The 58,434-nt window shown below is 53.6% G+C and overlaps 1 protein-coding gene across 2 annotated transcripts; it reads left to right on the plus strand.

Annotated features, from left to right (window-relative positions):
• The first annotated feature begins 238 nt into the window (after window positions 1-238).
• Lamc3 (laminin subunit gamma 3) lies at window positions 239-56,588 on the plus strand. 2 transcript variants are annotated; one of them, XM_021654630.2, is made up of 28 exons: window positions 239-721; window positions 10,670-10,974; window positions 12,903-13,033; window positions 15,800-15,966; window positions 18,029-18,217; window positions 18,298-18,415; window positions 21,241-21,339; window positions 24,562-24,698; window positions 25,650-25,760; window positions 26,941-27,133; window positions 27,275-27,393; window positions 29,115-29,339; window positions 30,830-31,018; window positions 32,785-33,030; window positions 33,847-34,000; window positions 34,535-34,677; window positions 35,129-35,307; window positions 37,008-37,149; window positions 37,988-38,193; window positions 38,701-38,810; window positions 39,899-40,033; window positions 41,679-41,826; window positions 42,857-43,006; window positions 46,056-46,158; window positions 48,517-48,716; window positions 50,167-50,313; window positions 51,077-51,176; window positions 55,187-56,588. In XM_021654630.2, exons 1-28 carry the CDS (start codon window positions 304-306, stop codon window positions 55,429-55,431), a joined length of 4,809 nt encoding a protein of 1,602 aa, XP_021510305.2. In that variant the 5' UTR covers window positions 239-303; the 3' UTR covers window positions 55,432-56,588. The 2 variants fall into 2 exon arrangements, with proteins under 2 accessions (XP_021510305.2, XP_021510381.2); XM_021654706.2 differs by having other exon boundaries at window positions 38,734-38,810.
• Window positions 56,589-58,434: the final 1,846 nt, after the last annotated feature.

Raw genomic sequence — 58,434 nt, forward strand, 5'->3', positions numbered from 1 at the left:
AGCGTCCCACTAGGAGAATGACGCGGTGTCTCTACGAGGTCTGTTTTGCAGCGAGGACCGCGGGTCAGGCTCCCAGTCTCCAGGCCCAGCCAGAACAAGCAGGCACTCCCGGGCACGTCCAGCAGGTGGGGGTGAGCACGAAGGGCTCGGACGGTGGGGTGTCGCCGGCGCAGGTCCCGCCCTCAGAGGCCGTCGGGTTCCGCCTGCAGGGGAAGGGCTGAGGTGCCGGTGGGGCGCAGAGGGACCGAGCGCAGACCGCAGCGTGGAGAGGACCCGGGCGCAGTGCGGAGCGGGGCGCGGGCCATGGCCGCGTCAGGGGTCCTGTCGCGCCCGGCAGGAGTGGCATCGGTGGCGCTGGTGGCTCTGGTGGCGCTGGGGGCGCTGGGGGCGCACTGCGCGGCGGGCGTGGGCATGGGCTCTTGCTACGACGGCGCGGGACGCGCACAGCGCTGTCTGCCGGAGTTCGAGAACGCCGCGTTCGGCCGACGCGCCGAGGCCTCGCACACGTGCGGACGGCCCCCCGAGGACTACTGTCCGCACGTCGGGGTGCCCGGCGCGGGGCCCCAGTGCCAGCGCTGCGATGATGCCGACCCCCGGCGACGCCACGACGCCTCCTACCTCACAGACTTCCACAGCCCTGATGACAGCACCTGGTGGCAGAGCCCATCCATGGCCTTTGGGGTGCAGTACCCCACCTCAGTTAACCTTACCCTGCGCCTAGGTAAGCCTGAGTCCCCTGTCACCTTGTCTCCAGCCCATGGAGGTCCGGGCAGAGGGCTGTGCACCCTGCTGCAGGCTTCAGAACCCGGGTAGCATTAGGCTAGCCCCAGGGGCGCGCCTAAGAGTTCTGGGGCGCAGAAGCCCCTCCAGCTTTTGCATAGCTGTGAAACTGGGTGTCTCAACACTTCCCAGGAAGAACTGTCAGGGAAGGAGGGGGTAACACCTGTATGATGATCTGGTCCATCTTCTAAGGTAGGGACTGGCAATCTGGTCAGCTTCAAAGACCCAGGGGATGCCTGAGATGGTGAGTGGTCTGGGCTTGGGAGTTAGGGCGGTTGCCACCAAACACCAATGATGTAGCACCGGGGCAGGACAGCTTCTTCCTGCCACTGGATAGCCAGCCCTGGTGTTTGGCATGGCACCTCTGCCTTGCCCACGGTTCCTCCATGCAGCCTGGTTCAAGAGGTGTGGAAGTGTTAGGGCCCTGGTGGTGGAAACCCAGGGAGGGCCCCACTTCCACTTTGAAGCTCGAATATTCTCTGCCTGCTCCGAGTCCAGATGAGCCCACTGTCCTCGTTGGCTTCCTTGCTATGTCCTGGACACTGTGCGGATCTTCCACAGCTTTGATAACCGGATTTGGTATCTTTAATAGCTCATTTTGGCACTAAAGTGACCTGAGGCTTTGCATTTCCTAGTAAGGGCCAATATTCATGCAGTTTGCTACTGAGTCTCACTTGAGAACAGCCTACAGCCACAGAATGAAGCCTTTCAGGCAAGCACTCTGCCACTGAGCTGCATACATCCTCCGTATGCCCCTAGAAGGTCCGGATTCCAAAGCACACGCAGAGCCAAGTCTGGATAATAGAATGATGGAACTATGTCCCCATGGAAAGCTGGAGGCTCAGAGAGGTCAGGTGTTTCGTGCACAGACACACAGCTGCTAGTGACAGTCAGGACACAGACATTCCCGTGTAATAGAGGTCAGAATGTGAACTTGGAATGTGCTGTATCACCCACAGCTAAGCTGGTTCTTCTACACATGGGTGGCAAAGCCCTGGCAAGGATTAGGAAATGGCCTTGTTCTCGAAAAAGGGAGGCAGGAAGGATATTTAACCCCTTCAGCAGTGCAGGCAGCATATCCCTTTGCCTCCCAATCCCAGTTCCCAGGAGCAGGAGGTGGAACTTGAGTGGGGTGGGGTCTGCCCAGACAGGAAGCAGGAAGCTAGAGGAGTTGGCTGATGGGGCTGGCAAGACCCCAAGGCCATGGGAGGAATCTGGGGCAGCGAGGGAGACTCAGTGTTCCCTAACAAAAGCTGTCACACGTGCCTATGAAATCCAGATGCCAAGGAGGGGGCTCAGGCCTCAAGCACCAGGAAGGGGGAGGTGAGAGTGGACAGTCCTGCTCACCCAGTGCTGGTGCTGTGCCTGATGAATGCTCCCACAACCTTTAGATGCTTCAACAAGCAGCCTCTGGGCCCCACAGACCCTGGACTCTGAGTATGCACAAAGGCATCACACACCCATACATGCATGAGGCACAGAAGAGTTTGTACCATGAAAGAATGAATGAATGAATGACAGTGCCACACCAAGTCCTGGGCACTGGGCCAGCTCAAAGTTTTATTGCTGGTTCCAAAACCAGGATAGGGCAGTAATCATGCGGCCTTTGGGCATAGCAAAACCATTCACTGGAAAGTCGGGGCCCTAGGTTGCACCTCAGTTTCCCTGCCTGTACAGTGGGGACAGGAGCAGGGCTGGGGAAGTGGCTCTGTCGGTAGCGTGTTTCCCTAACATGCTCAGGCCCTGGGTTTGATCCCCAGCACTAAATAAACCGATGACATTCAGGAGGCAGAGGTAGGAGAAGCAGGAGTTTTAGGCTAGCCTTGGCTACTTGAGACCTGTCTCAAAACAAACAACCAAACAAACACCTGCTGCCTCTGAGGACAGTAATCAACTGCAGGTGTTCAGGTTGGAGCATCATGGTTCTGATGGATGAGCAGGAAGCCCTGGGTGGAGGCTGAGCCCCATGGGTGAGCTCTGGATCAGGGAATAGGGGTTCACCCTGTTCCGAAAGACATTCTGAGCCAGGCCCTTGTTGGCCTGGCCCATTTGAGGGCTGAGTGTCTTGATTTTGTGGCAGCTAAGCTATGGACTCATAATATCCACAAGTCTAGAGTGCTGCAGCTGTTAGCTGAGGTGGGCTGGCCACAGCCCCTCAGCCCTGTTTGCTGGGTCCCCCTCCTCTTTCATGAAGGCTCTTGGGAAGGGAAAGCAGGGGGCAGGTCTGGCCAGACTCCCCTGGGGGGTGGGGGTGAGAAGCAGGAGAAGAGGAGGCGGAGGTCAGCTTGGGATGGAGGTCACAGCGTTCCCAGCTCCCCGCAGCTTCTGACATCTGGTCTAGATCCCATCCCGCAGTTGCTGCTGAGCCAGGCCTTCCTGCCTGTGATGAAAGGCCACGGTGCGGCTGGTGGTGCTGGCTGCTCTAGCGCTTCACCGAGGCCTGGAGAAACCAGCAGGGCTGGGGCAAGGGGTGGGTGGGAAGAGGGGAAAATAGAGGCCCTTGGGGTGACAGACTGTTCAAGGCCCGGTTAGTAACTGCCTGCATCAAAGATACTCTGGCCAGCATCTTGGCCTGGCAGAGTTTATTCTTCACTTATGGGGGAAACTGAGGCTCTGTGCTTGGGGTCACACAGAGCTCAACTCCAAAGCTCCTCTGTTTGCACTACGGATGGAGAGTAACGAGGTCAGGTTGGCCCTGAGCATTCTGCACCTCCATCCCAGAAGAACCCGATGCAGTGACTCTTGGTGTCCTATCTTGGATTGTTAGAACTCTCCCAGCACCATAGAAAGATGCAGCTGGGTTCCAAGTCCCCAAGTGCAGGGTGAAGTAATAGGATCAGTCCCCCAACACCCACCTGCCCAGTACTTAAAGAGCCCATGACCCTAGCTTTTGACTTCGGCGGGGCGGTGGTGGTGCATGCCGTTAGGCGCAGCACCCAAGCAGCAGAGGCAGGCAGATCTCTGAGTGTGAGGCCAGCCTGGTCTACGGAGTGAGTTTCAGGACAGCCAGGACTACACAGACAAACCCTGTCTCAAATCTCTGTGCACCCCCCCCAAAAAAAAAAAGAATACAGCTATGCCCAGGCTGCAGGCCAGCCATAGATAATACAGGGGGAATCTGAGTGCTGAGAAATACACATGAGGCATAGAGGCCTCAGCTGGTGGGGTGGGGGTCAGCCCTGGCTGTCCAAGGCCTGAAGGCGCTACGTGTCTCCAGAAGAAGCCAGAGCGCTCCAGGTCTGAGGGAGCAGATGGAGGCAGCCTCATAGAACCGGAACCCTCCAAGCCTACAGGGTCCTAGAGGAGGGAGGAAGACTATGGAGTTAAGGAGCCTCAGTGAAGAGCCTGGCTTGGATAGAAACAGGACAAGGGACCCCTCAGGACCCCCAGAAGCCCCAAGGCTCCCGAGTGTCCTGAGTCTCTGTTCAGTTGTGCCTTCCTGCGGAGTGGGTGGTGTGTTTGCCTTGGCTGGGGTCAGAGCTTGGGGACACAGTCCTCCTTCCACCTCCCTGAGGGACTTGGCTGGAATGCTAAGCCCAGGCAGGTCAAGAGTCAAGGCAGTGGTCTTGGATAGCCTCCCTCCACCCACAGAAGTGGCCCTGGGCCCAGCTGGCCTTGTCTCCACTCCTCAGGGCCTCCCACAGTGATGTAGGAGTTGCAAAGGTGGAATGTCCTGCCGTGGGGGAGAGGGGATTACTTACGGGGCCTCGGGGCCTCCACAATCCCTTTCCACCTAACCTCCTGTTCTGACTACGACCATGGCCCTCTCCAGGGAACCAAAGGCTCTCCCTTCCATTCTTTAAATGGGGCTTCATCTGGTAAACCAGACTAGCTCATAAACCAGTGGACACCCATTGGGTTCCAGGTCCCAAGCCCTGGGAGTGTGGCAGAGAACCTGCACTGTCTACCCAGCTGGAACTTCCCACCAGGCCTGCACTTACCTGAACTCCTGCCTTGGCTCTGTGTGTCACCATTCCCAGCTCTAAGCTGCCATGGAGTGGACGAGGGTTCTTGTTTTCACAGCTTCACTCTGCCCATTGCCTGGCCACCTGCTCAGGCTCTTTGGCCAGTCAGTCAGTAAATACACAGAATAGCTAAACAGGAGTGGCTGATGTTCAAGAGTCTTATAGACATCTGATCGCTTAGCTCTCTAAGTGCTATCCTCATTTTACAAACAGGGAAACCAAGGCACTGCCCTACCCAGTTATTAAGAGAGAAGTCAGGCAAATCAGTGAATTTCTAGCAGCCAGTGTCCTCAGCAGGAGTAAGGGAGTGAGCAAGAGGAGGGATGGTGAGGAGGAAGAGAGAGGCATTGTTCCAAAACATAGCCTCTTCTGTGCCTGGCCCTGGCCCTTCCTGGGGGCAGGCCCTACCTCATCTCATGCCCGAACTTTACCTGCTGGAATCGAGAGCTGCCTCTGAGATGATCCCCTCCACAGAGGCATCCCCCAGCTGGGCCCAGCTTCCCATCTGCTCCCCAGAGCACAGCTCAGCTGTGTGGGGACCGGCTCCGCAGTGCAGTGTTAGCCCGGAAATGAAGCAAAGTGAGGTGTGCTACAGCAGGAGTGAACACTGAGGCTATTAGCCAGTCACAAGGGGACAAGGACTTCAAGATCCCACTTCTCGAAGGCTCCTGAGCTGTCAAATTCGCAGAGGCAGAAAGTAGAATGGGGCTCCTGGGAGCTGGGGAGGGGCTGGAGAGCAAACGTTTAAGAAGGCGAACTTTCAGTCTGGGAAGTTGTGGGCGTCTGGAGGTGGACAGTGTCGGTGAGTGCACGGCAGTGCAAATGTGCTCACTGCCATGGACTGCACACTCGAAAGTGGCTACGTGTGTGTATTTTGTTTTGTGTACATTTTTTTTTAAAGCAAAAGCACCCCTCCCATCTCTCCATACACTTAGGCAAGTATTTCTGAAGTCAGAGCCCTCTCCAGCCCCCAGACTGTTTGCCAGAGTGTTCGGTCACTCTCTGGGTTCTATGTGCGCCCTTCTTGCCACCCTTTCCCCACCCTTCCTCTGTTTATTCACAGCCGGCTCTGGTGGTCCGGGGTGCCCGTCTCCCCTCTTTGCAAATTCGTATTCTGTACACTCCAGTGTTCACAGCTGGGACTGGACCTCAGCATGATCTTGACACGAAGCCTTACGCAATCACCAATCAGAGAAGAACCTGTTCCCTCTGCCAGGCTAGACTTGACAATCTTGACTGTATTAGGTATAGAGATGGGAGGGTGGTATGGGGCCAGGCTTGGTTCAGTCTGGTTCCTGTGACCCGTGGGTTGTGACCTCCAAGGGCCCCCAGTTCTTCACAGGGATTCAAAATGCCCAGGGCTGCCAAGGAGGATGAAGAACTTGCCAGTGTGTGTCAGGACTTGGGGCTGCTCTCACACTAGACATTGGCTCCTGGCGAAGGGTATCTAGTCTGGCCTGCCCATGTGTTCCAGCTCAAATCTTGCTGCCCACTCTGGCGCCACCCCCGCCCCACCCCTCCCATGTCCCCAGATGGCTGTAATTAAAGTTTGTTTTGTTTCCATCTTCCCAAAATAAGCCCAGCCTACCCTCCAGGTCAGCCCCAGACATAGGCCAGCTTGGCTTATGGCAGTCCTCTGTCTTGACAGGCTTTACGGCCCATCTGGCGGGGTAGCCGTGCTTCAGCATCCCAAGACTCGGCTCGGGTGGCTCCTAGCATGCCAGCCACTGCATCTGCAGCCACCAAAGCCTGGAGCTGTGTCTCCGTGAGCATCTGTATCTCTTTCCCAGAAGCCCTGTCTCCTCAGGCACCCAGGGAGCCCCAGCAGAAGGGTAGCTGGTTCTGCATAGCCCTTTGGGGGGTCTGAGGACCAAGAGAGAGCCGACCGTTTTCTGTGTGGAGTTGGGACCCCTTCTGCCTGAGCTTTGGGCTTCTTGAGCGCATACCAGGATGGGACTGGGGGTCTCAGACAGTGTGTAAGGATGTGCTCAGCTGGTGCCCCTCACCAGTAGGTGCTCAGTGCTGAGCTGAGATCATGGGGGTTGAGGAAAAGAGCAGTTGAGGTAGGAGGGACAGTATTCTGGGTGGCCTAGAGCTTAGGAGCAAAACCATCACCCTGGAAGCTCACTGGCCCCTGGAGCTTACAGGAGCCTGGCCGCTGTGGATTTAATGCCTGTCACTGTATTCGGGGCCATTTTCTTTCCCAGCCATGCCGGCTGCTGCCCGTCCTCACAGAGCAGACTGAAGTTGTTCTTCTAATTAACTCTCCAACAAACCAGCCCACTGGGCCCCTGTGATGTGGCCTCAGCAGCTCTCACCTCCCAGCTTGGCAAAGGAGCCGCGATGTTTCCCAGAGCAGAAGCTGCTCGCTCACTCCCTGCGTCGCATGCAATCCCAGTGATCCCCTTTTTCCAAGGGCAGCCTCCCTGCCAGCCACCTTTGAAGTGTCTCCTCCCAGGAGGGGCCTGGCTTTGTACTGTCTACTGAGTCTGCAGCACCTTTGTCTGTCCCAGCATGTGCACATCTGGGCCCGTCTGGGTCTGGCACTCCCCCTGACCCGGCCGAGGCCCGTACACACCTTTGTCCGCAGGTTTCAGAAGCCCAGTGCCAATGGCGCTGCCATGGAACTGCAGAAAACATCTCAAAACGGAACCTGGCAAGGCGGTTGCTTTTTTAAAAGTTTCGTAAAACTGGATTTTCTCCAGTTTTAAATTAGAACAAGCTTCAGGAAAGAAAATTGGGAAAAAACAGAGGGAAACTGAAGGAGGAACAGTTGTGCTGAGTTCCGAGGACAAACATGCTCACCAATTAGCCGGCTGTCTTTGAGGCCCGTGCCTTTTGTTTGGTTTTTCTGAGACAGTCCCAGGCAGCTTAGCAGCCAAGGACGGCTTTGAACTACTAATTCTCCTGCCTCCACCTCCCAAGTGCCCAGATGACAGGCACGTTCCACCGCCCCTAACTGGGACCTGTTCTGATTTTTTTTCCCCCAACTTATTTCCTTGTGTGGTTTCTGTGTTACGTGCACACACGTATGAGTGCAGAGGTGACCTCGGGGTGTGGTTCCTCGGTTGCCCTCTACCTCTACTTTGTTTCTTAAGACCAGGTCTCTCACAGGGCTCGGAGCCCATGGATCTGCCCAGATCGGCTGGCCAGTGAGCCTGGGATAATTCCGTGCCCTCCCCAAACTCATTGGGGATTGCAGGCACGTGCCCCCCACGCCCAGCTCTTTATGCTAAGAATTCGAACTCGGACCCTCCTGCTTGTGTGGCTCAGACGTTACGGCGGGGGGGGGGGGACCCACACAGCATCTCTTCTCCTTTCAGCTTTTGACTCTGACTTTCCCGGGTGTCTTCGACTCTGCGGACGGTCTGGCTTTGGTCGCTGTGGGAACTGTTGTCCTGTAGATCCCATTAGTCTTTTCTTCAGTCTCCTGGTTTCCCAAGTCTATAAAACGCCTTGATTGGTTTGGGCTTTTAGTTTGTGACTCCTACTCCCCCACACACACCACCACACACACGAAGGCTTCTTTGTCTGAGGCTGGGGCTATTCCTCCTCATCCCTGTCACCAAGCTGCTGTCCCAGAGGGACAGTATATTTACCCTAAATTCTTCTGTTGTGGTGATATACACAGAGCGTATGACTAGAGCCGCTTTCAAGCCTGTGCGGTTTGGGGTCACAAACACATTCCTCGTTCTCTGAAGCTGTGCCCAGGGTTTTCAACTCAGGAAACAGAACGGGCTGGCCCTCCCCCAGCCCCTTTCGGCCCCACTGCTCTGGGAACAGTCTTCTAAAAGTATATTTATTTTATTGTTTAATTGTGTGTGTGAGTGTGTGTGTCTGGGTGTGGGCACGTACACATGAGCGGAGGTGCCAGGCCTCAGGTCTCTTGTAGCTACAGTTACAGGCAGTTGTGGGTGGCCTAGATTCCAGTGTGCCATCTTGTCGGCCCTGTACTACTGTGTGTGTGTGTGTGTGTGTGTATCTGTGTGTCTATGTGTGTATCTGTGTGTCTGTGTGTGTGTGTGTGTATGTGTGCATGCTTAGAAGCCAGAGCTGGTCAACAAGCCTTCCTTTATCACTTCCCACCTTGTTGCCATAAGACAGGGTCTCTCACTGCCCTTGTTGCTTGGGGCTAGGCTGGCCGGCCATTGAGTTCTTGGCACCTGCCTGTCTTTGTCCTCTCTGACTCCCACCCACTTCATTCTGGGGTCACAGGTACCGTGCTTGACTTTTCACACGGGTGCTGGAGACTTGAACTCTGGTCTTCGTGCTTCCCACATCAGGTGCTGTCAGCCGCTGATCGTCCCTCAGCCCCTCCCTGGCCCTGCCCTGTCATCTCCTGCGTGTGAGAAGAGGCCTGTCTGCAGGGCTGATCTGTCTGTGACGAACTCCTTCCGTCCAGCACCACACCCTCAGGGACTGTCTGTATTTTCGGCCCACGGGTCAGAGTTGTCCCACTTTTGCAGGCTGGATGGCTGTCTGTTTTACGGCTGGGCCAGCTGTTTGACACAGACCGGCTGTTTCTGCCCCTTGGCTGTCCTGAAGAGTGGGCGCTGTGAACACAAACGTGCGTGTATGTTCCTCCATGCTGCCTTCATGGCTTTGAGGCTATGTCACTCTGGGCATGCCAGGGTGTAGGGTGGAGCTGGCCTTTGCTTTTTTAAAGCCTGGCACTGTTATCCACAGCGGTGGCACTTTTTAAAAGTTTACCGTCATCAGCGCACAAGGTGGCCTCTGTGTCCTCACCAACACTCGTTATCGCCTGCCACGTGCACGTGTGTGTGTGTGTGTGTGTGTGTGTGTGTGTGTGTGTGTGTGTGTGTGCAGGACTCAGCCTAGCCGTACAATGCATGCTTAGCAGACATGAAGTGCTGGCTTTGTCTCCTGTCACTTGAAAATAAAAGCAAACCATCCCACGATTCTTAGGCTCACTGGTTCACGGGCCCATCATCCAGTCAACTGTAGGATGTTTTCATCAGCCCCTCAAATCCCTGTGCCCATCAGCAGTCATTCCCACTTATCCCAAAGTCTCACCCTGGCCCCAAATACCGCTGACCTACTTCCTGCCTGTGGCTGGGCTGCTTCTGGGCACTCAGCTGGTGGGGCCTTCTGTCTTAGCAGCTTCGGCATTGCCCCTCACGGGCCGTGGCTGGGTGGCACACATGAGGACTTCCTTCCTTGTTGCCCTAGTAGCGCTTACTCTACATGGTCAGCAGGCATTTGGGCCATTCGGAGTTCTGCTGTGGACATGCACATCCGAGTCTCTGTGGGTCAGGAGTTTTTGTGTTGTTCTTGGCCATCTGCCTGTGAGTAGAATTCTGGGGTCATCCACCAACCCTGTTCAGCATGCTGAGGTGACACCAGCTTGCTTCCCAAAGTGCCATTTTCACTCCCTACCCCCCACCCCCACCCCCCCAAGACAGGGTTTTTCTGTGTAGCCTTGGCTATCCTGGACTTGCTCTGTAGACCAGGCTGGCCTCGAACTCAGAGATCCACCTGCCTCTGCCTCCCTGAGTGCTGGGATCATAGGCGTGTGCCATGCCCAGCTGCCATTGTCACTCTTGCTCCCAGTTGTCGGGGCTTCGCTTATCCTGCATCCTCCGTAGGACTTAAGTGTTGTGTCTTTAGCTTATTGACATGTTTATTTATGGAGAAGAAGAAGTACTGCTATTCAGGGAATAATGGCTTGTAATGGCTCAGATTCCCGTGCAAAGGGTGAGCTGAGCTAGATGAAAAGACCGGCAAGTAGCTGGGAAGCCTGCCGAAGTTGCCCTCCCCTTCTTCCCCTGACAAGCGTCAGCAACGATGGTGGCCCTCCGCCCCAAAGCGCCAGAGAGTTTCCACCAGGCAGCCATCCTGCTCCCCCCTTCCAGGGCTGGGGACCTGCTTCATTCTCTGAGATGGTTTGCATTGCCTGGCTGCAGGGAAAGCCTATGAGATCACCTACGTGAGGCTGAAGTTCCATACCAGCCGCCCCGAGAGCTTTGCCATCTACAAACGCACACGCACCGGGGGCCCCTGGGAGCCCTACCAGTACTACAGCGCCTCCTGCCAGAAAACCTACGGCCGCCCTGAGGGGCACTACCTGCAGCCGGGTGAGGACGAGAGGGTGGCTTTCTGCACCTCTGAGTTCAGCGACATCTCCCCCCTGAACGGGGGCAACGTGGCCTTCTCCACCCTGGAGGGCCGTCCCAGTGCCTACAACTTTGAGGAGAGCCCTGTGCTACAGGTCAGGGGACAGCGGGGCCTGGGGGAGGGGAGAGGGTGATGGGGCAGGCCTGGGAGGTGGGTAAGGGAACAGCAGGCAAACCAGCAGAGCTAGGGCCTGAGAGACCCTTGGGACCCCTTGGTTGTCATGCCTTAAACCCTAGAATCCTGCCATCTTTGGTGTATATCTGATTTCCCTTTTTTTCTTTTCTTTCTTTCTTTCTTTCTTTCTTTCTTTCTTTTTTTTGTTTAATTTAATTTCATTTTAATTTTCGGGAGTGGGGAGGTTGAGATGGGGTTCCTCTGTGTAGCCTTGGCTGTCCTGGAACTCAAGGAGATCTGCCTGTCTTTGCCTCCCAAGTGCTGGGATTAAAGGTGTGTGCCACCGACTGGCTGTTTTGTTTTTTTTTATTGTTATTTATTTTTTAGTTTAACAGGCTTACTATGCTAAAGCAGGAAGATCATGGGTCCCCAGGCAACCTGCAGCCCACCTGGTTTCTCCTAGCTGTGCCCGGGTGGGGAGGGACAATGTGTTCAGAGACCCCCAGGACTTCCACTGGTGAAGCATTTTGTGTGCCCACCCAGGCCTTGGCTCCCTGGTCCTCGGAGGCCTCAGCATCTTCCAGGGGCCCCGTTTGAGAGCACAGAGCCCCAGGCTGCAGGATGGCTGGGAGACAGCATGCTTGCCTAAAATGCACAGGGAAGGCCCTAAGTTTGACCCCAGCACCACAAACAAGAAGAGATGCAAGGGTCCTAAGCTGCACAGCTCCGTGGGCGTGGTGCTTGCCTAGCTCGAACAAAGCCCTGGGTTGCATCCCCAGCACCACGTAAACTGCTGTGGTGGTGCACACTTGTGTAATCCTAGCACTTGGGAAGAGGAGACAGAAGGTTTGAGAGTTCAGGGCCACATGTGAAGCCAGTTTGGGATGAATGCAACCCTATCAGAAGAATCAAAGGAGGGAGGAGGAGAAGAAGGGACGAGGGGGGAGGAAAAGGTGGACTCCAGCCCTGCCCCCGACCTCGACCTCGCAGTCAGACCTGCCTTCAACAGAACCCTGAAAGCACAGTGACCTTTGCAAATCCCAGCCCCGGGGGACTTGGAGAGTGACAGGGACCCGCAGCCTCAATGTTGTACAGAGTTCTCAGGACTGAGTCCTGCTGGGGTGAGGAGCAACTAAGCCAGGAGCTCATTTTCCATCCTGACGGCCTGATTGCTAAGCCAGGGGCTCCTGGGCTGAATTAAAACGTTGATTAATATTCAGCCGGAGCCGCCTCTGATTATAACAGCAGGCGGATGGAAATGTCACTCTCCACGTGCGTCCCCACTTCCTCACCACGCGCTTCCACGGGGAAGCTGCTCATCCAGCCCGTGATCAGCAAGTATTTATCAAGTGTCTGCTGTGTGCCAGGCAGAGCCTGGGGGCTCTGGCTTGTGGGGCTCATGTTCTAGGGTGTCTGCATGTGAGGAGCTACCAGGAGGAAGCAGAGCAGAGCAGGGGGGAATGCAGACCACCCGAACACCAGGCTCTCAGGTGGGCTGCCTCAGCTGCTGTCCACACAACACACACACACACACACACACACACACACACACACACACACCACCACCACCACTACCACCACCACCACCACACCACTTCCGTGTAGATGTCAGGCCCCACATTGCCACCCTCTTCCTCACACCCTCAGGGGAGCCACTGACTTGGCTGCATTTTACAGATGGGGAAACAGAGGGACCAAAGCATTGGGCTTTGTCATACAGCCGACAAGTGGCCCAGCCCCAAGATTGACCCCGGCCTCCTAGTTCTTGGCCTGTCCTCAAGATTTGTCTCAGCCAGACCTGTCCCTGTGCCAGAGGACCGCTCCCACTTTTGGGGGACCATCAGGCAGGACTTTCCAGGGAAGCAGGCCAAGAGCACTTGCTGATAGCGTCCCTGTCCCCTTCCCCAGGAGTGGGTCACCAGCACCGACCTCCTGATCTCTCTGGACCGGCTTAACACGTTTGGGGATGACATCTTCAAGGACCCCAGGGTCCTCCAGTCTTACTACTATGCTGTGTCTGACTTCTCCGTGGGCGGCAGGTAGGGCCCAGAGCTGGGGGGAGCCTGAGGGAGGGGGTCTCATCCTCAGGTCTGAGAGCAGAGCAGCTGGTTAATTACCTGGGGTGACCCAGAGGAGGAGTAAACAGGACCCAGCCCCGCCCCCACCTGCATTTGAGGCCCTGCTGCTGGCTCTGTTCTGCCTCCACAGGCCACCGCCAACGCTTCCCCACCAGGAAAGAGAAGAGACAGTGAGCTCCTGCCCCAGGCCTGTGGGGTAACAGACATGAATCTAGTGGCTCTCAGCAGGCACATTGGTGTACCTCAGAACTGATGAGTAGCCTCAGAGTCAGCTCTGCAGAACAAATGACAGGGAGGCTCAGGGCAGGCCAGGCAGCAGCCTGCATGGGTGGAAAAGCTAGGCTTGATGGGGGAGATGGCTGTGAGGTTGAAGTAAAGGCAGAGACAGGGCCATGGGCAGGGTTAATCCCATCCCTCCATCACTAGGGGGTGGGAGTGGGGGCTCTGAAAGCCTCCGATTGTTAAAACACACAAACTCCAGTTGTTAGCTGATTCCCCCCCCCCGCCGCTCCTGTGAGGTAAGATCACCAAAGTTCAGTTTGAGGGTCCAGTTTGTCATGACGGGATGGCACGAGGGCAGCACATGAAGCAGAGAGCGATGGATGAATGCCGGCACCCAGCTTGCTTTCTCCCCTTGATCCACCGGGGAACCCCAGTCAATACAGGCTCAGGTAACCCTCATCTAGAAACTCCCTCATGGGCACACCCAGAGGTCTGTCTCCCGGGAGATTCTAGATACAGTCAGGTGGACAATACGAGTCATCACACCTTGGTACGGCAGTGTGGTGAAGGGTGAGGAGAGGGAGGGGCAGAACCTTGAAGGAGACAGGAAGCTGGGACCGTGCTGATGCTGTCAGGGCAGGGAGCCTTGGCTGACAGGTAAGGAGATGAGAAGTGAGCCACAGGCTGTGGGTGTGGGCAGCGGTGAGGATGGCCCCCAGGTGCTGGGCTCCCACCATTCAGCGGTGCTTGGGCAGTGTTGAAGATGGAGGTGGAGGGAGCTTGTTCCCAACAGCCGGCACTCTGAGATGTCTGCTGCATGTTAGACTAGGTGTGAAGAGACCTCAGAGGACATGAGTGAGGAACTCCAGACAAGCCCCCCCCACACACACACACACTGTAAGTCGGGTCAAACCTCCCAGCAAGACTCCAAAATTGGTCATGACCTCCATTTGCCGTGCCTGAACTGAGGGGATGCAGGCCAGAGCACATCTGGGTCCCAGCTGTGGGACCCAAACCACCACGGGTCCCGCAGCTGGCCATGAAGGCCGGTCTCAGGAAGGGCCAGCGTCTTCCCGTGGGGAGCAGGGAGCTTGCAGAGTCCTCGCAGGATGGAGCAGGATGGAGGAAGATCATAATCTTCCAATACTGTCTGCTGTTGGACTTGTCCCTACAGCCACAGTGGGTGTCATGCCTCCCCTGAGCCCATGAGCACAGACTACCCTGTCCCTGGGTCCCCAAATTAGAGTTGGCACTGGGGGCCTTGGCAATGGCCATCCACCCATCTCTGCCCCCTGAGGACAGAGGGTGGGACTTTGGGGAGCCAGGATGAGCTCTGCCCTTTAATGTCTGACACCGCTGTGCCCTAAGCCTGCTTCATCATCTGTGACGCTGGGAATAAAGTCCCTCACACCTCCAAAGACTCTATTGAGGTCTGGAGCTATTTTCTGTGTCTGGGATCATCCTAAAGCAAAGCAGGGATGAGGCCATGGTGGCCATACAGGGTTGGTCCCTGTCCAGCTACATTGCTTACCTCCCAGAACACTCGTTGCTTTTGCTGAGTTCACACATCCCTGTTAGTGTCATGGGAATATGAGCTCAAGGCTTTCCACCAAGGCTCAGACTCTGCGGACTTCCTGGGAGCTTCGCCCTGCATAGGGCACTTCTTTCTTGCCCTTTTTGACACAATTGCAGAATTATCTGAGGTGACCTCGGCCCGCTAAGGATTGACCCTGTGACCACTTCCCTCCCCCACCCAAGAGTCTGAGTTCATGTCTCCCTGAGTCCCAAGTCCCCCTGAGTTGGGGCCCTGCCCTGGCAGAGTCCTTCTGTGGCAGATACTAGCTGGTAGCCACGGACAGCCTTCCAGGCCTCAGTTTCCCAGTCTGCTCAAAGCAGGTCACAGGAGGCTGACAAAAATAGGTGTGCTGGTTGTTTAGCATTCTGTCAAGAAGACACATGCTAGGGTCATTTGCAAAGAGGAAACCTCAACTGAAAAAAAAAATCTCCATCAGGCCGGCCTGTAGGCAAATCTCCGAGACATTTTCTTGATTAATGATTGCTCTGTGAGTATGCAGGCAACTGTGGGCCGTGACACCTCTGGGCAGGCGGTCCTGGATTGTATAAGAGAACAGGCTGGAGCCCGTGGAGGGCAAGCCTGTAGGTGGCATTCCTTCATGGCCCCTGCTTCAGTTCCTGCCCTGAGTTCCTGCCCTGACCTCCCTTCATAACGGACTGTGAGAGGGAGGAGTAAATATGAAATAAACCCCTTCCTCCCCAAGTTGCTTTAGGTCATGATGTTTATCGCAGCAATAGAAAGCAAACTGGGACAGCAAGGGTCATTCCATATAGCATTTGGGGACCCCAGGGCTCTCCTTATCACCCCCCCAACATATGTAGTCGGGGTTTGGAATGCACATATTTGCCCTGCAACCAAGGAGTGCCCTCGATTTCCTCAGTGTCCGTGGCCACTGGCTCCAGACCCCTCCCTCCTGGTGCTTTCTTCAGGTGCAAATGCAACGGTCACGCCAGTGAGTGCAGCCCCAACGAGGCTGGTCAGCTGGCCTGCCACTGCCAGCACAACACCACGGGTGTGGACTGCGAGCGTTGTCTACCCTTCTTCCAGGACCGTCCCTGGGCCCGGGGCACCGCAGAGGATGCCAACGAGTGTCTGCGTGAGTGTCTCTCGGGCAGCAGGCCCTGAGGCGAATGATGCTGGCTGGGGACCAATCCCAAAAACCTCTTGGTGGTGGCCGCTCCTGGGTGGGCCTGGCATGCCGTGTGGGGTCCTCGGCTGGGAAGAAGAGACCAAGGGATGCTTCGGGGAGCGCTTGAACCTCGGTCCTCCCTCACAAGTCCACCCAGAGAGGCGCCTATGGTGGAGGGGTAGGAAGGTCCTTAACCCTTTGTTTTAACTGTCCTAACCCTGGTAGCTAATGAAATCCAGTCCCCCACCCCCTCCCCCACCCCCACCCACAGGGTTCTGACCCGCCCACCCCAGCCTTTCCCACGGTCCCCCACCGTCCCTCACAGTTGCCAGCAGTCCTTTGATGTCCCAGCTGTGTGTGGTGTGGCCCTGCCTGCCTAACCTCAGACACACTGGTGAGGGCGGGAAGGGGCCCTAGAACCTTCTACAGGGACAGGGAGAGGGCGGCCTTCCCAGTGTGTGCTCCAGCCACTCCGTCATCCCACCTTCCCCGGTCCGGTCCCTCTGGCTCCACAGTCCTCTGCTCCCCTCGGGCTTCACCAGCCTCAGGAGTCCACGCAGCCTCCCAGCTTCTCCTGGGCTCGGGGCACGGTCTGCCAGAGCTGGGGTGGGAAGGAGACAGCTTTTCCGTGGACAGACAGCTTTCTCCTGTCTGCAGGAGCTGCCCCAGGGGCCAACACAGTCCTATTGAGTTCCTCTTGGCTTGCTGGCCTGCCTCCCCCAGGGAAGGCATGCTGGTTCCCTGCTTGGGCCAAATCTGTGCCTGTCTGTACACGGCAGGGGTGGCGAGGGCCAGACTGGCCTCCGTGCTGTGCCCTTACCCGCATGGTCAAATTTCCGTCCTTCCAGTCACCAGCCTGGAAGGTGGTGACCTTTTACCCCTGACTCCCAGCCCAGACAGCCCCTGAGCCCCAAATTCTTCCCCTTTCACATCTCTGCAGCCCTCTCCTCTGGGTGCCTGCATCCTCCTCCACCTGTTAAGTGTCTGAAGAGTGCAAACTCAGTTACATCCCTCCCCTAATCATACCCCCATGCCTCCTCCCTGCAGCTCCAGGCTCCCAGCCTCCAGGCCCCTCTGTTCCCCATTGCCATCACACACCACTTATCTGACAGTATCTCCGCCCTGCCCATCACACAGCATGTTTCCTGCAGCCAGCCTCTAGGTATACACACACCAAAGAGAAGCGCTTCCCTGTTCCAGACTGTCTCCTCCCGACTAGGATATGCTTCCTGCTCCATCATCTTCCTGTCTTCTAACAGGACCCCCCCCCCCCCACCTCCCTGCAGCCACCCTCTGACTTCCTCCAGGAAAACATTGTTTTGGAGTATTTATTAATGGAACCCACCTATTTCTTTGCTTTGTTTATTTTCATTTCATGTGCATTGGTGTTTCACTGACCTTGAGTCACAGACAGTTGTGGGCTGCCGTGTGGGTGCTGGGAATTGAACCTAGGACCTCTGGAAGAGCAGTTGGGTGCTCTTAGCTCCTGAGCTATCTCCCCAGCCACAACCACCCAGTTCTTAAAGAGCATCTTGTTTGAGAATATCAGCATGGCTGGGCTCTGTGCACTCCGACAAGCTGAGGCTGAATGATGTCTGGCCCTTGGTTTTAGTCATTTCTCTCGTTGATATGACAAAATGCCCGACAAAAGTAGTATAAGAAAGGAAAGGTTTGTTCTGGCTCTTGGGTCAATAAGTCCCCTCATGGTGGGGCCGTGATGGCTGCCGCAGCATGAGGCAGCTGGCCAAGTGTACCTGCAGCCAAGAAGCAGACAGATGAATGAAGTGACAAGCTTGCTTTCAAGCTCCTTTTGTGAACCCCAGCCCAGGGAATAGTGGGGTTGAATCCACGTTTAAGCTGGGTCTTGCTACCTCAGCCCTGCAGAGAAACCGCTGAGAGGTTTGTGTCCTCGGTGACTCTGGATCCTGTCAGGTGGACAGACTGACCAAGCACAGCCATCTCTGAGCTGCCTGCTCTGGAGAACACAGCCCCCCAGCCACTCACACATACAACCCTCTGCTTCTCACAGCCTGCAACTGCAGTGGCCACTCTGAGGAGTGCACGTTTGACAGGGAGCTCTTCCGGAGCACGGGCCACGGCGGGCACTGTCGCCACTGCCGTGACCACACCGCCGGGCCGCACTGTGAGCGCTGCGAGGGGAGCTATTACAGATGGAGCACGAGGATGCCGTGCCAACCCTGTGACTGCCACCCAGCAGGTGAGTGGCCCCAGCTCTGCCCTTCCTCGGCTCCCACCCTCTGCTCCTTCCAGCTCCACCGCCCTGTCCCTCCTCCCCAGGCTCCGTGAGTCTGCAGTGTGACCACTCAGGCACCTGTACCTGCAAGCCCACGGTGACGGGTTGGAAGTGTGACCTCTGCCTGCCTGGGTTCCACTCACTCAGCGAGGGGGGCTGCAGGTGAGCGTGCGGGGACAGGGGGGTCTGTGTTAACTGGGCTGTGTGTTTGGGACAAATAAGGCGCAGAAGGAACAGAATCCTAACCCTAACCCTAACCCTAACCCTAGCCCTTGATCATTGATCATAGGGTTAGGATTCTGTCCCCTCCTTTGCATCCTCGCCTAACATTTCCTCACCCTGGAGCTACTGGGCCCCAGTGTTAAGGGAAACAGAGCTGGAGACACAGGAAGAACTAACCAGCCCGTGGGGGTGGGGGTGGGGAGAGACCTGAGAGGCCCATTTGACGGGAGAGGGACAGAGCCTGAGGCCTGATGAGTGAGACACAGAGACATTCCAAACTGGGGGTACACTCCAACCCCTCGCCCCAGATCTGCCTCTGGATACTTCCCATGTCCTACAGCCAAGGCTGAGGTAAGGGCCAGGTGAGACTCATGTCTGGAAGAAGGGCCTGGTGCAGAGAGAGCCTTGAGGGAGGCGAGGGATGCTGTGAGCAGGGAGGCCCAGGCAGGTGTCTGTGTCAGGCTGGAAGAGGCTTTGGCAGGAGAAGGGCTGGCCCTGGTGGGGGAAGAAGGAGACAGGCAGATTCCGGAGCCCACATTTGTGGTGACAGAAGACTGAGGAGGAGGAAGGGAAGGGGGCTGGTCCTTATGGCAGAGGGCCAGGTGGAAGCCAGGCAGGGAGCCAGGCATTATATTCGTGTTTGGAGTGCATGCTACCTGCTTATGAGGAGACAGACCAGCAATCTGCCACAGGCTGGATCCTAGAAGAGGGGCCAGACGAATATACCGGCGGTCCATGGTGGAATCCACAGAAACCGGGGCTGCAGACAAATTCAGAAGCACTCTGTGGGGTATAGTCTTAAGAGAGAGCCTAGGCCAGCCTCGAAATCACCGCATAGCCAAGAACGCCCTCTTGCCGGAGCTAAAATGTGCACCGCCCAGGCCAGTTTTGTGCGGTGCTGGGGATTGAAGTCATTGCTTCATGCATGCTAGACAAATTCCCTACTGTCTCCTAGAAGCGCTTTTAAGTGGCTTGTCACAGCTGAGGAGATAGCTCAGTTGGCAAAGTGTTTGTTCTGCAAGTGTGAGGATGTGAGCTCGGATCCCAGGGGACCGCAGGAATACCACAAATGCTGCGTGTAATGGTGAGCGTCTGGAACTCCGGCGCTGAGGGCTGGGAAAGCCGGCAAAGACAAGCTGGCCGCAGGAGCTTGCTGGCCAACCAGTCTTGCCGAATTGGTGGCCTCCATGTTCAGTTCGAAACCCTGTCTGGGGCTGGAGAGATGGCTCAGTGGTTAAGAGGACTGGCTGCTCTTCCAGAGGACCCGGGTTCAATTCCCAGCACCCACATGGCAGCTCGCAACTGTCTGTAACTCCTGTTCCAAGAGATTTGACACCCTCACACAGATAAATATACAAGCAAAACACTGATAAGTATTAAAAAAATTAAAATAAGTAATTAAAAAGATAAGATGAACACAGGAAGTCGGGCAGTGATGACGTGCACATTCAGGAGGCAGAGGCAGGCTGATCTCTGAGCTCTAGGCCAGCCTGGTCTTCAGAACAAGTTCTAGAACAGCCAGGGCTACACAGAGAAATTCTGTCTCAAAATACCTAAATAAATAAAGTGGAATACAAGAAACCTAACTTTAACCTATGACCTACACAAACACACACACACACACACACACACACACACACACTCCTATAATCATATGTACATACACAGGAAAGAAAAAAATAAAACAAGTGGACTTGGCTTTGCTGACAACAGTGTCCCCACCCACACATTTGGAAGGCAGGAGAGCTTGCTGAGTAGACAGTGGCACAGAAAACCCACTAAGGCCATGGCAGGGCTCGGTGGTGGAGTAAGTGCCTGCCAAGCATGCAGAAGGCCCTGGATTCCATCCCAGCCCAACAAAAAACAACCCTCCCCCCAGATCTGCCTCTGGATGTCCTACCTGGTCTTGGGACCTTCGCACACATCATTCCTCTCCCCCAGAGCACGTCCCTTCTTCCATCACTGCCTCCTCACCTGTATCACACACGGTCACACACGGTTACCCATTCTGTGGTCCTCAGCTGAGGCACTGTCCCCCTGAGAAGTGTCCTGTTCTTCCGTTCCCTCTCAGTCTCCAAGGCTGGGCCAGATACAACTCTGCTGCCTCACCACTGTCCATCTATCCCCTTCACAGCAGGACAAGGGCTGCCTTTCTGTCTGTCCGTCAGTCTGTCCTCCCTGGATTCGGGGATCCGTGAGGACAGGAACCACATCTTACCAGATGAGGTGTGGGTGACAGATGGAGGAGTGAGTTTAAATGGATGGGCTGATGGAAAGATAAGTGGATGGGTGGATGGCTAGAGGGGAACAGATGGATGAACGGATGGTTAAGTGGATGGGTAGATGCATGAGAGAATGGGTGGATGGGAAGCTAAGGGACAGAAGGATGAAGAAACAGGTGGATGGATGGGCAGACGCACTGATGGAGGGACAGGTGGATGGCTGCTAAGCAAGAGCAGGGTGATGGATGGACAGATGCACCAATGGCAGGGTGGGTACATAGGTGGATGTTGGGAGATGGCAAGTGATAGCAAGAGTGGTGGGTGGAAGGATGCACCATGGGAGGGATGGGCAGTGGGCCGGGTCGTCACCGCATGGGCACTTCCTGCTCCAGTGGGACCAGTGGAGCCAGGCACGGTCTCCTGGCCAATCCTATCCTGCTCTTTTCAGGAGCAGGGAAGGGCGTGAAGGTTTCTCCTGAGGAAAGGGTGGTATCCCCACTATGGAGTTGCTCGGTGGACATGTGTTTTCTGTTTCTTTGGCAGACCCTGTACCTGCAATGTCGCTGGCAGCTTGGGCCCCTGTGACCCCCGCAGTGGGCACTGTCCCTGCAAAGAGAACGTGGAAGGCAGCCTGTGTGACAGGTGGGTGTGCTGACCTACACAGAGCTACCAGAAATGATCTTGGGTATCTGTGGTGAGGCACCAGAGCTGTGTGGTAAGGATAGAGTGTTGTTGTGATTTTAAAAATGGCTGTTGGGCTAGTTATTGTTCTTATTAGCCATAAGATTATGATAGCGATATTATCTAACCCGCTATCACAAAGAATAAGACACTGACACCTGTTAGATTTTATACTTGCCTTATTTACCTTGGGCCAGGCAGATACTCCTACCAACACTGTCTAAATCACCTCACCATCCATCTCCCAGCCCCCATCCAGTGCCATCCACCTCAATCCTCCTCAACCTTTCTCCCTTTCAGCCATAATCCCACGGTACTTGCTTATATTCTTCACCTGGGCTCTTTTCACGCCACTATTGGAGTTTTCCTCCCAGCCCCATGAGGTTTCTTCTACGGGCTAACTCATCTTGTGTGCTCCTTCTTCCTCTCTTCCTGTCTGTCTGTCCCATGATTCTCATGAATCTTCCACCCTCAAAAGCCCTGGAAGCTAGCCACGCCTACCTGATTCTGCCCTGCCCAAGTATAGTCCCTTAATGAACCAATCAGGTATAATGTTTTAGGCAGGTTTACACAAACAAGGATGGGTGTATCCAGATCTTGGGTGCCAGTAATTAGCATTAGACCAACCTCCAGCAGGAGAGGCAGGGCATGGTCCTCCAAGACTTGGGCAAGACTGTCACCCCACATTCTTTCTGAAACTCCAGGATCCTGCTGCCCAGGGTGCTCCCCAAAGGCCCTGTGGGCACTGCTTATACCCTGACCCAACACCACGAATGGTTTCTTAGCTGAGGAAATGCAGTATTGCTTCAAGATCAGAATCCTGAAAAGAAAGCTCTAGAAAGATAGGAAGAGCTTGTCTAATTCAGGAATCAGGAATACCTGATTCCATATTTCAGCTCTTTTGCGCATGGCAGACATCATTAATGGAACACAACAATCTTAACCTCAGAGCCTTCTCAATGCCTTGCTCCAAGAAGCCCCTACCGACTGAGCCAAGAATCATCCCTGCCCTGTGTGAAAGGGATACGGGAGCTAATCTGCTGGAAATCCCAAAGCTGGAACAATTTGAATAACAAAATTAATAAAGACGAGATTGCATTATAACCCTAAGAACAGGGCAGTTATCCATAACGCAAGTAGATGACCGGACAAATAGATAAGGACAGTGGGCAAATCTCCCTTCAGAACTCTACATGATAAAGAAGGGTGTGGCGGGAAATCAGGTTAGAAGTCGCAGCGTAGCAATGATTTCCCTGATAGGCATTCCAACAGCTGGAATGAATGCTGGTGTTCGTGGGAAACAGGCATTTGCAGAGCCTCAAGACCCAGCCCTGGAAACAGTTACTAATTACAGTGGTGCCTTTCAAGCATGCTGCAAGCAGGTTCTTTGATACTCTCCCTTCTTGGAAGGCTTAGGGGTTTTTGTTGTTTTGTGGGGCTTTATGTTTTGTTTTTGAGACATTTTCTCTTTGTGTAGCCTAGGTCGCCCCGACACTTTAAGATCTGCCTGCCTCTGCCTCCTGAGAGCTGGGATTCATTGCTGTGCTACCACTCCTGGCCCTCAGGTGGGCTGAAAATGACCTTGAACCCCTGGTCCTCCTGCCTTCACCTCTGGATTACTGGGGTTACTGGTGGGCACCACATGCCTGGCTAGTGTGCTGTTCTGCCCAGTTCATGAACCCCAAAAGACCAGAAATAAATAGACTCCACTGTAAATACATGAGGTTCTTTTTATTGTAAATTACAAGCTGCAGCTTGGGCCCATACCCCCACCGCTGAAGCGGTGGGAGCCGAGCGCCCTGTGCTCAGGTTAGTTGGGTGATATATAGATTTTGGTCCCTCCCAGCATGCCCGAGGCAGGGGCAATTCCTGCCTGGCAAGCATCTATTGGTCAAAATGCTACATTTTGAATTGATTGACTATAGGAAGGTCCCCAGACCATTAATGACCTGGTGTCCCTCCCTAGGGGGATGGGCCAGTTTCCTAACAACTGTAACTCTAGTGGTGGGGAAAGAATGCTGTAAGGTGGTCCTTCCCATCAGGGCATTCCTGGACTTCTCCACCCACCTAGTTCAGGCCTTAATAATAGCTGCTAATTTTTAATCTTTTGGTCTCTCAGTGCCACTCCTAATGACTATAGTGCAGCAACTTTTACCGTGGGCAACACGGGAGCCAGGAGATGGTGATTCAGCTAATGTCACCTGGGAGGCTGAGACAGGAAGGTTATCAAGAGTCCAAGGCCACGGCAGAATATAAAATAAGACCTTGTCACAAAAACAAAAAGCAAGGGGCCTGGAAGGATAGCTCAGCAGTTGAAAGAAGTCCTCTGCTTCTTTTCCAGAGGACCTGGGTTCAATTTCCAGCACCCACAACCATCTGAAACTCCAGTTCCAGGGAATTCAACACTCTCTCTGGACTCTCTGGCACCAGACATACACATGGTATACAAACATGCATGCAAGCAAAACACTCATACATATAAAAAAATTTTTAATTAAAACTTTCTCTAAAAAAGCAAAACAAGCCGGGCATGGTGGTGCTCACCTTTAATCCCAGTGTTACGGGAGGCAGAGGCAGGCAGATCACTGTGAGTTCAAAACCAGCCTGGTCTACAGAGTCAAGGCCAGCCAAGGCTACACAGAGAAACCACGTCTCCAAAAATCAAAACAAACAACAAAACCCAAAGCCTGTTGCGGTGATGTACACACCTTTAGTGTCAGCACTCAGGAGAGGCAGGAAGATCTCTGTGAGTTCGAGGCCAATCTTATCCAGGAGGTACATTGCGAGACCCTGTCTCAAACAAACAAACAGACACCACAGAAATGAAAGTGTCAAGATCACAAGAGAGGAGATGTTTACAAATCAGAGGACACAGGACACAGCTAAATGCAATGTCAGGTCCTGGAGCAGGGAGACCAGCTAATGAGAAAAGAAACCCTGACGCAGCCTGGCTCTTGTTAAGCTTAGGCAGTGCGGATCCCTTGGCTTCAAGGCCGTGTATCAAGCAGCAGAGACACCAAACAGGCAGGCATGGGATTGTCTGTCCTGTCTGGGCAACTTGTGATTCTGAAAAATAAAAATAAGGATGTTTTCTTAAGTGTCCCCAGGATTCCGAATCATCTAGCTGAATCCTGGTCCTGTCCGGTCCCAGCTCGGACACGTGATCCATCCTGACTCTTACAGATGCCGCCCTGGGACCTTTAACCTGCAGCCCCACAACCCGGCCGGCTGCAGCAGCTGCTTCTGTTACGGCCACTCCAAGGTGTGCACCCCTGCTGCCGGGTTCCAGGCACACCACATCCTCTCAGACTTCCGCCATGGTGAGCAGTGCTCAGGGGGTGCCCTCCAAGGGGTGGCTCTTTGCCCTGGCTGGGAGTCTCTCTTTGGAAGCTGTAGTGGGGACAGCGACAGCCCTTCCACCATGCCTTCTTTAGAAAAATGCCCTACGGCACGCAGCCTTGGCGGGTAGAGCGTGAAGGGGAGTCCGAGGGCACCTGCCTGCTCCCCCTGGGCTCCTGACTCAGGGGCCACCCTTCCAGCCTTCAGAACTTCGTCCTCAGGGTGGCACTGGAGAGCTGGTTGCTGCAGGCCCCCTGGGTCCTGTAGGACAACCTCCATTAATCCCCAGGACAGCTAGCCTCCTTAGCATATCTGAGTCCCAGCTCAGACTCCTGGCCTTCACATACTAAGCACCTGCTGTTTGCCAGGCACTGCCGAGCTCCACATTCCAGGCTAGCTCAGCATCCTTGTAGGCAGGTGTCCTCATTCCCATTTACGGACCAGATCCCGGGTCTGTCTGAGATTGGCTGTGGCTGCCGTGACTGTGTCTTCAGAACAGAAAGGGCCTAACTGCAACCCCTCAGAGCCAGTGTGCCCAGCCATACTCCTTGGAACGTTCCTCCACCCCTCGGAGTTGAGAGTCTGAGGACTGGTCCTTGGGCATGGATTCCAGACGTCCAGATACAGAGGCCGTGCGCCCTCTGCTGGACATCACACAGAAAGCAGGACAGCGCCTGGCAGTGGCTGACCAGAATCTAGCCTGGGCCTGTCTTCTGAATCCAAAGAGAATAAAGGGAGGGCTCAATGGGTAGAGTTCTTGCCAATCATGCACAGAGCTTTTCTGGAACATGGAGCCGTGATCACACCTCAGGAAACAGGGTCTCATGGAACCCAGCCTGGCCTCCTACCTCAGAGCCCTGCTGGACTTGTCGCTGGAGGCCAGCGTTTGGGCCCCTCGCTGTTGGGGTGAATACTCTGTGTTTGATGTTTAGGAGCTGATGGCTGGCGGGTCAGAAGCACGGAGGTGTCAGAGCGTCCTCTGCAGTGGAACCGGAGTGGGATCCTTCTGGGCCCGGAAGGAGAGGAGGAACTCTTGGCACCAGGTAGGTGACAATCCCACTCGTCACCTGTGAGTTCTAAAGACAGGTTCATTTCAGCTCACGTGCCTGTTCAAGGTCAAGGTGCACACCTGGTAGGAGCCAGGACGGTGTCGATGCAGCCCTGGGGTGCACAAGGCATAGCCCCCCCGGATTCAACCACGGGGACCCCATCCTAGCCATTCCACCTCATCCCAGCCGCCTCCCAGAGACCCCCAGCCTAACACTACACCTCTTAATCCCGTACTAGAGGGGCTCTGTTTCAACACAAGTTTAGGGGTGCCAGGGAAACAGGTGCCGCGAGTGGCCTTGACTTCAGTGGCTGAGAACACACACATTCGTTCTCTCGATCTTTCAGAAACCTCAAGCATGGAATGGGCGTCACGGGGCTGTGTTCCTTCCTGAGGCTCAGGAGCAGGGACCGTGTCTCCCTTCCACGACTCTCACCCTCCCCCACCTTCAGGGCGAAAATGTCTTTCTTACAACCACAGCTGACATCCCCCTCTTTCTCCCTGGAGACTCCCTTGGGTACTACTGGATAATCCAATAGACCTCCGCTAGTCCACAGCCAGGGACCAACGCTCTCACTCCCACCTGCAGTCCTAATCCTTTTTGTCAAACTGCCTCTGTAGAGACCCCAGGGGTTATGCCTGGGGACACCTTTGAATGCTGCAATTCTTCAGTCAGCCCACAGCATAAGCAAAGTCATCAAAATACCACAAGTGTGTGTGTGTGTGTGTGTGTGTGTGTGTGTGTGTGATTCATGTTCGCATGTGAGTGGGCACAGTGCATGTATGGATGCAAGCCCATGTGGAGGCCAGAAGTCGATGTCAGGAACCATCCTCCATCCCTCTTCCACCTTGTTCGCTGAGGCAGGTGCCTCAGTCAAACCCAGAGCTTGCTGATGCGGCCACACCGGCCGGCTTGCTCTGTCTAGAGTTCTCCCAGCCCCATTTCCTAAGGCTGGGATTACAGCGGGCCGCCATGCTGGTGCAGCGTTTACACGGGCTCCGGGAATCCAGGCTGCGGGTCCCTCACTCTTGCATCAAGCCCTTTAAGCACCTTCCATCTCCCCAGCTCCGGCCTGGGATTTTCTTCCCGCTGCGTGTGCACCTTGTTTGGGTGTTTAACAGTCGAATCAAGTTAAGCATACGGAGATTCCAAAGCCTGCCCCTCTTCCCTTCAGAGAAGTTCCTGGGAGACCAGAGGCTCAGCTATGGACAGCCAGTCGTACTGACCCTCCAAGTGCCCCCTGGGGCCTCCCCACCTCCTGTGCAGCTGAGGCTGGAGGGGGCAGGTTTGACCGCGGCTCTGAGGCCCTCCAGGCCACCCAGCCCTCAGGACACCAGGCAGCCAGGACAAGTTCAGCTCTGGTTCCTGTAAGTGGCCTCCCTTGTCCTGAGAGATGGGAGTTGGATGGGTAGGCAGAGTGGTCTCTGAGGGCTGGGCTCACCGGCGAGGCTCCCCAGGAACCCAGGCTCTTGGCACCACCTGTCCCACTGACTTCCTGTCCATCACAGCCTGCAGGAGACCTCTGAGGACACAGAGCCCCCGCTGCCCACCTTCCACTTCCAGCGCCTGCTTGCCAGTCTGACTGCTCTGCGCATCCGGACCAGCGGCCAAGGCCCGGGTCATGCTGGTCAGTATGAGAATACACCCTCTCAGAACGTGGGTCCTGGTGCTGCACTGTCTGTGGAGTCCTCACAACATGGCCTCCGAGACTGAGAAATCAGGACACTTGCACAAGGCAGCAGAGCTGTGTCTGAGGATAGAGGCGGGGGGCTGTGCTGCAGGAACAGGACGTCCTGGAGGACAACTCTAGGGAGCGGGTACCTGATCCTTAACAGAATCCAGCATTGCCCCATCCCTCCACTGCAGCTGTCTTTTGGCACTGCTCCCTCTGCTGGACAATAGTGGCACTGCATCTCTACCACATCACAGGTTCTAAATTCACCCAATTGCTTTGAAGATTTCTTTTTTTTTTTTTTTAAAGATTTATTATTTATACAGCATTATACCTGCATCTACGCCTGCCTGCCTGACAGAAGAGGGCACCAGATCACATTATAGATGGCTGTGAGCCACTATGTGGTTGCTGGGAATTGAAATCAGGACCTTTGGAAGAACATACAGTGCTCTTAACCTCTGAGCCATCTCTCGAGCCCCCTGAAGATTTCTTTATTTTTATTTTATGTGCGTTGGTGTTTGACTGCACGTATGTCTATGTGAGAGTGTCAGATCCTCTGAAACAGGAGTTACAGACAGTTGTGAGCTGCCATGTGGCTTCTGGGAATTCTTGCTGGTCTTGAACTCCTGATCTTCCTACCTCTGATTCCCAAGGGCTGGAATTGCAGGTGCCCCACTATCTAACCTTGCCTGGTCTGGAAGCTGATGTACACCAGGCTGACTTAAAAAGTGTTAAACTCATGTGCTATCACGCCCAGCAAATCTTAAAAGATGTATGATATTTATTTAGTTGTGCGTACATATATTTCTGGGCACGCATTGCTGCATGTACCATGTGTGTGGAGGGCACACGACAACTCATGGGAGAGAGAAATTTGAACTCACGTCATCCTGCTTGGCAGCTTGGGCTCCTTACCTGCTGAGCCATCTTGCTGGCTCCAAGCATGGACATCTTGCAGCCTCTCTGTCTGCTCCTGCCTCTGGGATTAAAATCAAGGCTTTGCACATGCTAAGTGTACATTCTGAGCTCCACACAGCTCCTTATCTATTTCTTGATTTAAAAACCAAGTGTTTGGGGCTGGAGAGATGGCTCAGAGGTTAAGAACACTGGCTGTTCTTCCTAAAGGTCCTGAGTTCAATTCCCAGCAACCACATGGTGGCTCACAAGCATCCATAGTGAGATCTGGTGCCCTCTTCTGGCGTGCAGGCAGAACACTGCATAAATAATTAGTAAGACTTTTAAAAAGTAAAAATAAAAATCAAGTGTTTCCTTTATCCTTTTTTTTTTTTCTTTTGAGACACGTTTTCTCTGTGTAGCCTTGGCTGTCTTAGGCTCACTTTAGAGACCAGGCTGGTCTCAAACTCACAGAGATCTGCCTGCCTCTGCCTCCCTGAGTGCTGGGGTTACAAGCGTGTACCACCGTGCCCCATAATTGCCCTTGAGTTTTTGACTATTGTTTTTAAAATTATACTTGAAGCCTGGCATAGATTAATGCCTGTAATCCCAGCATTTAGGACGATAAGGCCAGAGGATTGCAAGTTTGAAGACCACACAGGTCATACGGCAAGACCCTGTCTCAAAAAACAAGCAAGAACACTAGTTGGCTCACAGGCTGCTCAGGAGGTGTTGGGTGGCCATGTATGTAGGTCTCCCCTTCTCTTCTCATTCCTCAGGCCCAGTGTTCTTGTACGAGGTCTGGCTCACGTCGGCCCGGCCCCAGAGAGGGCTCGCCCCGCCGGCCCCTTGGGTGGAGGCCTGCCTGTGTCCCCAGGGATACACAGGCCAGTTCTGCGAATTCTGTGCTCCGGGATACAAAAGAGAGACACCTCTTGGGGGTCCCTACACCAGCTGCGTCCCCTGCACCTGCAACCATCACGGCACCTGTGATCCCAGCACAGGTGAGTCCCCAGAGCCCATGGCAAGGCTGTCTGGGCCATGCGGGCCCAGTGAGATGAGAACTGGCCCTCACAGACGGCCCTTGGGGGGACACAGGTACTGGCCTGTCCTTGTCCTGTCCCCTGGGCTTCTTTTATTGTAACAAAAGGCCTGACTGGTACCTAGGTATCAGGGACTATGTGTATCTGCCGAGGCCTTCAGCCAGCCTCTCTGTGGGCACCAGCCCACTGCCACCCCACTGGCCTTGAGAGGGACTCATCAGGGCCTTGCTACCTAGCAGATGCTGTGAGAAAAGGCAGAGAGATTATCAGCACAGACAGTGACAGAAGGAAGACATTCAGAAAGTCGTATAGCCAGTAGCTCATGGGTGTCAACCCACAGCCACAAGCCAGCTAGCCTCGCTGCTTCATGGCTGTGGCCTTGGGAAAGCCACTTCCCTCCCTGAACCTCCATTTATACAGTACAGGCAGTGATAGTGTGCACACAGCCCAGGCTGTGGAGACAAGGTCACATGAAGGTCTGGTATTGTCCGGAGGTTTTTTGTTTTTTTTTTTTTTTTTTAAAGAGCTTTGCTTTGCACTAAAGCTCAGGGATAGCTCAGGTAAGCTGTGGGATCTCTTCCTGAGAGAGGCAGATTTAGGAAGGAATGAAATAGTGCGGTCCCCTTCCTCCGTGGTGTTGGCCTCCATCCTTGACCCCTGCAGACACCCGAGTGGCATATTCTCCATTACTGTCCCATTCTCCAGGATAGGGGCCTGAGGTGTGGGGTGGCCTCATGACCAGTGGGTAGCAGGGCCACACTCCCAACAGCTTGGGGCAGGGGTGCAGTCCAATAGAGCTATTTCCCATACCTATACAGGAGTATGAACCTCACTGAGGGTTGTCACATGACCAGGAGGCGCTAGGGGACAGACACAGTCTTCTCCACCTCAGTATCACACGCCTTTCACCCTGCTGCCTCCCCAGAACAGACGGGGTCTCTGATACACAGAGCATCATTCACCTGTCCTGTGCCTGGCAGGCGTCACCAATTGAGCCTAGATAAGGCCATGTAATCCTTTCCCACATAATGATCCCTGAGGCCCTTAGTGAGGAAACAGAATGGTCTCATGAGATGGAACTGATTTTTCACCCCCACCAAGCCCTTGACTTTGCCACAACTTTCTACTCCATCCATGTAGCCTGTATTCCCATACCACCCTCCAAGACAGGGATTTGAGGTGCAGGGTGCCCACACAGCCAGTAGGTGGCAGAGCTGCGCCTCCTACCCACCGAGGAGATGGTTTTTCCAGCTCACACGCGTGATCCCAGACAGTGAGGCTCACCTGGACAATTTCTCCCCATCCCCTGCTGCTTCTACCTCAGGTTTTCACCAGTCTACCCGGATGTTAAAGGGTCGCAGCATCAGGAAGGTTGAGAACCGCTGCTCCTGGAGGGGATGGAGTGGGGGGTCTGGGGTGCGGTGGTGAACAGGCACTGTCTTGCTCCTTAGGGATCTGCCTGTGTGGCCACCACACTGAGGGCCCTTCCTGTGAGCGCTGCATGCCAGGTTTCTATGGAAACGCCTTCTCAGGCCACGCCGATGACTGCCAACCCTGTCCATGCCCCGGCCAATCAGCCTGCACAACCATCCCAGACAGTGGCGAGGTGGTGTGCACTCACTGTCCTGCTGGTCAGAGAGGTGAGCGGGTGTGCTCTATCCCTAGAAAGACCAAGCCTGATGCCCTGATCCTTCCCCGGCTCTAGTGGAGGTATCCAGGTTTGGGGTATGGGTGGGAAAGAGCCTGGTCCAAGCCAGACTTCTGGTGACAAAGTGTCCTTGTCAAGGCCCCAGTATGCTGAGAGTCGCTGCAGACCCGGGCCTTGGCCGTATATAACCTTGAAAGGCTCATATGTGGGCGTTTAGAGCTGGACTCGTGGCTTGGGATGAAGCCAGAGGACCTTGGGATCCTCACTGCAAAGGTAGAAAACCCCAACACAGAAGTTTTACTGTTTCAAAGGAAGGCTTGGCTCGTGAAGTGATGCCGAATAAGCCGGCTGACCTGAGGCTGAGACTCAGAGCCCGAGAAAAAGCTGGGCGCGGTGGCGCTTCTGTACTGTCAGCTCTCAGGATAGGGCAGAGACAGAACTTCCTGGGAGCTTGCTGGCTAGATGGCAGTCCAAGGCCGACCTCTGACTTCGTGCCCACACATGCATGCACATACATGTGCATGTGTACACACACACAGGTCTTGTCAGCTCTCAGTCTCTCAGGTAGCACAAGGAAAACAGCCTCCCCATTCCCAGATTCTGCTGCAGCCTCTCCCTGCTGCCGGACTCCCGCTCTCCTCAGAGGTGCATTTAACAGCATTTGAGATGACTGCACACCCCACAAAGTCACCCACTTAAAGTGGACAATTAAATGGCTATTGGCCTATTACATCATTAATTTTGTATTATAAGAAACCTATATCATAAAGCTGTCCTCCTTGACCATCGTTTTAAGCATGTGATTCATCGGCCTCAGGGGCCCTGGCATCTTCCGTTCCAGTGAGCCCTGTGGCCGCTGAACTCTTGTTTAATGCTCCCCGCTCTCAACACTATTTGACTGCGTTTCAGACGCTGACTCTTTGGGATCTCCACTATGTAGAAGCATGTGTTGTCCTTCTGTGTCATTTTGCATCTGGCTGCATGTAGGGTTACTGTCTGCACTGAGTGCTTTTATGGGCTGTCCTGCTCTGACCTGTTCTGGAAGCAGCCTCCTGCCCTCCAGAGCCCCACGGTTGGGTGGACTCTATCAGGGAACACAGGACCTGGTGTGTGTAGGTGAATCCCTCAGCTGGGCTCTGCTCCCACGCCGGCATCACCTTCTCCTTCATTTCTAACCTTTTCCCGTTGTCTGACCCCACTGTGCCTCCCTGTGCTTTCATAAGCGAGTGAATCCCAAACAGTGAGGAAGAGTAGGTGCGACATTCCTGAGGGAGGTCACCAGGGGAGCGGTTGCCTCTCCTAGAGGGAGCCACCCCGGGAGAGCCTGGGGTGGCTTACAGAGCAGGGATTTCTGCCAGCCTCTTTACCCACATACCCAGGGCCTTGAGGGAGAGTGGCATGCAGCTTGTCTGGACATCTGAGTTGGTGTCCAAGTGATGGTGAGAAAGATGCTCTTGATGCTGGCGAAGGTGGGAAGGATGAAGGCGAATCCTGTGGCGCCTGCTCCTGCTGAGCACCCAGAAGTCAGTGCTTTGGGGGAGCAGCAGAGCTGTCCTCACCACAGAAGAAAGGAGCCTGGAATCAGAGAGTTGCAATGGCTTGCCCGGGGCCACACTGCCAGCAGTGTGCTCTAGGAACTGACTGCAGGCCAGCTTGAGCCATGGCCGCCCGCTCAGCCTCACCCAGAGGAGCGATAGCTATATAACACAGTCTGAGTGCAGCTGGCCAGAGAGCCAAACCTGCTCCTTCCGTACACAGGACGACGCTGTGAGAACTGTGAAGATGGCTTTTTTGGGGATCCTCTCGGGCTCTCCGGAACTCCCCAGCCCTGCCGCCGGTGCCGGTGCAGCGGGAACGTGGATCTCAATGCTGTGGGCAACTGTGATCCTCATTCTGGCCACTGCTTGCGCTGTCTGTACAACACAACAGGGGCCCACTGCGAGCACTGCCAGGAGGGTTTCTACGGGAGTGCCTTGGCCACAAGGCCCGCGGACAAATGTGCTCGTGGGTATCCAAATCCCATACCCACGAGGGTAAGGCATGGGAGCCACTGTCCTCACCCCCCATGCAGGACCCAGACAGGATGGCTGAGGAGGCTACCGTATCAGCTGTCCCCTCTGCTCGGCTGGGCAGCCCTAAGCAGGTCTCTCGCCTTCTCTGTCCTCTAGAAGGCACTAGGACAGTCCTGACAGCTCATCAGCTCTGATCCCACATTGATAATTCAGCACTTTCCTCATAGCCGCTGTTAACACATGAGGCTGATGCAGGGAAGGTGAGGCCACGATTCTCCCTCATCTGACGCCCTCCCCCCGCCTGAGTTGCACTCAGCCTTATGCCTGTCGGGGGCCACAGCCTGCATCTGCTGAATCAGGCTCCTGGAAGTCCTGCCTCAGCAGCTCAGCTTTCACCCTGACCCAATGTCCTCAGAGCCCTTCCCCACATGGCACCCTGCACAGTTCCCTGTCCTGGGTGGAGCCCCCTTCAGGAAACCCCACGCTGGCATCAACGAGCATGCTCTGTTGTGGTTCCCGGGAGAGCCAAAGTGTGTGGTCCCAGATACGGCTGCCAGGCCCTGCTGTGGTCAGCGGCTACGTCTCTGGCCCTCTCTCCAGCCTGCAGGCTTGAGGCACCCTCAGGGGAATATTTACAGCCCCAATCTTCTGGGCCGGCCCACCAAAGACACAGCAAACGGGCTGAGGCTTGAGCTTGCCCCTCAAGCCTTTTCCGGGAGGGTTTCAGGAACCTGGCCTGACTGAGGGTCATCGCTGGGCTCCGTTGGCATCTCAGCTTCCACTCAATATCCTTTCCTGCAACTCCCAGCCTGCAGCTGCGACCTGAGGGGTTCAGTCCGTGGGAAGACGTCCTGCGACCAGGGGACCGGCCAGTGTGCCTGCCTGCCTCATGTCACCGGGAGGGACTGCAGCCGCTGCAGCCCCGGCTTCTATGACCTCCAGTCTGGGAGGGGCTGCCAGAGGTAGGGGGTGAGGCTGGGAGTGCCCTCAGTGTCTTGCCGGGGGGTGGGAGGGAAGGCACCATGGAGCTCTGGGGATGGCCTTTGCCTAGAATGCGCCATCTCAGATCCATTCCCAGGACTACGGTACCCTTTACCAAAGGGTACAAAGGCTCAGTCTCTTGGAATCAGACTCATGGCTCTGCCAGCCCAGGAGACTGGCCAAGAATGGGCAAGGGCTGGCCAGGCAGGCAGGCAGCTTGTTTGGTCTGGTTCTCCTCTCGGTGACGCCTATCACTGGACCACAGCAGTGCCTGAGACGCATGTGTCAGCCGCAGAGGATGACTCCAGCAGGGAAGGCTGAAGGAAGTGACTGACCATCCTTCTGCAGAGCCTGGGAGCCCTTAGCATGGGATTCCCACAGTGACTTGCCAGATCTGTAGATCTGTGCCCATGGCTTTATTATTTTTTTCTTCTGTGTCCTGTGTGACTTGTGTCCTATGAGAGGCTGGGTTAAGAGATGGCGGGATCCAGCCTCATGCTTGCTTCTTGTTGTAGCTGTAAATGTCACCCACTCGGCTCCTTGGAGAACAAGTGCCACCCCCAGACCGGCCAGTGCCCCTGCCGACCCGGCGTCACAGGCCAAGCCTGTGACAGATGCCAGCTGGGTTTCTTTGGCTTCTCCATCAAGGGCTGCCGGGGTGAGCAACTGGGTTCTAGTGGCCTGTGGGAGGGCGGGGCCGAGGCCTCTTGCTGGAGGTGACCCACAGAAGCAGGTACAGTAGGAAAGGCGGTGGCAGATGCTGGGCCTTGAGAACCCACAGCGCAGGAATGTGAGCGGTGGCACCTCTAACGTGACCTCTGAACCCTGTGTGTCCGCAGACATCATGTCACATGTGAGCCAAGGTTTCTTCAGTTGAACAGCTAGCGCTTTGGCAGCTCTGGGTCCCTGGGAACAGTGCAATTAAGTGAGGCTCAAGGCTCGGTTGCCGACTCTAATGTTTTGGTCATTCTCTGGCGTGGAGCCCTGGAGTCTGCATTTGGGGATGCTCGGGGGTTGTGGGGATTTCCGGGTTGGCCATGAGAATTTGGGGGGTGGGAGATGAGTAGGAGATCACCGTCAGGTCCCCAGAGCTGGCTGCTGTCCTCCAGACTGCCGGTGTTCCCCACTGGGTTCTGCCTCCTCCCAGTGCCGTGAGAACAGTACATGTGTGTGCCGGCCCGGCTTCATGGGCTACAAGTGTGACCGCTGCCAGGACAATTTCTTCCTCGTGGATGGTGGCACGGGCTGCCAAGAGTGTCCAACCTGCTATGCCCTAGTGAAGGAGGCGGTAAGTTGCCATGCCGAGACTGCCCCACCTTCAGCTTCATTTCACAGCTCCATGGAATACCAGCTCCATGCTGTGGCTTGTGTTCCCACTGGCCACTGGCTTCTGAGTTCACCCAGCTTCCTCATTCCAATCCACCTAGCCCTCACCTCTTCACCCTGTCCTAGGTGAACCCGAGGTGGCTCTTGTCACAGCCCTTCCTAACCTCCCAGGGCCAAGGTCATACCCCATCCCCACCCCACCCCGCCTAAGACAGGGTTTCTCTGTGTAGCTCTGGCTGTCCTGGACTTGCTTTGTAGACCAGGCTGGCCTCAAACTCAGAGATCCACCTGCCTCCGCCTTGGTGAGTGCTGGGATTGCAGGCATGCACCACTGAGCCCAGCCAAGGTCATACTTGTCCAGCTCAGGGGGATGAGGTGATGGACTGCCCTTGGAGCAGCACAAACATCATTTCAAGTGGAAAATGGAGTTGGAGTCAGAGCTTGGAGCCTGAGGGATCCCACGGGGACCCTGCCTCATTAGTTGTCTTGTCCAGGGAGTTGACAACCTTGTAAGATTTAATGTCCTACTAGGTCCAGTGTTCAAGCCTCCTGGGCCCAGTGTGGCTCTGAGAGTATACAGTGATGTTGGAGAAAGTGGAGAAAGTCCACTTTATAGCTGAGCTCTAGCTATAAACCCATGAGGCAAGCAAGCCAAGGCCGCTTGTATTTCTACAGGACAGCATGCATTTTGCACCACTGGGTAAACCAAGCTACCACATGGCCTCCCCCTGCCTAGGACAGTTTTGTTTACTTCCAAATGAATTCATAACCCATTTGCCATGGAGAAAGGCACAGAAAGTCTAGGGTCTGTCTGAGCACTGGGAGCTTTGGGCCGAAGGGCAGAGCTTGGGACCTGGCCCTCTGCTTAGTGTGGTTGCAAAGCGCACTGAGCCATGGCAGGCACTCACGTCGAAGCTGGCTCCAGCTACACATACCATATGCAACCGCTGTGCACATGGATGAGAGTGTGGGCTCGACATAGTACATGCTGGCAGCATGTGCCCATAAGGCCCACACTGTGTGCCAAGCCCCAGAGACACAGTGCACAGGAGAGACACAACATGCATAGGGGTTACTAAAGAGCTTACCGTACAAACTCAAGGACCTGAGTCTGGTCCCGGGAACCATGAGAAAAGGGCACACAACAGCATCAAAGGCTGGGAAGGCAGAGGCAACCAGATCCCTTTGGCTTGCTGGCCAGTCAGCAGAGCCTTCTTGATGAGGCTCTCATCAGGGAAGGATACTGTTTAGAAACAAACAAACAAATAGAAAAGTAGGTGATATGTAAACAGGAACAATGTCCAGGGTTAACCTTTGACCTCCACACATATATGTATATACACATGCACCTCTCTATGCAAGCATGGACACATACAAGCACATATACATACATGCCCTCATGCACACAAATCTTTACGGAGCGCCTTTTCTCTCCCGCTATGCTTCCCTCAATAGGACAGGGGTGCGGCTGGCGAGGTGTCAGCAGGTGCTAGGCTATAAGAAGGGAAGAAGCTGATGAAGTTGGGTGGGCAAGATAGGTCCTTGGGGTTGGTGAGCCCTTAGCACGGAGGCACGTGTAGGACTGGAAAGACTGACCCAGGCAGAAGCCAAGGGTCATGCACAGCACCTCATCCGGCCTTCCTTCCCCACTGTGCCCTGCAGGCAGCCAAGCTGAAGGCCAGGCTGATGGGGATGGAGGGGTGGCTGCAGGGGTCTGACTGCGGCAGCCCCTGGGGACCACTGGACATCCTGCAAGGAGAAGCCCCTCGAGGGGCTGTCTACCAAGGTCACCACCGATACCAAGGTACAGGGGGATGGCAGAATGGGAGGTGAGGGGGCTGGTTGTGTAGTTTGGGAGCTCTCAGGAGAGCCATGAAGCCCAGAGGCTTCACCTCCCCGTCCCTAGCTCTGTAATGATATTAACACAGGTCTCTGTCCCCGGTCTCCTGCCCTGCGCTGACTACATACATAAAGTTCAAGGCAAACCATTTAACCGCACGCTCGGCAGGCCTGGGGCGCTGTTCCAGGTGCTGAATGGGAGGAGTCCTCCAGGGTTTTGGTTCTTGACCTGTTGGCTTGCTGCCCTGTCTCCAGCCAGTGTTTGGCACAGTGCAAAAGAATTAGCAACTAATAAAAAAGCAGACCTGTCATTAAGCCAGGTGGAATGTGGCCCTGGGCTACAGAAAGGGTGCAGGATGTTGAAACTGAGCTGATCGCTTTGTACAGCTGTGTTTGCAAGCAGCTGTGCTTCAGCAGCTAGCTGGAGGTGAGCGGAGCACCTGTGAGCAAGAGGCAGCATCAAACGAAAGAGCAGTTAGATGTCGCCGTGTGAGCCTTAATGAGAATCACAGCACTGAATTGAATTGGAGGTCAACTGCCCAGCCCAAATTCTGGAGTCACTCATTGTGGTTCCAAAGGGCCTGCCTCCAAGTCCCTGTACGTGGCTGATTGGCTACAAGCCCTGGTTTGCCTTCTCTGGGCCCCAGCCTTTGCAGGTGTAAGATGGACAGGTTTCTCCTGTAGTGTGTGGGAGGCAAGAGGAAGAGTGGCTCTGGGGATCCAGCTGTGCCCAGGCAGGTGGCGGTCTCAGACGGAAGCCTGGGTGAGGGGAATCTCAGTGATCGTGGAATCACTCCCCACAGAGGCCTGGGGGCCCTTCCTGGAGCAGATGGCGGGCCTGGAGGGTGCCGTGAAGGCCGTTCGGGAGCAGGTGCAGGTGCTGAGAGGGAGGGCCCACTGTGCGCAGGCTGAAGCTCAGAAGACCTGCGTCCAGATGTCGGAGCTGGGGGAGACATTGCAGTCCTCAGAGGAGGAGGTCCTGCGAGCAGCCTCGGCTCTTTCCTTTCTGGTACCGTGGTCTCCCCACCCTGCTTCCCCTGGAGCCTATGTAGCGGTCTTTGCCCCAGCCCTTCCCTTGACCGTTGCCTGTGGTTCTGTGTGCTCTTGATAGGATGTTTGGTGTGAGCTAAGTGGTGGTGGTGCACGCCTTTAATCTCAGCCCTTGGGAAGCAGAGGCAGGCAGATCTCTGTGAGTTCGAGGCCAGCCTGGTCTATAGAGCGAGCTCCAGGACAGCCAAGGCTACACAGAGAAACCCCGTCTCAAAAAACAAACCAAAAAAGGCTGGTGTCACCTGCAAACTGGGTCGTGCTAGGTCTCTTCAGAGAAAGTCACTATTTGCAAAAAGCAAATCTATGTTGAGTAGACAATGAACGCACAATGGCAGGCAGTGTCACCGGGTTTTCCCTGGACACCGCACACCAGGCGCTGGTGTTACGGTTAGCTTTGCACAGTTATAAAATGATTGGAGCCATTCCATCCTGCCCAGTTAGCTGGCTGTAACCCTTGACCTTCCAGGAGGAGCCTCGGTTTCTTCCTCTCTTCTTTAAGGCGAGTTTTCAGGAAGGATCCATCCCACCTACAAATTGGAGCCATCTGGCATCAGAGGCCCACGTCCTCGCCAGGAGGTGAGCCCAGGGGCTCAGGATATGGGGGACTGTGCCCATACTGTTGACAGGGGGCAGGCCTTCTTGGACAGGCTCCAGAGTCAGCGTTAGCCTATAGGAGCTAGTACCAGATGAGCCCAAGGGCTGCCCAGTGGAGAGTAAATGTTACCAGTATGGGAAGAGATTGGGGTGGGGGTGGGGATGGAGGTTCAGACACGTTGGGGGAAAGCTTGCTCAATGGAATGCATCTCAGCATCTGGTGGCTTAAAAAAAAACCATACATTTATTAAGATGTAATTCACAGGACCTGGGGAGATGGCTCAGTTAGTACGTGCTTATCACCCAAGCATGAGGACCTGAGGTCAGTCCCCAGAGCCCATGTAAAAAGCCAGGTGTGGTGAAACTGGCCTGTAATTTCAGCACTAAGGATGCAGAGACAGCATGATCCTGGGCACACTAGCCAGCCAGCCCAGTCTAGGTCTCAGGGAGAGACCCTGTCTTAAGAAACGAGGTGGATTGGGCAGTGGTGGCATATTCCTTTAATCCTAGCACTTGAGAGGCAGAGGCAGGTGGATTGCTGTGAGTTTGAGGCCAGCCTGGTTTACAGAGTGAGTTCCAGGATAGCCAGGGCTACACAGAGAAACCCTGTCTCAGAGAGAAAGAAAGAAAGAAAGAAAGAAAGAAAGAAAGAAAGAAAGAAAGAAAGAAAGAGGAAAAAGGGAAGAAAAAGAAAAAAGAAATGAAGAAGCTTAGCTGTAGGCTCACGTTAGACATGAGTAGACAGATCCAGAGAAGTCAATTCCTCATGGACACGCAGCTGGGAAGTGATAGACCCAGGATTCAATCCCAGGCTGGCTTGTCTGCTCCCTGCTGTGCTGTTTTCTATGAGAGGCCCTGGGTGAGAGGCCTTTGCCAATCCTCCTGTGAGGACCATGGGAGTTGTAACTGATGTGTGACAGGAGCAAAAACCCAAAGTGTCCCTGCCATCGCTGCAGCTGGAGGTGGGTGGAAAGGGGTTTGTCCCCGTGGAGACCTGTGAAGCAGGGGTGTGGCCTGGGCACCCCTGTTTCTGTGTGTGCTTGCAGTGAGTGTCATGCCAATCCACACAGCCACAGGGACACAGCCACCAAGATCGCAGCCACTGCACAGAGGGCCCTGCTTGCCTCCAATGCCAGCCGAGAGCTCCTGTGGAATCTGCTGAAGGGGAGAGTGGCCTCGGAGGTCCAGCAAGATCTGGAAGACAGGTGAGGCCTCCACAGGTGTGTGGAGAAGCTTGGGATCAGCTTCTAGGAGCCCATAAGAACCAGCCAGAGGCCACTGCTTCCAAAACTAGCCCCCCCCATTCTTCCTGTCACTTAACTAGGGGCTCCTCATTAATACAGTCTTAATTATCCTCCTCATTACTGTGACAAAATGCCTGAGGTGAAACAATTTAAGGGAGGAGAGGGTTTACTTGGCTTCCAGTTCGAGGAAGTTCTTCCATCATGGTGAGGAAGACGCTGTTGCTGGGCTCTGAGTACCCCAACAAGCCAGTCCAGCCACCCATCCTTGATAAGCTGGTTTAATAGTGAAAAAAGGAAAAAGGATGTCAATGTGGCCACACTGGAAAGAGGGATGAAGACCTCCAGTGGGGAACGCCTCGCTGCCCCTGTCAGTCCATCTTTGGGGTCCTGATGAGAGGTTACTGTTTAAGCAGTCCTGGTCAAGGTGTGGCCCTATCCCATGGAGACCCATCATTGTTACAGTTCTGTTCCTTTTCCTATGATCAGACTGTAGGCCTTCCCCTCTGGCTATAGGCTTTCTCCTGAGGGAATTCTTGGTTAGTTAGTTAGTTTGTTTGTTGTTGTTTGAGAGCTTCTCTGTGTAGCTCTGGCTGTCCTGGAACTCACTCTGTTGACTAGGCTGGCCCTGAACTTAGAGATCTGCCTGCTTCGCCTTCCAAGTGCTGAGATTAAAAGTGTGCACCACTACAACCTGGCCCCTGAGGGAATTACAATCCCTGGGGTCCATGGTTTCAGTAATGTGATCACAAAGGGAAAATGAGAGGCTTAGGCTAAATCTTCATCTTTGTTGGCCAGTTACACATGGCTTTATGCAGGGGAGGCATGGGGCAGGGTCAGCAGGGAGTCATGTTGTATCTGCAGTCAAGAAGCAAAGAATGAACAGGACCCCCTCCATAACATCCCAAGGTCCTCTCCCCGGTGACCCACTTCCTCTAGCAGGGCTCCACCTCCTACAAGTTCCACAAAATTCTCAATGCCACTGAATGGGGACCAACTGTTCAAATGAGCCCATGGTGGTCACTTCACATCCAATCAGCAACATACACCAAAGGTCAGCAGCAAGGGCATGGCCAGCCGAGATCACAGCCTAGGTCACTGTCCACGCATCCCTGCCCCACCCTTCCCCCAGGCAGCTTCCTCTGCAGCTTGCCAAGAGGATCCAAGAGTCTGCAGAACGCGTGCTTCCCAAACTGAATAAGGGGATAACGGGTCGGCTCATTATGCAGCTTTGGAGGCTGGAGGGATGGCTCAGCTGTTAGGAGCACTTACTGATGTCATAGAGAGCCCAAGTTCAGTTTCCAGCACCCACATCAGGTGGCTTGCAACTGCCTGGACCTCCAGCTCCAGGGTCTGATGCGTCTCACCTCCCTGGACACCTATACTCACAGACAGGCAAACACACAGGCACGCATAGACACACACACACACACACACACACACACACACACACACACAGTATACTAAGTCCTGACCTGAACAGGAGGAGCCTTCCAGGAGGTGGGAGAGAGCTTTGCAGATCAACAAATCCTTTCAGCAGCTTTGACAGAGATGGAGAGGGGTTTCCTGTACCCTGCTCTGTGGTTCATCCTCACCTCTTTCCTCCCAGGTACCAGGAAGTGCAAGCAGCTCAGACTGCTCTGGGCACAGCTGTGGCAGAGCTGCTGCCCAAAGCTCAGAGGGCACTGGCCACCTCGAAACACGATATTGGCGACATGGCCTCACGTCTGGTCCCACTGGTCACCCCTGGAGCAATGGTCAGTACGGCATCCCTGGAGCTCCTCATGGGCAGGGAGCAGTAAAGGTTCTAGCTTATGGAGAAGCCAGAGGGCCAGGCAGAGTGGGGCATGACTTCTGGTAACAGGGAAGAAGCCTGTTGAAACAAGTGGGGTTTAGCCTGTCTTCCATACCAAGGCTGGAACTACGACATGAACAAGGGCATCGGAGGGGTGGGGATGATGTGTGTCCCGGTTCCCACTCCAGAAGTGACTTGACCTTGACCAGTCTCTGAGTTTTAGCCACTAGTGGTCCTTTTTCCTGTGGGCTCACCCTCCTGTAGCTTAATTTTAGAGGTGGGAGCTGGAGTCTATCATTTAACACTCATCCCTTCTCACATCCTGCCCAGCTTGTCTGTTGGGGAATCCTGAGATCTCTGGCTTCAGAAACCCAATTCTTGGTGTGGTTCACAGGGAGAGTGTTTGCCCAGCATGCACAAAGCCCTGGGTTCCACCCCCAACACCAAGGAACTAACACACAGAAGCCTGTCCAAATGCCTGTCCAGATTGGGTGAAGTGGTGCGGGCTGCCTGCAGCTGCTGCCTTGTGGCTTCCCTTGCTTTCCTCACATGCAATAACCTGGATGACCTAGATACCAGCGAGAGCTTGGGATCATACACAATTCTGCCTGGCTGACATCTTGACCCATGGGTCAAGGTTCACGTGGAGGAAGAACTGTGGGCCTGGGGAGGGACTCTCATCTGGCCAGGAAGAAAGGCAGTCATACCTTGGATCAGAACAGTTAGAGGAGTTGTCCAGGGCTGCCCAGCTAGAACCTGGTGGAGCTGGGGTCTGAGGCTTCAAGGACAGGTTCCCCCAGCCTGGCTTCTCTGCAACCTTGCCTTCTCCTGCCACTGCCCTGTGGCTAGATATCTGAGGTCCCTGAGGCACTCTGGGACCAGGGTCAGAAGCTTCGGTTCTGGGCTAGTCGACACAGGCTGCCCCTCAGCACAACAGGACACACCTTCTCCCCAGTAGAGGGTCTGGTCCTCAGCCCACCGTCTCCTCACAGCCTCAGAATTCCCAAGCCAAGGACCTGTACCGGAGAGTGAAGGCCCTGGAGCAGAAGCTGGAGCAGAAGGAGCGCGAGGCAGGCCAGGCCATAGGAGCCTTGCAGGTGGAGGCTGGGAGAGCCCTGCGGAAGATGGAGCCCTTCGTGCAGGTCAGCTTTGAACCTGGGACACAGGAGGGGGAGGGGCTGCCTCCGAAGGAACCTGGGGTGGGGTGGGGTGCAAACACGGAAAATAGCCCTCCCAAGTGTCTGATGCCTCCATCAAAATGCCTGAGAGCTTTAAAGGCTGGTCAAGGCACGAGAGGGAAGTCTGATTGCTGAGATTGGGTGAAGTGGTGCGGGGAGAGAGGACGGACAGACAAACAGGCAGGCATGTGGATGATTGAGACTATATCCATGCACCCTCTCTCAGGGTCAGTCACAACTGGATGGCTCTTGTGTCGATTCCCTTTCTTCTGCCCATAGAAACCCCAGGCTCAGAGGCACCCACTGTGAGCAGCCCATGGGACTCTGTTACGCCAGAGAGCACGGTGTCCAGCCCAGACAGATGGCTCCAGATGCGGGTGGAGGGTTCTAGGCTATGCCGATTAACTTGGACCAGCCTGCTAACATAGAGAAGACCCAGTTAAAGTTACTGTGCTCGAGCGTTTCCTTGAGGCGTAATTTCAGGCTATGGGAAGGCCCTATGAACAGCACCCAAAGCGTTCAGACCCTTCCCATGAGGCCTTTTGATGTTGGTGTTTTAGCCAGCCATGGGATGGGTGCCAAATTCAGGAGAGCAACGTGACACCACTCAGGGACCCAACCTGCTGGCCTGACTCAGCACCCCACACAATGGTGGCCATGGGTCTCCCAGAAGCCCCCAGCTTCCCTACCAACCCAGAAGATAAGTTATCTTGATGAGAAAGGAAGCAACTGAGGATTGGAGCCAGGACCTGGCACCTACCCAGGAGAGCTTTGCTGTGTTGAGGACCTCACAGAGTGCCCTCTGACCTGACCCACACCCCCATCCAGGGTGAGGAAGCCAGGACGGGAGGCAGCTCTTCTGGGAAGAGAGTCATATGAGGGCCAAAACTCCACCTGTAGATGCTTTGCTGTCCACAAGCCTCACAGCACCCTCTCCCTCCCACCCAGCCTCAAGACTTAGGTTCCCCTGGCTCTTCAAACCACTGTTTTTCCCTTGTAGCAAATCATATAAGAAACTTTTTTTTTCAGCCTCAGATATATATATATTTTTTTTTTGGTTATTGCTAAGTGCCTACCTGGAATTTCCAACAGCAGCAAGATAAATATTTATATGTGCCCAGAAGACACAATGCAACATAAAGCTTCCTTTAAGTGTCCCGCCACCTAGGCCTACGTCCCCGCTCCTGATAACACTTTATATTTGAGCTCTTCAACATTTAGAGTTTAGAAACAAGAATATGCCCCCACCTCACGGGACAATTTACCCTGTGTAAGTGGCATTTGGCACACTCACCTTGCCGTGAGACCCCTCTCTAGTTCTGGGATGTCTCATTCCTCCCGAAGCATACACCTTTAGGCAGTGCCACCACTTCCCCTCCCGAGGCCCCGCATGCCCCTCTGTGGCCTTTGACTTTCTGCGAGCACCTGTGCCATGGCCCGCCGTGGAGGTCAGAGGACAGCTTCCAGAGTTTTCTCTTTTTCTGCCATTGAGTCCTGAGGACCAAACTTGATCTGTCAGCCTCAGCAGCAAGCACCTTTACATCGCTGAGAGCCAGAATCATGCTCTCCTCAACCCAGTCACCAAGTTCCCTTTTATTCTTTATTATACATTTGTTTAGTTTTGTGTCTGGGCGTGGGTGGGGTCACACAACGGCTACAACAAGAGCATGGAGGACAACTTGTGGGAGCTGCTCTCTCCTTCTGCTCTGAGAGGACTGGAGATCAAACTCGGGTCTGTAGTGACAAGCTCCTACCCACCGAGCCGCCTAGGCAGCCCAAATTCTCTTCTTAAACAACCTATTATTGGTACATATTCATTACACACAATTGTTTAATTAATTGTGGGTTTCATTCTTCAGCTTCATACGTGTCACTGGCTCTTGCCCCTCTCCCATTCCTGGTTTATTTTCCCAGCAAGTTAGCGACCATTCTACTTTCATGTCTTTTTTTGTAAGCTAACTAGCTTCAGTGGGGTTGTTTACAGCAGCACTGGTGAGAATTTATTTTCAGGAGCATGACTTCTGTCTTAGTCACTGTTCTATTGCTGTGAAGAGACACAGTGCTCAAAGCACCTTGTAAAAGAAAGCATTCAGTTGGGAGCTTGCTTACAGTTTTGAGGGTTTGTTCATTATCATCGTGGCCGGGAGCATGGTGGCAGGCAGGCAGGCAGACGTGGTACTGGGTTAGCTGAGAGCTTACATCCTAAGCCACAGGTGGAGGCAGAGAGAGAGCAAGGCTGGGCCCATCATGGGCTTCTGAAACCTCAAAGCCTACCCCCAGTGACCCCCTCCAACAAGGCCATACACCTAATCCTTTGAAACAGTTCCACCAGCTGATGAACAAACATTCAAATACATAAGCCTAGGGGGCCATTTTCATTTAGGCCATCACACTGTGGGTCCCACAGCAGTGTCTACACCACTAAAGACAATGTCTCCTTCCTCCATCAATCATTAGCTAAGTATAAATCCATAGGGAGGAGCAGGACCTCGTGACACCTCCCCATAGCAGGATGCTGATGTATGCAGAGTTCATCCGGGTAGTCACAGCCACCGAGTTCAAGAACTCTCAGTTCATGCCATGCCCTGAAGTCAGCTTCCTGTGACTGTCGCATTCCTGTGGTCCTCTCTTGCACAATCAAACCAATCAAACCTGAGTTCTTTACTATCTAGTCACATCTGGCAGCCATGGGGGAAGTGATTGTTACTCTGTGAGGAGAAGCTGTGTGATAGCCCTGGGCTGACACAGCAGTGTTAGGGATTGAAGTGTGTGGCCGTCTCCTTTTCCTTTGGCTCTAGTTTTCTTGTCATCCTCCAGGCTTCTGAAGACAGGGGAGTCCTCTTATGATTGACTTGGAGGGTTCCAATCATATAATCAGATCAGAGCTCCTAGAATCACGGTGGCTCAGGCAGAGTCATTCTGAGGTTTGGGGCATAGCCTGTCCATCTGGGCCCCTTGACCTGTCTCCAGGCAGCCACCTTGCCTTTTTTTTTCTCTCCTTTTTTTCTCACAGCTACGCTATGAGACCACAGCTGCCCTGACACAGGCTTCCTCAGCTGTCCACGCTGCCACGGTGACAGTCATAGGAGCGAAGACCCTGCTAGCTGACCTAGAGGGTATGTGTGTCCTGTTGAGTCCTGGGCTCTGACAGCTGACCCTCCTCAGCCAGGGATGTCTGGCCACAGGGAACAGAGTCTATGTGGACTTCAGCCAGGTAGACCAGTCTTTCTGCCTCTCAAGGCTTCCATGCTGTTTGTCTGTCCCTGTGTCACATGCTACTCACTGGTACTGGCACTGTGGCCACCCCAACTAGTTCCTAGTGTTATCAGACCAAGCACAGAGCTCCTCAGGAGCAGATAGGAAGAGAATCTGCTGTCACTGGCAGGGGTGTGTGTGGCTCAGCGGTAGAGAGCCACCTGTGAGGTCCCAAGTCCCTTCTTCAGCACAGGTAAAAAAAGCCAGGGCTGAGGGTGTGGCTCAGCTGACAGGGCGCCTGCTGATTGTGCATGAGGCCCCAAATATGCCAGGCATGGCAGTGCATGCCTGTGATTTAGCACTCAGGAGGATCAGAAATTCAAGTTCATCCTCGAATACATAGCGAGTTTGAGGCTATCCTGAGCTATATGAGACCTCCCCTGCCCCAAGGAAGGAAAGCAAAAGCAAGCAAACAAAACCAAACTTCTGCATGATGGTTCACACATGTACTCCTAGCACTAGGTAAACTGAGGTAAGAAGAGCACTCTGAGCTCTCCTTACTGAGGTGGTGGTGGTGCACGCCTTTAATCCCAGACTCAGGAGACAGAGGCAGGTGGGTCTCTGAGTTCAAGGCCAATCTGGACCACATAGTGAGTTCTAGGATAGCCAGGGCTACACAGAGAAATCTTGTCTCAAGAAACAAAAACAAGCAAGCAAGCAAACAAACAACAACAACTGGATGTTAGTTCACCCCTGTACTCCTAGCACGTGGTAAGCTAAGGTAGGCCTCAAGTTTGAGACCAGCTGGGCTACCAAAGTAAGTTCTAAGACAGCTTGAGCTATTGAATGAAATCTTGTATCAAAATACTCCAAACAAAACAAAACAAAACTCAAAACTATGTTAATAGAGTTTCTCTTTAGAGTTGGGTAAGCTTTGATGCCTGCCCAAACTTCTGCAACTTTAAGAAAATGAAGTTATGGTGTGTGTGTGTGTGTGTGTGTGTGTGTGTGTGTGTGTGGTGGTGGTGGTGGTGGTGTATCAAATGCCTACAATCTCAGCAGAGGTGGCAGAGGCAGATCCACAGAGGTGGATCTCTGTGACTTCAAGGCCAGCCTGGTCTACAAAATGAGTCCTGGACAGCCAGGGCTACACAGAGAAGCCCTGTCAAGAAAAACAAAAACAAACAAACAAACAAACAAATAAAAGAAAAAAGAAGCCAAATGACCCATTGAACGAGAATATCAATTGCTTATCCATCCTGGAGTCAGAGCTGAGCACTTTTTCTGCCTCATGGGGTGCTGTGTGATTGACTCCTGCCATGCCATCTTTGCTCCAGAAATAAGCCTTTGTGGCTCTCTGTCCACCCCACCTAGCACCTCCTTCCAGCCCTGTCTGCTGCACACTGGAAATGTAGCTCTAGCCTGGTGGTGCTGGAGTGGGGCATCTCATCTTGCTTCCTTGGGGTCTGGGGTCCTGGTCACTCACTCATTGGGGCCTCCTATGAAAAGGGCATGGCTGTGTGTGAGCTTAGATAACCAAAAATCACATTTAGAGAAATGTAAATCTGTGCTACGGAATGTCATGTGTTATTTTAATGTCATGTGTTATTTTAGGGGGCATCTGAACTGTAGAGGGTCATAAGCTGCCCTCTGTTACCTTGTCTTTTTGTTTGTTTGTTTGTTTGTTTTTGGTCTTTTTGTTATTTTGTCTTTTTTTTTTTTCCCCCAGAGCTAAGGACTGAACCCAGGGCCTTGCGTTTGCTAGGAAAGCACTCTACCACTGAGCTAAATCCCCAACCCCATAAGCTGCCCTCTGTAGGTCTCATGGTTCTCTGCCCTCAGTTTCCTTCTCTCCACACGGAGATGCCCATGGCATCCTGGGTGTCACCTTCTCCTTGTTGAGAACAAGACTTTGCTTGTGCTGGGATGAATTTTGTTCCTCTGACTCTGCTCCGTAGCCCAAAAGATTAATTTCCAACCTCAACCCCAGACTCTTCCCACCCTCTCCCATCACAATCCAGAGGCCCTTGAGGCCCTTGTGACCACAATACAGACTTATCATAGCATCTGGGTCTTTTCACTCACTGAGGGTGATGTCTCACTCCTTTTGTTATTCCCTGGGGTCACCTTGAGGAGGGGACTCATAAGATCTCCTCTGTCTCCAACCTCCAGTCCCATTGTCCAAAGTGCTGGGGCTGGTCAAGCATTTTTGGTCTGCATCCGGCAGGTTCTCAGATGTGAGTCTATTCCTCCTGCCACAGCCTTGGCCAATTTTGCAGGCATGAAGCTGCGGTTTCCTCTGCCCAAGGAGCAGGCAGCGCTGAAGAGGAAAGCAGGCACCATCAGGACTAGGCTCCTGGAGGAAACGAAGAGGAAGACCAAGCAGGCAGAAAGGATGCTGGGAAATGCTGCGTCTCTCTCCTCCAGTGCCAAGAAGAAAAGCAAAGAAGCAGAGCTGATGTCCAAGGACAATGCCAAGGTCAGGTTCAGGACAACAGCCCTTGTTGACAACAACTTTCTTGCCCTTGGTGCCAAAGATCCCACACTTACTAACTGCTATGGATCCTGGCTTCCAGTTCAGGAGTTCATGTGGGTGACCTCATTAATACTTCCCCCCCCCAAAAAAAAAAAAAAAAGAAGTCACTGGTGGCCCTATGAGAATGTTGAGAACTCAGCTGAGCCAAGTTCAAGGTTTAAGTCATATGACCAGGACTCATACCTGGTCCCATTGGATGTTGTCTAAACATCTAGGTTTTTCTTTGTTTTATTTCTTTCATCTTATTTACTTTTTAATATAATTTCTTAAAGATTTATTTATTTATTTATTTATTTATTTATTTATGTGTTCAAATGTTTTGCCTGCATGTATATATTTTGACTATGTACATGCCTGGTGTAGGCAAAACTCAGAAGTGAGATCCCTTGGCTGTGAACCACTATGTAGAGACGCCACTGTTCTTAACTGCTGAGCTCTCTCTTCAGCCCCCACTTTTTAATTTTTTGACAATCTCATGTCTCCTAGACTGGCCTTGAAATCACTATTTGGCTGAGAATGACCTTGAACTTTTGATTCTTCTGCTGCCCCCCTCAGTTTATCCTGTCTAAAGACTGAACTCAGGGCCTCATGCATCCAAATGATTCACATCCCCTATCCCCTAGGCTTTCTTTAACGGGGCCCAAATTCTAACTGCTCTGTGTGTGCATGTTATGTGTGTGCGTGTGTATGTGTGTGTGTTTGTTTGTCTGTGTCTATCTGTGTGTCTGTGTGTGTGTGTGTGTGTGTGTGTCTGTGTCTGTGTTTCCCCGTCTGTGTATCTCCATCCTCAAATCTGGAGCTCACACCCGAGTGAACTCTCTTTATGGGTACCTAAATTCCTGAAGGGCTGGCCTGAAACTGGTAGTTTTAGGTGTAGCTTCTTGTCCCGCTACTCAGATTTTGGGCAACTCCCCCTCCCCCTCACTGGACCCCTGTTTCCCCGTCTATAAAATAGGTAAAACTTCTCCACGAAGGACAAACGAGTAGTTTGTAGTATTTATACTGGAAACACATCCTGCCTCCTCTGTGAACCTGTTGACCATGGGAATGAATGAATGAGTGCTTGTTCTAGGTTATGAAGTCAATGGCTTCGCATCAGGTCATCAGAACTGTTGTTCAAGCCTGACCTGGTGGTACGAGCCCGTATCTCAGCTACTTTGAAGGCTGATGCAGGAGGATCACAAAATCCAAGGCTATTCTGGGTAACAGTGAACTCCTATTTCAAAATTAAGCGTAAGAACCCGTCATGACAAGTAGGTGAGTTGTTTTAGGGTGCTTACATAACATGTGGGAGAATCTGGGTTCCAACTTCAGTACTGAAGAAGATAAACAAAGAACAAAACCCGTCTTTCCCAAAGGGCTGATTCTTTCCTTCCCTGTTGTTGTCTTGCAGCTCGCCAGAGCTCTGCTGAGGGAAGGGAAGCAAGGTTACCGTCATGCCAGCCGACTCGCCAGCCAGACGCAGGCCACGCTCCGCCAGGCCTCTCGCCTGGTTCTGACCTCAGAAGCACGCAGACGGGAGCTGGAGGAAGCTGGGCAGGTGGGGTGCCCAGCCCTCTCTCCATTCCCCCAGGCCCAGTGTCTTAGTTAGGGTCACCATCGCAGTGTCGAAACACCATGACCAAAGCAACTTGGGAAGGAAACGAGTGACTCTGTTTACTTTTCCACTTACAGTCCATCATGAGGGAAGTTGGAGTAAGATCTCCAACAGGGCAGGAACTGGAGGCAGGAGCTGGTGCAGAGGCCATGGAGGGGTGCTGTGTACTGGCTTTGCTCCTCATGGCTTGCTCAACCTGCTTTTTTTTTTCTTTTCTTTTGAGATAGGGTTTCTCTATGTAGCCCTGGCTGTCTGGGATTAAAGGTGTGTGCCACCAAAGGGACAGCCTGCTTTTTTGGGGGGCGGGGTTGGTTTTGGTTTTTGGAGAAAGAGTTTTTCTCTGTGTAGCCTTGGCTGTCCTGGACTCCCATTGTAGACCAGGCTGGCCTCAAACTCATAGACATCCATCTGCCTCTGCCTCCTCTGCCTCTGCCTCTAAGTGTTGGGATTACAGGCATGAGCCACGGTACCCTGCTTTCTTATAGCAACCAGGACCACATTCCAAGGATGGCACCACTCACCAAGCCTGGGCCCTCCCACATCAATCACTAATTAGGAAAATTTCTTGCAGCCCCGTCTAATGGGGGCATCGTCTCGGTTAAGATTCCCACCTCTCAGATGACTTTTGCTTGTGTCAAGTTGACATAAAGCTAGCCAGCACACCCAGACACCCCAGGGAGCCACTAAGATGTTCTTTCCTGCCAAGGTGGCCTCTGGGCTGAGCACTGTGGAGCACCAGATCCGAGAGTCTCGAGTCTCCTTGGAGAAGGACACCAAGGTCCTGTCAGAGCTGCTGGCCAAGCTGGGTAAGGAGACCCCAAGGGGAGTCCCTGAGGGGCAGTCATAGAGTACACGTCTCCTTGCCCTAAAATCCATGGCTTCCACTTCTATCCTGTCACCTATCACCACAGGGTTTGTGTAGGGCAGGGTAGGTGTCTGGAACTGAATTCACTGCTTCCTCTAGTCTGGTGAGTCTGGTTTGGGTTGGAGGAGACAGAGAACCCCCTATGTTCCAGGACACTCTTGGGTTCCCCATAGGTGAGTCATCGGTTAGGGAGTGGACAGAATGATGGAAAGCAAAGGGCACGTTGGTGATTAGGACTTGATTTGGAATTTGACCGACAGGCATTCAAGGCTGGCATTCAAGGCCTCCCTGGGTGGGGGACTGTCACTAGGCCTCTGAGCTGGTTTCCCCACCTGTGAAGCAAGACTGAGAAAGTGCATAGGGAGAAGTCTGCAGACACTGGCTCACAGAACAGAAGAAAAATTCCAGAGGAAGCCTGGTGGGGTAGCTCATGCTCATAGGCCTAGCCCTTGGGAGGCTGAGGCAGAAGGATAGCCTCAAGTTCTAGGCCAGCCTTGGGTGCCTAGTGAGAGCATGCTTCAAGAAAGAATGTGGGCTGAAGAAGTGGCTCAGCTGTTAAAACCCACCTGCTTCCTGCACTTCCAGAGGACCAGCACCCATAGCACCCACGTTGGCAGCTTAGAACACAGAGAGATCTGTCTCAAAAGCTCCAGGGATCCAGTACCCTCTTCTGGCCTCTTCGGGCCCCCACATACATTCACATAGTCATACATACACAAACATAGAAATAAATAAATCTTTTTTTGTTTTTGCTTTTTGAGACTAGTCTCTCTGTGTAGCTAGACCTGTCTGTCTTGGACTCATTCTGTAGACCAGGCTGGCCTGGAACTCAGGGAGATCCACCTGCCTCTACCTCCCGAGTGCTGGGATTAAAAGCATGCACCACCACCCGTATAAAAATAAATAAATAAACCTTAAAAAACAAAAAGAAAGAAGAGAATGAAAAGAAAATTTCAGGTAGGCTCTTAAAAAGAGCACATATGTGAATGGCTGTCGCCTTTTGGATGAAGGGCTGGTACGCGTCAGGCTTGGAGGTCCAGGACAATGGTCAGAGAAGTTGGGCTGGAATGACCGGCATCCATTTTTAAAAATGGTGGTAAGATATACATAACACAAGGTGTACTTTTCGTAGACACATTTAAGTACACATTTTCATGACTGCGCTAATCAGCTTTCCATTAGTGTGACAAATGGCCTGCGATAATCCACTTCAAAGGAGGAGAGATTTAAGTGGGGAATGTAGCTCAGTGGTGGAGTGCCTATGCAGCAGGCACAAAGCCCTGGGTTCCGTCCTTCCCAAGCAAGAGAGTCCAAGGGGACAAGGAGAGAAAAGGTTCCCATTGGCCCTTGGTTTGAGCCTTTGGCAGCCCTGTGATTCCTGGTGACAGCACACAGTTGGGGAGGCCTGGTCACCTGATGGCAGCCAGGAAGGAGCAGAAGTGCCAATATCCCTCTGGGTGGATTCTCTAGCCCTAGCTTCCTCCCATCAGGCCCCACCTGTGAAAGAGTCCACCTCACGCCACAGGCCAGAGCCCCGGAGCCCCGGAGCCCCGGAGCCCCGGAGCCCCAGTGTCTGGGCCTCTGTCCTTAAATATATTCACATTGTTGGCACCCCATCTCCGGAACTTGCTTGTCTTTCCAAACGGAAGCAGCCCGTTAAGCAAGGGCTCTCTGTCACCTCTCCTGGTCACCGGCCTCCTTTCTAGGAAACTTAATTAAGTAGACTTAGGGGGTGCTTTCTTTTTAAAAATTAAGAACTATTTCTTTATTTGTGCGAGCGTGCACGCACATGCTTTATGAGTGTGTAAGCCTGTGTACTCGTGTGTGGAGGCCAGAGGGAGACTTCGGTGTCTTCTCTGTCTCTCTCCACGTTTTGTTTATTTTTACTTTTCTTTTTAAAGATTTATGTGGTTGCTGGGAATTGAACTCAGGACCTTTGGAAGAGCAGCCAGTACTTTTAACCTCTGAGCCATCTCTCCAGGCCCTATTTTCACTTTTTGAGACAGGGTCTCATTATTTAGCTTAGGCTGGCCTGGACCTAATTGTGTAGACCAGGTTGGCCTGGACCTCTCGGAGATTTTTCCGCCTCTGCTCTTGACGAGTACTGGGATTGAAGGTGTGTGTCACTGTGCCAGGCTACTCATTTATTTTTAAGGCTTTTATTTTATTTTGGGACAAGGCCTCATGTAGGTCAGGCTGGTCCCCAGCTCACAGAGGTCGGTCTGGCTCTGGCTTTCAGGTACTAGATTAAAAGCATGTACCGCTGTGCCTAGCTTATATCTATTTCACACTACTCTTTTATTTGGTGTGTCTCTATGTGCGCTTGCCATGGTATGCAGACGAGTGTGTGTGTGCGCACACACACACACACACACACACACACACATGCTTTCACTAAATGAATAAACATAAAGAACATTTAAAGAATGCGGTTCCTAAGCACTGCCACTTCAGGAAGTTAGGACTCCATCGGTGGGTAAATCCACTGATGACGTTAGGGTATCAATGATTCAGTCTCCTTCAGCTGTGGACCAAGTTTTTAACCCATGAGCATTGTAGGAGGCACTTTGTATCCTCCTATGTGTAACTGCCTGACAGTCCTCCTCTGCCCCTTCTTGCCCTCTGACCTCATGTTCTTAGCCTGGGAAGTTCAAAAGGGCCTGGAAGGATGGGAGGCCACTCGAGGCTGAGTCCTACCTGTCAACTCCCCAGCCGCTTGAGCCCCATTTTTCTGTTGAACATCACGCTTGATGACAAAGTGACAAACGTACCTGGGATTCCGTGCTACTGTGGCCACACCTCTCTCACACAGTTTTGTGATGTGGCGTCTGGTGTTTGGAGGGGACTCACTGAGGCCTTTGCAAACAAGATTACTGGGTCAGGAAATGGCTCAGGGGGTGAAGGCACCTGCCGCCAGGCTTGAGCATTTGTGTTCCAGCCCTCCGCCCCACCTGGTGGCGGGAGAGAACGGGCTCCCACAAGTGGTCCACAAGTTGTCCTCTGACTTCTACATGCTCCCACCCATAGGAAATAAATATATATAAATAAAGTATTAAGAATAAAAATCCTGTCAGACAGTGGTGGCACACCTTTAATTCCAGTGCCCAGGAGACAGAGGCAGATGGATCTCTGTGAGTTCAAGGCCAGCCAGGCCTTCAAAGGGAGATCCACGACAGCTACACGGAGAAACCGTATCTTGAAAACACACACACACACACACAACCCTCTGCTGGCTGATGCTAGCGAACACCTTTAATTCCAGCACTCTGGAGACAGAGGCAGAATTCTATGAGTTTGAGGACAGCCTCATCTACAGAGTGAGTCCCAGGACAGCCAGGGCTACACAGAGAAACCCTGTCTCCAAAACAAAACAAAACAAAATTTAAAAAGAATAATAATGAAAAAAAAAGCCTCTTTAATCCTAGCCCTTAGGAGTCAGAAACAGTAAGATTTCTGTGAGTTCAAGGCTAGCCTGGTCTACAGAGAGAGTTCCAGGACAGCCATGATTACAAAAGAATAAAAAAATAAACCCTTGAGACATTGTTTACAATTTTTAATTTTTATTTGACACATGAGCGTTTTGCTTGTGTGTTTGTAAATACGCCATATGCATGCAGTGCCCACAGAGGCAGAATAGGGTGTGAGGTAGCCTGGCACCAGAATTACAGAGGGTTGTAAGATACCGTGTGGGTGCTGGGAACTGCACGTGGGTCCTCTGAAAGACTAGCACGTTCTCTTAGCTGATGAGCCATCTCTCCAGCCCCAGTTCTTCACTCTGCGTGTGAGCTCCATGGACACCCAGGCCTTTACCCCTCTTATAGCCCCTCCTGGCCCATTTTCCCCAGGAGGTGGGGGGGGGGGCAGATCAGACCAGTTTCTGGCTGTCCGGCCTGGGGCTCGGGTACCCAGAGCCTACAGGCCCCGGCTGAGGCTGTCTGTGTTCCTCCACAGGGTCCCTGGGTGTCCACCAAGCCTCCGCTCAGACCCTGAACGAGACCCAGCAGGCGCTAGAAAGCTTGAGGCTGCAGCTGGGTTCCCGAGGGGCCCTGCATCGCAAACTGAGGCGGCTGGAGGAAGAGTCTGCCCGGCAGGAGCTGCAGATCCAGAGCTTCGAGAGCGACCTGGCCGAGATCCGAGCTGACAAGCATAACCTGGAGACTATCCTAAGCAGCCTACCTGAGCACTGTGCCAGCTAGGCCCTGGCACGCCCTCCCCGCTCCCCCAGGGGTCCCAGGTCCGCCTGTTGTGAGCTCCTGTGAATGCCCTCACTTGTGTCTAGACTCTCTTCGGTCTGAGCAGCAGGAGTGAATACATGTGGCTCCCCAGGTGGCCTTGTGTGTAGCTCTCAGTCTGTGCTCCTTGCACACACATCAGCATCCACACCCCAGTGTAAGAGGCATGTCTGCGTTTGCACAGATGTGGGCGTGTGCATGTGTAACGCACTTGTGCGTTCAAGATCACCTTGTGCATACACACACATGACAGTCTTGAGCTGTCAAGAGGCAGCCCTGAGCTTGGACACACTCAACATCCCGAGTGAGTCCTGTTATGACAAATTCTCTTTGGGGCTGACATATCTACAACCCACCGTCCAGAAAGCAGGGCCCAAACAGGGGTGGTACCCTCTGAGGCCGAGAGGCTATCCACAGAGATCCTGAGAAGGCTCAGAAAGTCCCGCACCTGTGGTCACAGAGCTGGCCCCGGGCCCGCTGTGCTCCCCCCAGGCTTCATTACTCTCCCAGCAGCTCCAAGAACTGAGGTGCCAGGCAGATCGAGAAATGCCAAGATTGTAACAGGATTCTCAGAAGTAGCATCTAAGGTCACAGTGTGGTCAGGGAGGCCCACAGGCCAACGCACAGACGTCATTGTCTTTTGTGAACACTTACCTCCAGGGATCCGGATCTGCAGCTGTCTCGCTGAGGGAAGTACCTGACCCATCCTCTCCTTCTATCCCCTCATCTACCTGAAGAACCTGGTTCTTCAGGGTGTGGGTCACGAAGCCTCACACAGGCACCGGAAATAGCCCTTTGTGCCCTGCTGACCTGGTTAGCCTTTGATTGACATTTCTCAGACTGGCTCTCTGAGCCCCACCTGCCGTGAAGTATGCCACAGGGATGTGGAAGCCAGGCTGTCATTCTAGGCCAGCTGCCCGTGGCTGCCTCTTCCCAGAAACCCCTGGCATTTCTTCCTGATGTTCCCCCTCTTTCTTGGAGCTCTTTTAGCACGCACAGCAGGGCCGAGGCCCTGGGGTAACAGCCACCTTTGCAAGCCCTGTCTGTTCCCTGGATCCCAGGGGAACTGATGACGATGTGGACCGATTCTGATTATGAAGAAATAAAGGGCCCTTTTCCGAGCCGTGTGCCACGTTTTTGATCCTCCGGGGCTGGTGTGGCAGCCAGGGCCTGCTGTGGGTGTACACAGAGCATGTCTTGTGGCTGGCCCAGAAAGTAGGAAGAGCCTACATTTGCAGTCCCACAAGCGGGAAGGAAGTTGGCAGAACTGGGCTCAAGGCATGCCAGGATCTGTCAGGGTGGGCTTTGCAGAGGCTCTGTGGCCACCACCTTTCCTCTCAGATCTCAGATTTCAGACAAAGATGAGGGGCCTGGATAGAGGTGGTGTGCAGAGAGGTCCTCAGCTGATCCCTGGTTCAGGGTGGAGATGCTGAGGCAGAAAGCTGAACTTAATACTGTCCAGTAGCATTGCAAGGGGCAAGGAGGGACACCATTGAGGGGAGGAGGGCTCGGGCCTGAGCCCAGAAGGGTGGAGAGACGGAAGAGAGAATGTCCCAGATAAGAGGGTAGGCGGCAGCCAGGGGGTTACAGGGCACGGGCCTGGCTAGCATAGGTCATTGCAAACCTAGGTTAGGGCAGATTGTAAGGCATGCTCTATTCCGTTAAGACTTTTGGCCACAAGGCCAAAATGCTTACCAGATTAGCTTTAACAGAAAAGCAGAGGTCATTGGGAGGGAGGTTTGGAATCCTGAGCTAGGCAAGGCTGCCAAACTTTAGAGAAGTCTAGAGCTTGGGGCTGTTGAGACAGGCAGCTTCTTCCTTCAGCCTCCTTCCTTGGTCCCACTGTTTGCTCAGGTCTTGCCTTTCTTGTACTTGATGGGAGCTGATACGGAACACAGCTCTCCTCCAAAGCCCCTGGCTTTCATATCATCCGCTCATTATTTTTTTTATTTTTATTTTTATTCATTTGTTTTTCAAGACAAGGTTTCTCTGTGTAGCCCTGGCTATCCTGGAACTTGCTCTGTGGAGCAGGCTGACCTTGAACTCACAGAGATCTGCCTGCCTCTGCCTCCTGAGTGCTGGGATTAAAGGCATGAGCCACCATCACCCAGCCATTATTTTTATTTTTATTTTGAGATTTTATTCACTTTTATTTTATACTTATATGTATGCATTTTTCAGCTGCATGCATATCTGGGAACTATGTGGGTGCTTCATGTCCTCTGAAACTGGAGTTACAGACATCTGTGAGCTCCCATGTGAGTGCTGGGAACCGAACCCAGGTGGACCAATGGACATTTCTTTTAACTGCTGAGCCATCAGTCCAGCCCGAGACTTTTTTGAGTGATCAAGTCCTGGCTCGGCTTGGTCAAACTAGCAGGGGCTTTGTGTCCCAAGGCTTTGGGATGAGACAAGCCATGTATCCTCCTTCATGGAGTGATGGGGGTGGCACGGGACAGCGTTCAGGGGGAAGGTGTGTTCCTCCAGAGAGACTCTCAAGATCAAGATGAAGGTGGGCTTGGTGCGACCGATGGTTTATGCTGAGTGTGACCGCCTTGGTGGGTTGCCAGGGTTGGGGTAGAGAGGCGGAAGACAGGAGGTTGGGTAATTAGGATCTGGTGTGTGTGATGCCAAAGAAATGCGGGCTCTAGAAACAAAGACTGGGACGGTATCTGGCATTCCTCTGGCCTTAACCCGGTTTCTCCACTGACTGACTGTCAGCCTCTCTAGCCACTTGCACCATGATGCACAGCCAAGCACAGTTCCCAAACCCCCAGTGGGCGGAGACCAGTCTTACTAGGTGACAAATCTCAGGCCTGGTATGTGACTCATGCAGTCTGGTCACGCCTGGTGTATGCAGAGCCACTTGAAGGCCCAGAGGTGGGGCTGCTCGTGACCAAGTGGAATGCAGCAGCAGCAGCAGCCTCAGAACATCTGGCTAACAAGGCAGCGGCTGAGCAGTAGAAC

Source organism: Meriones unguiculatus, chromosome 8 (genome assembly GCF_030254825.1).
Source record: "Meriones unguiculatus strain TT.TT164.6M chromosome 8, Bangor_MerUng_6.1, whole genome shotgun sequence".
Taxonomy (NCBI): domain Eukaryota; kingdom Metazoa; phylum Chordata; class Mammalia; order Rodentia; family Muridae; genus Meriones; species Meriones unguiculatus.

Coding starts and splice junctions, on each gene's coding strand:
- Lamc3 (XM_021654630.2), top strand. CDS start 304: ATGGCCGCGTCAGGGGTCCTGTCGCGCCCGGCAGGAGTGGCATCGGTG. Junction 10,975..12,902: donor AGGAGAGCCCTGTGCTACAG/GTCAGGGGACAG, acceptor CCCCTTCCCCAG/GAGTGGGTCACCAGCACCGA. Junction 34,678..35,128: donor CTCCATCAAGGGCTGCCGGG/GTGAGCAACTGG, acceptor GCTGTCCTCCAG/ACTGCCGGTGTTCCCCACTG.